Genomic DNA, 60,948 nt, shown 5'->3' on the forward strand with positions numbered 1-60,948 from the left:
CGCTTGGCAAGCTTCTGGACTTCTCGGATCTGTTCTCGTAGAACCTCCGACGACCGTCCGAACTTCCGTCGAACTCTCGAACTCCCAACGTGATCATGAACTTGACTCCGACGCAACTCCTGCTGCTTGTCTGACTTTCATCGTAGTTAATCCTGCACACACAAAAACAAAAACTTCGATCGAGACAATTAATCCTAAGCAATTAATCAAGTTGTCCGGCATGTCATTGGTCCCTCGACGCTTCGTCCGATTCTTCGGCCCATCGTCCTTTCCTGCAACCTATTGCCCAATCGGCCAGTTGACTCCGCAACTCCGATATCCTTGGCACAATACCCGCTCTTCTTGGCCCGATGCCCGAGTCCATGGCCCGAAGCCTTCTGTCGATACGTCGACCGATCCACCGGCCCGACGTCCAATCTTCTGACATGTTCCTCCGGCACAACATGATGTTCCTGCTTTAATTGTCTCATCCTGATCGAAGCACCCTGCGTCACTCAAAACGCAGATTAAATCATAAACATATATCAAGTAGTTTTATCATCAAAATACAAGATTCAACAGATATTAAGAGTAAACGGAACATAAAAAAAAGATACATCAATTAATCCTTAGGAGGTAATCCACAGTGCTGATATATAACATCTATTTTTTTATTCATTTGTCGTAGTTCCTTCAAGATTTCAATTTGCTGGAGTTGAATTTGTTCTTACTGCGATTTGAGTTGTTCTTGTTGGAATTTGATCTGAGACAGTTCTTCCATGATGAGTCCTTCAGAGGATGAAACAGGAGCTAAAGGTGGTGCGCCAAAGGGACTAGGAGGAGGAGATTCATTTCCTCTAAAAATTGGTGTTTCTGGTTGTTCTACTGGTGGAGGAATAGGATCAGTCCTTCTAGGTTACCTTACCCATATTCCATTGTTAAATGTGTACCTAAGTCTCTTTAGTAGATTTTTATTGATGATGTTATATCTATCACTTTGAATTGTTTCTTCATCGGGTGGGATGCAAATGTCATAGGCAAGAAGAAATCTAGTGATTAACCCCCCATATGGCAACATAGTATCTTTAGTTGTAATATCTTGCATGTGTTGCCGTATTGAGTATCCAAAATAGTTATGTTGACCGGTCATAATCCAATACATAGTGCTTATCTCTATTAGACTCATTTCATCAAAATGATATTGCTTAGGGAATAATATGCTTGTTATGATATGATGAAGAATCTTAGAATTAAAAGGTAGTAAGTGTTCGCAACTCTTGGGTATTATTCTGAGGTCCGAGTTTGCAAAAATAGTTTCGACAACTTCGGTGTAAGTTGCTCCTATTATATTAACATCCCATTTACCTCTAAAATAGCAGCCCCTATCTTTTTCAGTGATTCCAATTAGGTCACAAATAGTACTATCAAAAATCTAGGCTATCGTCATCTACCCATAAGTTTGCATAAAAGAGCCTCACTAATCTAGGATAAATTGGTTCATCTATTTGTAGGAGAGGTAGGGTCTCTAGATGAGCAAACCACCTAATGAGTTCTAAGTCTCCTAGTTCATTGAGATCAACGTGTTTACCTTATGGATACATCTTGTTTCAAATTTTGGAAACCTAAGGGCATCTTCTTTGGATCTAAAAAGATCATGGTCATATGAATCTCCTTCAATCATTTTCTCTTTTGATCTCTTAGGGGTCATTGTCTAGACAAGATGATAGAAAAAAATATGAAATTGTAATGAGTAGGTAAAACAAGAAGAAGGGGAAGGAAAGATTTTACCTTATGGAGTGTTTCTTGGAGGATGGAGAGCTTGGACCAATAAGAATCCCTTTCCAAGACTTCTAGAGGTTAGAATGAGAGTTAGGAAGTTTTTGGGAGAGTTTGAGGGAGGTCTGCATGGGTTGGGGGCGGTGTCACCGTCGGCCCTATCCATTTGGAATTTATAGGGTGTCTCGGGCGGTGCCACCGCTTGGCGCCCGAGCGCTCAAGCGGTGCTACCGTCGGTTCTGGCAGTGCCACCGCTGGCGTGCTGCGGAAAAAAAAAAAATTTCTTCCCCTTTTGTTTTTCAAAGGTGTTTGACTCAAGATAGGTTAAGATAATGATATGTCATTTTGAATCGAAGGAGAATGATGAAGTCAAATCCATAGAAGAACGAAAAAGGATGAGACATTTTTCGGAAAATATATTCAAACAAGCTTATTTTCAGGGACAATTTAACATTCCTAATTCCTTTCTAATGAATTCAAATTGGTCTTCATTCAAAGCTTTTGTAAATATATCTGCTAATTGATGCTTTGTGTCAATGAATTCTAGAACAACATTATTGTTAAGGACATGATCGCATATGAAATGATGCCTAACATCGATGTGCTTAGTTCTAGAGTGCTGAATTGGATTTTTAGTAAGACATATGGCACTAGTATTATCACATTTTATGGGAACGTTTTTGAAGTGAATTTCATAGTCTTCTAATGTATTTTTCATCCAAACAACTTATGCACAACATGCACTTGCAGCAATGTATTCGGCTTCTGCCATAGATAGTGCAACTGAATTTTGTTTCTTGGAAGTCCAAGAAACAAGTGCATGTCCCAAAAATTGGCATGTTCCGGATGTACTTTTTCTATCTATCCTGCATCCGCCAAAATCAGCATCTACATAAGCTATTAAATCAAATTTTTTAGATTTTGGATACCACAATCCTAAATTTGGAGTTCCTTTAAGATACCTAAATATTCTTTTAACACTCTTAAGATGAGATAATTTAGGATTAGATTGAAACCTAGCACAAAGTCCTACACTAAACATAATATCCGATCTAGTCGCGGTGAGGTAGAGTAGACTACCTATCATTCCCCTATATGTTTTTTGATCGAAATTTTCACTATTTTCATCCATATCTAACTTAGTCGAAGTACTCATAGGGGTGTTTATTGCTTTTGAATTCTCCATGTTAAATCATTTTAACAATTCTAATGTATATTTAAATTGGTTAAGAAATATATCATCACTAAGTTGTTTGATTTGTAATCCCAAAAAGAAAGTTAATTCGCCCATTAAACTCATTTCAAATTCATGACTCATACATTTGGCAAATGATTCACATAGTGATTCATCCGAAGAGCCAAAAATAATATCGTCAACATAAATTTGCACAATAAGAAAATTATTTTCAAAATATTTGATAAACAATGTAGTATCAACCTTGCCTTTGGTAAAATTATTTAAAATAAGAAAGGAACTAAGCCTTTCATACCAAGCTCTAGGAGCTTGTTTCAAGCCATAGAGAGCCTTAGTCAATTTGAATACATGATTAGGAAGAAGAGAATTTTCAAATCTGGGAGGTTGTTCGACATATACTTCTTTGGAAATAAAACCATTCAAGAAAGTACTTTTGACATCCATTTGAAATAATTTAAAATTATTACTACTAGCATAGGCAAGGAGCATCCTTATGGCTTCTAATCGAGCCACGGGAGCGAAGGTTTCTTCGTAATCGATACATTCTTCTTGGTTGAAACCTTTGGCCACTAATCTAGCCTTGTTTCTAACCATGATATCATTTTCATCTTGCTTGTTTCTAAAGACTCATTTAGTACCAATGACTAAATGGTCACTAGGTCTAGGAACAAGCTTCCATACCTTATTCCTCTCAAATTGATTTTAATTCCTCTTGCATTGCAATAACCCAAAAATCATCTTTTATGGCCTCGTCAATGCATTTAGGTTCGATTTGAGAAAGGAAGGTGACGTTAACACAAAAATTCTTGAAAGAGGAACGAATTTGAACCCCTTTTGATGTATCTCCTATAATTAGCACCTTTGGATGAGCATCTATATACTTTCATTCCTTGGGTAAGGAAATTTCGGAAGAAGGTGCATCCAAGTTGCTATTTTGAGGAGGGGGTTCATTTAAATTCAAATTATCAAAACCAAGATCATCATCAAAATCATTTTTCTTTAAATTAGAAATTTCATTAAAAACTACATGAATAGACTCTTCTATTACTAAGGTTCTTTTGTTAAAAACCCGAAAAACCTTAGAAACGGAAGAGTAACCAAGAAAGATGCCTTCATCGGATTTAGCATCAAATTTTCCTAAGGCATCCCTTTCATTCAAAATAAAGCATTTACAATCGAAAACTTTAAAATAGAAAATATTTGATTTTTTGTTATTCCATAATTCATAGGGAGTTTTTGATAGGGATGGTCTTATTATGACCCTATTCATGATGTAGCAAGCCGTATTTACGGGTTCGGCCTAAAAATACTTGGGTAGACTATGTTCATTTAACATAGTTCTTGCCATTTCTTGTAGGTTTTTATTTTTATTTCAACTACTCCATTTTGTTGGGGATTCCTCAGAGTGGAGAAGTTATGATTGTATCCATTAACTTCACAAAAATTTTGAAAGTCACGGTTTTGAAATTCGCCACCGTGATCACTCCGAATTGATGAAATCATGAAACCTTTTTCGTTTTGAGTGAGTTTACAAAATTTAGAGAAACACTTGAAACAATCACTTTTGTGAGCCAAGAAATAGGTCCAAGTGTATCTAGTATAGTCATCCACAATTACAAACGTATATTTGCTTCCTCCTAGACTTGTCGTGTCAATTGGTCCAAATAAGTCTAAATGAATCAATTGTAATGGTCTAGTGGTGCTAATTTGAGTTTTTGGTTTGAAACTAGTTTTTATTTGTTTACCTAGTTGACATGCATCGTATACTTTGTCCTTAATAAACTTTATATTTGGAATTCCTCGCACTAATTCTCTAGATGAGATCTTAGATATTAGTTTTATGCTTGCATGGCCGAGTCTCCTATGCCAAAGCCAAGCATCATCATTTAAAGCGGAGAAGCACATTTCATTACTCAGTTCATCAAGGTTGATTGTGTAGACATTATTTTGTTTTAACACAATTATAGTTATGTTATGGTTTGGTTTTTCAATAATATACACATTTGATTCAAATCTAACGATATAACCTTTATCGCATAATTGACTAACACTCAAGAGATTATGTTTCAATCCATCAACTAGTAAGACATCATCAATAGAAAATTTTAATTTGTTACCTATGGTTCCCTTGCCAATGATTTTGCCTTGGTTGTTGTCTCTGAAGGTGACGTACCCTTCTTCTTTGCTAGTGAGCATAGAGAAATGAGATGGATCTCCAGTCATATGTCTTGAGCATTCACTATCTGGATACCATCTCTTGCTCCTAGCTTGTGATGGTGTATGTTTCTCTTCTCCAATGGCCATTAGGGTGTAATGAGCAACTTGCTCGGTGTTGGAATCCTCTTCTTCGGACGCGCTTGAATCATCCCACGTTGCCTTGAGCGCCTTCTTCTTTGATGTTCTCTTTTTGGCTTGAGGACAATCGTTCTTGTAGTGTCCCGATTTTTTGCACTCATAGCAAATCACTTGGTCCTTCTTGTGTTCGAATTTATTTTTTGTATTATTTTAAATTTGTTCTTTCTTAAATATTTTTTAAAATTTTGAGTCAAAAGTGCAATGTCATTATCACTGTCCTCATCACTTAATGTTCCTTTCAAGTGGTCTTCTTGTGATGTGAGTGTCATATCCTTCCTGTTCTTTGGAAGGGGGTTCTCGAGCTCGTCATGAGCTTGATATGTCATTTCGTAGGTCATTAGAGACCCAATAAGTTCTTCAAGAGGGAATGTTTTAAGGTCTTTGGCCTCTTGAATGACCGTAACTTTTGGATCCCAACTTTTAGGGAGGGATCTTAAGATTTTAGTTACTAATTCAAAGTTAGTAAAATCTTTACCAAGAGCTTTGAGTCCATTGATGACATCCGTGAACCGGGTGTACATGTCTCCGATAGACTCACTTGGTTTCATTCGGAAAAGTTCGTAAGAGTGCACAAGGATGTTGATTTTGGACTCTTTCACTCGGCTAGTGCCTTCATGAGTGACCTCAAGAGTTCTCCAAATATCAAAAGCCGAATCACAAATTGAAACACGATTAAATTCATTTTTGTCTAGTGCACAAAACAAGGCATTCATAGCCTTTGCGTTTAAAGCAAAAACCTTCTTCTCCGACTCATTCCATTCGCTCATCGGAAGAGAAGATTTTTTAAATCCGTTTTCAACAATAGTCCAAAGCTCGAAATCCATGGAAATGAAGAAGATCCTCATACGAGTCTTCCAATAAGTATAATTCGACCCATTAAACAAGGGTGGACGTGTGATAGAATGACCCTCATGTATGCCGGAGTAAGCCATCTCTCTTGGGTATCAAACCAAATATGAGAGTGAGCCTAGCTCTGATACCAATTGTTAGGATCGGAGCGGCACTAAGAGGGGGGGGGGGGTGAATTAGTGCAGCGGATTAAAACGTCAGTTTTGACAAATCTTTCGTACGATAAAAAATGAATTCGGAAGTGCTTAACTTGAAGGCGTATTCGCAAAGTTGTGCAGCAAAGGTAATGAGGAAATAAAGCAAGTAAGAAGGTTTGTAGTAATGTAAATAGCAGTAATGAAATGCAAACCAGAGATTACGTCGATTTTAAAGTGGTTCGGTCAAATGACCTACATCCACTTGCGAGGCCCCTCTTCGATGAGACTCCCACCTTCCACTAGCAAATCTCTTGAAAGGGAAGGGTAAATACCCCTCTTACAACTTTTTACAAGCGGTTCACTCTCTTACAGATTTTCAGCAAGAAAGAAGGAGGTGAACACTAGCAAATTGAAAACAAGACTAGCTAAGACTTTTCTAAGACCTTTCTCTCAATCAATTGCTTCTCAAAAAGTTGTTATCTCAGCTGAGATTTGAGGGGTATTTATAGGCCTCAAGAGGATTCAAATTTGGGCTCCAAAATTTGAATTCTCTTTGGTTTCCGATGCTGGCAGTGCCACCGCCTGTCAGTGTCTGACACTGACAGTGGACTAGCGGTGCCACTGCCCAGCCAAGTGGTGCCACCGCCCAGCTCTCGGGTGCTGGGCGGTGCAACCCAGCATCCTAATCCTTAATTAGGATTAGGATTAAGAGATATAGGATTATATCTTAATCCTAATCCTAATTACATGTGAACTATATAACTAAAAACATCCTAAGCAAGTTTTCAACCACGAACGTCGAGTCTTGTTCCGGCGAGCTTTCCGACGAACTTCTTCCGACGGACTCCCAGCAAGCTCCCGATCTTGTGATGACTTTAACGAGTAACCGAGCCTTCTCGGTGATCTCCGTGAACCTCCGACGATCTCTTCGGCGAACTTCCGACAGGTTCCCGATTTCTTCTCGGTTGGTTCCGGCAGCATCTCCGACGATTCTTTGGACTCTTAAACGTCCATCAAACTTGACTCCGGTATTCTTGCTTTGTGTTTTCTGGTTATTATAGTTAATCCTACACACTTAACTCAATAATATGGATTAGATCAATTAACCCATCAATTGATTTTATCATCAAAATCCAAGATTTAACACATGTATGGTTGCAAGCCGATACGTGCCGACCCTGACGACGTCGATAACCCAATAAGGTCCTTCCCAGTTGGGGGCGAGCTTGCCGCGCGCCCGGGTCGGGTCGCTGACTTCGGTCTTGCGTAGGACTAGGTCATGTAACTTAATTGGTCGAGGTCGTATCTTGCGGTTATAGACTCTGGCGACGGTTCTTTTGTAAGAGAGGTCTTTCAGGTGAGTGTCAGCACGTCGCTCTTCGAGCAGGTCGAGGCCGGCTTGTAGTCCTTGGTTCGACGTCCTTTCGTCGTAGTTTTTCGTCCGAGGGGTAGGGAAAACCACTTCGGGGAGCAGGACGGCCTCGGTCCCGAATGAGAGGCTGTAGGGGGACTCCCTGATTGCGGTTTTGGGGGTGGTCCGTAGGGACCATAGGATACTTGGGAGCTCATCCACCCAAGCCGATCAAGCCGTGGACACTCTCCTCTTGAGCTCGTCCAGAATGGATCGGTTGGTCACCTCGGCCAATCCGTTCATCTGGGGGTGGGCCATCGAGCTGAACCTCAGTTGAATCCCATAGTTCGCATAGAACTCTTGGAGCCTCATGCTGGCGAACTGGGATCCGTTGTCCGTGATGATGGTTCTGGCCAAGCCGAACCGAGTCACGATATTTTTCCATACAAACTTCTCCACTTGTCGTTCTGTGATCGTTGCTAGTGGCTTGGCTTCTGCCCACTTGGTGAAGTAATCTACTCCCACGATGATATATCTGCATTGTCCCAAAGCTAGTGGGAAAGGGCCAAGGAGGTCCAATCCCCATTGTGCGAATGGCCACACGCAGTCAATGGGGGCGAGTGGAACCGCAGGCTGCTGGGGGGTTCAGGCGTGCCTCCGGCACGGGTCGCACCGCTGTATGTAAGATATTGCGTCTCGGGACATGGTGGGCCAGTAGTATCCTTGGCAAAGGATTTTATAAGCCAAGGTCCGTCCAGCGATATGCTCACCACAAATCCCCTCATGGACCTCGGTCAGGACAGTCTGAGCCTCTTCAGGCCCGAGGCACCGTAGTAGAGGATGCGAGAAGGACCGCTTGTAGAGTCGTTCATTCACCTCGGAGTACCATGCCTGCATTCGGCGGATGCGCCGAGCCGCCGCCTCATCGGCGGGAAGAATCCCGTCGCGCTTGAAGTGTAGCATATCCTGCACGCATGTGGTATGTGTGTCGGCTGAAGATATAACCGAGACCGAGATGGCGTGAAAGGGGAGCTCTTCAATCTCAGGCTGGGCTTTGGAGTCCGACCTTGAGGCCAGTTTAGCCAGCTCGTCGGCTCGCTCGTTCTGACTCCTTGGCACCCTAGATACCATAAAGTGAGAGAAATTGAAGGCTAGTCTTTTTACCTCTGCCAGGTACTTCACCATGGTTGGTTCCCTGGCCTCGTATCCACCACTGAGTTGCTCAGCCACCAGCTGCGAATCGGTGAGGATGTGGATGGCATTCACCTGCATCTCAAGAGCCAGTCTGAGTCCTGCCAAGAGTGCCTCATATTCGGCTTCGTTGTTGGTTGCTTGGAACCCGAAGCGGAGGGAGCGTTCGAACGAACGCCCATCGGGCGCTGATAACACCAGTCCCACGCCCGCACCACTCGAGGTAGCCGAGCCATCCACGTGCATGATCTACTCTTCCCCAGGCTGCCCGGATCCCTCGTCCTCCATCTGAACGAGTTCTGAGATGAAGTCGGCTATCGACTGGGCTTTGATGGCTGTCCTCAGCACGTACTGTATATCGAACTCTCCAATCTCTACCGACCACTTGAGGAGCCGACCTACAACATCGAATTTAGATAAAACTTGCCTAAGCAATTGGTCGGTGATTACCTCAATCAGGTGGGCTTGGAAGTAGGGGTGCAGTTTCCGAGCCGCCAGCACGAGCGCCAAAGCAAGTCTCTCAATTAGCGGATACCACTTCTCAAGCCCATTCAGGACATGGCTGATATAGTAGACCAGTTGTTGCTTATCGAAGGCTTCTTTGATCAGAACGGAGCTGACCGCATGCCGGGAGGCAGCCAGGTAGATACTGAGTTTTTCCCCGAAAGAGACCGAGGCAAGGCGGGGGAGGTTGGCCAAGTGTTGTTTGACTTTTCCAAAAGCTTCTTCGCACTGTGCCATCCATTGAAAGTTCTTCGGGTTCTTCAGCGCCCGGAAGAAGGGGAGGCAACGATCACCAGATCGGGATAGAAACTGGGATAAGGCAGCGAGCCTTCCGTTTAGTCGCTGCAAGTCCTTGATTGTCCGAGGGGTTTGCATGTCGATGATCGCCTGGACCTTTTCCGGGTTGACGTCGATTCCTCTTTCGTGTACGATGAATCCGAGGAACTTTCCCGAGTTGATGCCAAAAACACACTTTGCCAGGTTGAGTCACAAACCATACCTCCGTAGTGTGGGAAACGTTTCGGCCAAGTCGGTCAGGTGATCCGTCGTCGCACGACTCTTCACGATCATGTCGTCGACATAGACCTCGATGTTTCGCCCGATCTGTTGGGCGGACATCTTGTTCATGGCTCTCTGATAGGTAGCACCGACGTTCTTCAGCCCGAACGGCATAACTTTGTAGAAATACACCCCTAGATCAGTGAGGAAAGTCGTGTGCTCTTGGTCCTTGGGCGTCATTCTGATCTGGTTGTAGCCGGAGAAGGCATCCATGAACGAAAGGCGGGCATGCCCGGCGGTTGCGTTGACCAGTTGGTCGATCCTCGGGAGGGGATAGCAGTCCTTTGGGCATGCACGATTGAGACTGGTGTAGTCAACACACATCCTCCAGCTCCGATTATATTTCTTCACCGGGACTACATTAGACAGCCATCGCGGGTACTTGACTTCTTCAATGAAGCATGCTGCCAAGAGTCGCTCCACCTCTTCACGGACAGCCTGTTGTCTATCTGGAGCTTGCTGTTGTGGCTTCTGCTTCACTGGTCGAGCATCGGGCGATATGTTCAGCTCGCGGCACTCCTTAGTATCGTGCCCGCTTTACCGGTGGAAGTGGCAATACTTGGACTGGTCGATGAGTTCTCGCGGGCTTTTCATCGAGTTGGGGGCCCTGAGTAACCCCTTTTCCCTTATTTGGAGAAATATCTCCGTTCGGGATGCGCCCAAAGAGGGCAATGGTCCTCAGCGTCGACGGGTCAGGCCGGTCCATCCTGCGCCTCGGCGCGGCGGACGGTTGTCCCGAGATGGCTCCGGCCTAACCCTCTTGTGCTCCTCCCGCTTCCCGGCCATCCAGGCCTCGGCCGCGATGAACTGGTTCGCACGTTGAAGCATCTAAGGCACCGCAGTGGGGGGTCGCTCCACGAGGGACCAAAAGAATCTGGAAGGTCGCAGGCCTATCATAAACGCCTGCATCAACAAAGAGGGATGAGCGTCTGGTAATCCCCGGATTTGTGTTGCAAAGCGATTCACAAAATGGGAGAGGGGCTCGTCCTCTCTCTGGTTGCGTCCGAGGAGCAGCGCAACGGAAGGTTTCAGCTGGGCGTAGGCCAAGAAGTTGAGTTCGAAGTCCTTGATGAGCTGGTCAAAGGAGGCGATCGTCCCGGTCTTCAGGCCGTTGTATCACGCACGGGCTGGCCCTCTTAGAGTGGTAGGAAACGCTTTACACATCAAAGCATCAGAAGTTCCGTACAACGCCATCTGAGCACGGAAAGCGGCTACACGGTCCATTGGATCGGTGGAGCCGTCGTATGCATCTAAGGAGGGGAGTCGGAAGTTTGGGGGGACTATCTGATCCTGTATCTCGGGTGTAAAAGGAGATTCCTAGTGCGTGTCCTCCCCGAGCTCTCCCCTCGACCAGCGGACCTCCTTCTGCACCTCGTCGAGCTGCCGACTAACAAAGCATAGCTGGGCTCGCAGGGAATCCGTGGAATCTGAGGAGAATGCCTCAGGTTCCAAGCGGCCTCTCGGGTTTGCCGTCGCTCGGTCCTCGAGTGGAGCCGTTCGATCCCGAGGGGAAGTCGGAAGCTCCCGGGGTGGGGTGCGAGCCCGAACGGGTGGCTCCTGTTGCTGCAGCAGTTGGATTGCAAGCAGGTGCAGCGAACAAGAAATGAGTGGGAGAATGGACTGCACCATACCAGTCAGAGTTTGGACTTGATGAGTGAGGTTCTGAAAGGCCTCGGACGACACGAGCGACGAGCCAACTGGGGCGCCGTCGGGCGGCGATAGGCCCGGGTCATTAAATATCCGCCAATAGCGCTCTGAAGTCTTAGCGGGGGGTTCGTATCGAGGTTCTCCGCATGGGGGGTGTTCCCCCGGAGCTCTGATCGGGCGTGACCCCTCAGCTGCGAGCTCGTCTGAGTCAATAGGGCGATCCCCTGACATTCGGGCCCTCCTTCTAGCGTCAAAATGTTGGTGTAAACAACTTTAAGCCGTGGCCTCGGGGCCGACGCGGCTTGGTTCGGGTCCGGATGATGGGGATCTTCTCGGAACGGCTCTTGAGACCGCTGAAGTGGTCGATTGCGATGGTCCGATCGAAACGGGGTCATTGTCTCCTCCGGGAGGGAACTCCTCGCCTGAGCGTCTAGTGGGAGGCCTCCGTCTTCGCACCTGCACACAGGTCGGGTCGGGGAGCTCAGTCCGACCCCTCCGACGATCAAGTTAGTGAATAGTTGCACGGGATTTTTTATCTGTTCTATGGTGTGCCTCCCTCCTCCACTTTTCCCTCGGAGCGCAAGGGTTTTTATAGTGAGGGTTACCGTTGCTTGGTGCACCTGCCCGCAAGGAGCAGGATCGTACTTCTGATAGCGTCTAACATCGATGTTGGCGTGACATGAGGGATCAAGCCTGAGCAGGATGTTAATGTGCCTTGGTCGACGTTCCGGTTCGTGTTAACCAAGTGCTGACAGGTCAACGAAGGCGTGAGACGTCATCTGAGGCAACTGACGTCACCCGAGTCTTATCGTCATTATTATCCTCATCACCCACCAACTCAATTGGTTCTCTAAATGATTTAATCTTTTTATTAAACTATATAAAATATGGTCACGGATTCGACTTTAAAACCCATCAAAGCCGCACAGACCCGTCGGCTCATTAACGGATCGGGTCAGGTTCTGCCGAGGCTTCATTGCTTGGTTCATATGCCGGCCCAGCCCATCGCCCGGAGTCTTCTCATGCCTCCTCTCCTTCGCCCGCGTCAAGAAGCTGCGTCGTCTTCTCGGGATCCCCCCTTCTCCCATGAGCTCACCAGAATGCATCCGTGGCTTCGCCCCTGCTCAAGGGTTTCGGCCATCTCAATCCTCACCGGTCACTATGCATCGATTCCGATTACCCATAAGGAGGAGGAGCCCTGTCACACTGTCATGGGCAATGGCCCCATCAAGGCAACATGGATAACAAAAACTATACTCGGTTCGTCTTCCTACCCCCGGCAGTCCTCGCCCAATCGGCACCAATTCTCATGGTTTTTAATCCTAACCTCCCTCACTTGTCATCGCCATGCCAATGAAATCATGACGCTTGCCATGCGGCAGGACCACGGCAAAAGACAAATAGCAATAGAAAACTTGTACTCCCTCTCCTTATCCTCAAAGCTGTCCTGCATCTCCAGTTTCTGAAGCTTAATCGTGTGTCGACACATGTTAACCTCTTTCCATGTGTTCCCCAATCACTCGCCCTTCAGCTCATCAGTTTTGAAGCCTCGCTAGGAGTGTGACGCATGCACCACCATCAATTAAGTTTGACGGAGCCGCTTTTGGTTGATCTCTGGTGCGCCTGTGTTTCCAGTGTCTTCCTTTTTCTTATTGGGTGGATGCAAAAGCGCATGCAACTGGAGATTTAATTAGTGCATGCAAAGCATGGCAGGATCTTGTAAGCTGGGGGAGGCGTTGTACTTGCAAGTTGTCTCCTGGGCCACCAAGCTCAGGAATCTCTCCCATTTGATATTATTTCTTGTCCTTCTCCTCCTACCGCAGTTGCGTTTATCAGCTCAATGGACATTCATAGCTTGTTTTCCTCTTGCTGCTGAAGCAACAGCTTTAACTTCCCATTTTTATGGGAATTTGATACAGTACCACTCTCTCCATCTCTCAGATAAAAACCCTAATGCTCAACACACTCCTCTCTTCCCCTCCCTAAATTATTCTACCCATAGCAATTAACTCCAAAGCACCACTTACCTTTTCACACATGTTATACCTGAAGAGAATCAACTAGAACAAGACCTCTCTCTCTCTCTCTCTCTCTCTCTCTCTCTCTCTCTCTTCAACTGCACCAAGTCTTCCTTTCCATATTATTTCATGTATCCACTTGCCGTACGACTTCTCCCCCCATGACTACAAGTTATACTAGTAGCCTTTTCTCTCCGAGAAGAAACGGAAAAGAGAAGGCAACCGATCGGTCCTGTTGAGTTGGTAGCTGATGGATTCTGAAGCATACTGTTAGTCTTCTGTCCTTCATGCTTCCTTTTTCTTTCTTTTACTCCTCATCTTTATCCTGTGTGGAAACATGTAGCCATGTAAGATTGTTTAGGTTCACCATCACTTCTTCCAAATATTTGATGCCCCTCTGTGTTCGTACAAAGATGAGAACGAAGGGGAATGAAGTATAGATCTCTACAGCAGCAGCAACATACAAAAGGCGATTAGTCTAACGAGCAAGCTGGCGAATCACTGGTGGGAAGGGCCTTTAGGCCTTCCGGGAGCCGATCCGGCGGCCTCGGTTCACAAGAACCCTAACCAGGACGCAACGCCAAAGGAATCCGACCCTAATTCTTCGTCCGCCAACGAAGAAGAAAAGGACAACGACGGGGAGCCGAGAGAAGGCGCGGTCGTGCCGAGCAGCCGGCGTCGACGCGGCCGTCCACCAGGGTCCAAGAACAAGCCCAAACCCCCCATCTTCGTGACCCGCGACAGCCCCAGCGCCCTCCGCAGCCACGTCATGGAGGTCTCAGGGGGCGCGGACGTGGCCGACTCGATCGCCCAGTTCGCTCGCCGCCGCCAGCGCGCCGTCTGCGTGCTCAGCGGTTCCGGCACCGTCGTCAACGTCGCGCTCCGCCAGCCTGCTGCCCCGGGCGCGGCCGTCGCCCTCCGTGGCCGGTTCGAGATCCTCTCTGTGACCGGCACGTTCCTGCCGGGCCCGGGCCCGTCCCCGCCGGGGTCGACCGGGTTAACGGTTTACCTGGCAGGCGGGCAGGGTCAGGTGGTGGGCGGCAGCGTCGTGGGGCCGCTGATAGCGGCAGGGCCGGTGATGGTCATGGCGTCCACGTTCGCGAACGCTACTTATGAGAGGTTGCCGCTTGTTCAGGAAGAGGAGGAAGGCCCAGACAGTGGCGGTGGTGCCACGGGACAGTTGCCCGGTGGAGAACCGCAGCTGATGGCCGGAGGCGGGGGATCAGGAGGACTGCCGGACCACTCGGCGCTGCCCATTCTCAACTTGCCGCCGAACTTAGCACCCAACGTCGCACACGTGGGGCATGAGCCCTTCGGGTGGGCTCATGCGCGGGCGCCATTCTAGGAGGACAATGAGCTCTCATTTCTATTATATATATATATATATATATATATATATATATATAATATGTCACATAAAGTCTGTAATTGTACCAGTAATGATCTGTGTGCTTCATCCGAAATAGAATTGTCCTCTAATAGAAGGGTAGAGATATGCTAATGATGTTGATGACTGTGGAGAAAGTAGTAGCATCATGTGTGAAGCATGGTTTGGATCACAAGGAACATTGCTACTAATCTTGTTAAAATGATTTTATGTTAGTGGTTCCTTTATCGACAACTGTACTTGTGATTCATGATTGATAAGAGAGTACATGTCTTATTTGTACAATGTTGCAGTGAAAAAATCTTGGGATTTCTTTGACAATTTCTGTAGAAAAGTAATATTCATTCTTACACTGAATACTTGGTATGAAATTTCAATTGACCAACAATTAAAAATAAGGATGATCTGTTTACTGTATGTATGTATGCTATTTCTTTTCCTTGAACGATTTCATGATCTGTTTACGAATTTTGATTTAATATCATAAAGATTTATCTATATAAAAAACAACATCAAGAGAGGAAATCAATCGATCAATCAAATTTATCTTATTGATAGATCGACTAAATTGCCAAGTCGCTTTGAGTCGACGCAGGTGTGGGGAGGAGGAACTCATCATTGGGCCAAACGAAAGAGACAAATCAAACTCTTCCCAGACTACAATTTTGTTGGGTTATGGTCTGATGTTGTTGAGTGGGTTTCGATTAGCGGTAAATGTCTTCGCCCGATTAATTGGTTGTCATCTGCAATGCATTCATTCATATTGACTGACCTAAACCCGTACGCAATATTTTACATTTCAATTCTAAACATTTTATTATTATTATTATTTTTTTTTTGTGTAGATTGATTAGCTTTGCTAATCTCCAACCTAATGAAACAGAATAGATACACTGCATTAAGTAGGGTTAGGGTTAGGGTTAGGGTTAGGGTTAGGGTTAGGCCCCCAAAACTTGATGGTGACCTTCTAAACCCACAAAAGTCAATCAAGTTGTCGCTTGTCAGAAGCTTTCTCCTTTAAGCTGATCCCATTTGCTTGTTAGGTCTCGTAATCTACCCACTAAATTAATAATCTTCTACATTGCAATCACATCATCCCTCCATCCATCCATCCCCTTCTTCGCCGCTGCACGAATCCCAACAGGGAAAGAAAGATGCAGTCCGAGTGACCTCCTGCATTTGAGCAATTGCTTCTCACCTCCTTCCAACTCCATCAACCCTCTCGTCTCTCTCTGCACTTCACTCCACCCCAGTAGTGGTTGGTTGGACGGCGCAAGGTTCGGTCACAGACCACTCCCCAACCCCGTCTGCCTGCCTACACCACAAAAGATTACACTAATGTGTCTCTCTCTAATCAAAGAAGCTTAGCCCACACCATACACATCTCTCGTTGGGCGTGCAAAGCTGCAAGTGACATGTTCAAGTCCAAGTCCAAGTTGTGATGCTAAACTAATAGATATTGGACAACTAAATATGAACTTGCAGATTGATGATACCAAAACAGGACCTGACCGTCCAGTAATATATTAACTTCTTGTAGTCTACATACACTCTACTCAGCTTTGCTCGTCTTGTAGCTAAGTCAGATGTCACACTTCTTAGATTCTTAAAACTTCCAAGTACAGATCATTTTAATGCAAAATCTTGATCCATAAACTATCAAGGAGTAGTGTCAATTAAATTGAACATCCGAGACAATGGACATGGATTCTTGCTTGAGGTAGCTGTCTATCAAAGTAATTGGAAATAACAATGTCAGATAAATGCAAAGAGTACCTCAAATTTACCTGCTATCGCCATCGAAGCATTTCAAAGAATGCAACTCACTTCCCTTCCTAGGTACACCATCAATTTAGTTGATTCCAACGCAAACTACGTTTCAAGTTGTAAGTGCTCTTAGGAGCTCCCGTTCTAGTTCTGGTAGCACCACCGGTTTCCTGATGAGACCGTTCATCCCTGACTTCACACATCTCTCCCAAACATGTTCCTCGGTGCTTGCCGTCAAAGCAACGATCAAAGGGCGGCATCCGGTTCTCATGTCCCGTACCTTGGTGGCAACTTCATAGCCATTCATCATGGGCATGTTGAGGTCCAAAACAATAAGTTGGAACTGCGTTCCAGAGGTGCCAATGGAGCTCAAGCATTCAGCCCCTGTCGAAAGAGGAGAGACGCAACACCCCAGCTTTTCGAGAAGCTTGTGTGTTACCTTTCTGTTGATTCCATCATCATCAACTAGTAAAACCTGAAGGCCTTCTAAAAGAGAAGAAGAAGAAGAAGAAGAAGAAGAATGATGATGGCACTCCAAAGGTCCTTCTAAATCAGAAATCGGCATGGGAGGTTGCAGCGGCAAGCGGAGAAGTAGTGTCACGCACTCAGGTAGACCATGGCAACTTGGAATAATGCAGATGTTCCCCTGCATCAGCTGCAGAATACACCCATTAGATTAGTGCCAAGAAACATTAATTAACAATCTGGATTCCAGGTAATGCGTTTCACACATCACAAACGAATCTTTACAAGGTGATGGAAGGAGTATCATGTCTGAAATCTACGCAAACATGAGTTCAGGTTCAAGCATTTGATGATTTCAGGTTCAAAAAGCTGATAATGCGGTGTAATTCTACCTTAATAATATGAGGGAATCAAAACTACTAATATCGATCTTCCTTTTGATCATTACCATAGACACCTTACTTCCTGTTGCATTTGTTCCACCAAAGGAAATCGCTACCTCAAGGTAGAGCATAGACAATAATAATTAACTAATTTCTAAGTAGAACAATCATTGAAACCAAGAAATTGAGTAGTTTAAGTAGCTTGTGAGACTGCAAACAAGTCATAATTAAAAACAATGTTCGGAAGCTAATTACATATCCGGTATTTAAATCGAATGAAAAGGAAAGGATTGAAGTGGAGATACCTGCACAAGCTTTTTACACATACCGAGGCTGAAAAAACCCGTATCGAACCCCTCTCCATTTTGCTTCCTGTCATGCTGCACTGATGAGCTTGAATTAGAACATAATGATCTTCTGATTGCCATCTCAAATTTCACACAACTATTGACATTTGAAAATTTGGACCTCCAAACCCATCTCTGATCTCGCAAGTTCTCGAGTTCGGAATCACTCCAAACACGCAGTGTCATACATCCTCCATTGGATCCGTTCAACAAACCACCAATAATGTGCAATAGTACATGAAGAATCCGCCTCTCATCACCGATAACTTGATCAAGAAACTTATTCTCGACCTGAAACCCAAAACCAAACCCCCTACTGTCACAAAGACACCTAGCAATGCAAGCAGCTTCCTTGATCAATGGCTGCAGCTGGAATGGCTTCATCTCCAAAGTAAAGTGTTCGCTGTTGATCTCCAACGTATCATTGATCAAAGCTGAAACCACACCACCTGTTTTTGCCATAGTGTTCACTATAAGCCTCTGTTCAGGAGTCAAGTTTCCCTGTTGCATAATTGACAACAGACCCAGAATGGAGTGGATGGGACTTCGAATTCCCTGGTTCATGATCTTTCGGAATAAATTCCATGCCTCGTTCGCCATCATCACATTCTTCCTCGCTTGTAGCAAAACCCTGTTTTGTTCTACCAATTTGTCTCTGATCATATGTGACTCTTCCAAAACGGCAGCATGGGAGAGGGCGACGGCCACCTGATCGGCTACGACCTCAACGAGCTCTAGCTCATGGTGGCTCCAAGCCCTGGTTTCATTCTTGGGCAGCACCAAAACCAGTATGGCATAGCATGCTTGAAGGACCTCTGGTGTCCCCCCTTTGAAGTCCGAAACTTTCAACATCGGCATCCTGATTGCAGCAACAGCTCCTGAGTCGCCAACCATCCCGCTGCTTGCACGACCAAGCATGGATTCCGGGTCTAGTATCTCCACACCATCGCATTTCTTCACATGTGCCACATCCGGATCATCCATGGGGATCGAGAGTGTGTCGAGGTCAGAGGAGGCCCTCCTCCCATTCAACTCGTGAGTAAGATTCATCTCCAACTCGTTCTCATTTGGCATCCAAACTGCACAGTTTTGCAGCTGCAGTGTCTTGGAGAGCTCAACCAAGGTGGTGTACAGAATGGTGTGCTTGTCGAGAGATTTCCGTATCTCTTGAGTCAGCATCCGCACGTGCCAGCTTGCTTCTTCCTGCCTCTTCATCAGCCCGACTTCCCGGTCCAGCTCTCGAGCCTTGCGTCTCAGAAAATTCTCCCTCAGCTTCACTTTGAGGAGCTGAGGAATCAGAGTCAAGAGGGTTATCGCTGTCAAGAAGGAGACGAGTGCGGTGAGGAACTTGGAAACGGTGAGAGCCAACACCAAGAGGAAGGAGTGGGGCTTGTAGGTGAACACATTGAGCAAGTGGGTCAATCCACAGAGCACTATGAACGCGCTGAACTGGAAAAGGATCCATTTGAAGGGGAACAGATTGGAGCATGTAACGAAGTATAAGAGCTCGAGCGGAATGGAGAAATATGCCGCCGCAATCAAAAAGTCACTCACTTTCTGCCAACTGCGGATGCTGTCGATGCTCCACAGACCGTCTCCGTCACAATCACAGAGGGGGAGATCGATCTCAGCCGCAGTAGCAAGTGGGAGCGAGGACAGAATCAACAGCCCATGGCAGAATGCTCTCGACATTTGGACGAGACTGCGACGAGAAAAGATCCAAGAATCGAGCTCCAAAATCCTTCTTTTAGTAGACCGGAGGAATGCTTCGAAATCAACCTCTGATTGATCCACAACTTTCTGCAAGACCACAACTTTCAGGGAAGGCAGAGATCAAAACCCACTAAAATCAAGCTTCAAGTTCAACCAACAAAAGAGAATCCAAAAGCAAAAGCAAAGAGAAAGGCCACACCTTTTTTGGGTGTTTCTTGTGTATCCTTTTTTCACTATGCTATTTGCGGCTTTGGCAGAAAGCGAGGAGAAGCGCCGGTCGGTGAAATAGCCCGCCTTCCAACTCGTTTACCGTCTCGCTTAACGTCAAAGCTATCCTTTCCGACGAAAACGCGAAGTAAATGTCTTTTTTCTCCTTTCTTGTATCTCGCTGACCAGCTGGAAAAGACCGGGAAGCATGGCTGTTCCCGAGGAAAATGCAAAGTCAGCAGTACCAAAAGATCAAGAAGACCAGATCAAAGAGGTTAACGAGACCAATCACCCACAGAACCATCATCGTCTGCATGACACACTAGAAAAGGATCATAAGTGAACAGAATCCCCGTTATGTTTCTTCCCACCTCCACATGGAACGACGCTCGATCTTTTACTGCAAATACCGCGGAGCAGCGACCGGCCACCTCCACCACGACAGCAAACCCCCGGAAATGGGCCGCGCTCTCAGCCCGTGCGGGTTGGGCCTTACTGGACTTGAGTTGTTTCCCGTGTTTAGAGTGCTTACCGAGAAAACTGAGATCACATGACGGGTAACGGGAACATGTCTGGTTTCATCATTCATATTTCGTACTTATCTTTTAAGTATATGCCAAAGAACTGGTGGGGCTATCTTTAAGTAAACTCGGAGCTGCAGATATATTTAGCGAGGGATAGAGATGCCGCGCTCTCCGCCTTCCGCTCTCGGCCTTCCGCCCTGAGAAACCGAGACAAGGAAATATGGGGACGATGCAGCTACTGTTGCTAAGGGTTGACGAAGAGAAGGGGCGGTGGCGGAGCGACCGAGAGAGAGAGAGAGAGAGAGAGAGAGAGAGAGAGTGATGGTTGTAGCTGTGGCGGGTGGGGGCGGGGTCGAGCTGGAGTTGGCGGCAGTGGGGAAGGAGGAGGAGGAGGAGGAGGAGGCCGTGGTGGCACAGGATTGCCCTCCGGTGAGAGGGGTGCGGGAGGCGTGGGAGCTGTTCACGACGGAGTCGAAGAAGCTGTGGTGGATCGGGGCGCCCATCGCGTTCAACGTCGTATGCCTCTACGGGTTCAGCTCCTCCACCCAGATATTCGTCGGCCACATCGGCAACCTCGAGCTCTCCGCCGTCGCCGTCGCTCTCAACGTCGTCTCCACCTTCTCCTTCGGCTTCCTTGTATGCCGCTCTTTACCTCCCCACTTTTTCCGCCGTCTCCCTCGTCCTTAATAGTCGAATTCAGAACAGAGAGGGATCTGCCCTCTCTGTAGCTCATGTCGATACAATGTTCTGTTCACAGCTCGGCATGGGGAGTGCACTGGAAACCCTTTGCGGGCAAGCCTTCGGAGCCGGTCAGATCGAGATGCTGGGCGTGTACATGCAGCGCTCCTGGATAATCCTTGTAGCTTCTTCGTTCCTCATGTGCCCGATCTACATATTTGCTGCGCCGGTGCTGAAGCTCATCGGCCAGGACGATAAGATCGCTGACCTCGCCGGCCACTTCACCATCAGCATCATCCCCCAGATGTTCGCACTGGCGTTCAACTTCCCCACCCAGAAGTTCCTTCAGGCACAGAGCAAAGTGGTTGCCCTGGCTTGGATCGGTTTCGTGGCTCTCCTCCTCCACATCGCGCTGCTGGTCCTCTTCATCGTCGTCTTCGGATGGGGATTGGGCGGGGCAGCCGCTGCCTTCAACGTATCGGCATGGGTGGTCTCGCTGTCCCAGGTGGCGTATGTGATGGTCTGGTGCAAGGACGGGTGGACCGGCCTCTCCTGGTCGGCCTTCAGGGATATCTGGGCATTCGTTAGGTTGTCACTTGCTTCTGCAATCATGCTTTGCCTCGAGGTTTGGTACATGATGATCCTCACCGTGCTCACCGGCCACCTCGACGACGCCGAGATCGCCGTCGGCTCCATCTCTATCTGGTAATCGACTCTCATGCAACGATCTTTCCGCTTCGATCCACCGACAACAGCTGGTTTGACCGTTGTTCTACTCTTTCCCCAGCATGAACATTAATGGTTGGGAGGGCATGATATTTATAGGATTGAATGCGGCTATAAGGTACAAGTATGCTCACCCATCCTAGGGACATATGGATGGACGATTCATCTGTTGCAAGGAGTCTCTCACCATGCTCTTCTCTTGCTCCGCTCAGCGTTCGGGTGTCCAACGAGTTAGGATCGGGTCGCCCCCGGGCTACAAGATACGCTGTGGTCGTGGTGCTCGTCCAGTCTCTGGCGATCGGCCTCCTCTGCATGACCATCATCCTCGCAACCCGGAACCATTTCAGCGTCATCTTCACGAGTGATAGAGACATGCAGCGAGCGGTTGCAGACATAGCGTATCTTCTGGGCATCACCATGGTGCTTAACAGCATCCAGCCAGTTATCTCAGGTAAACACGGGCATTCTTTCCATCCATTTCATGCTAGCGTTCTATTTACGACAAATGGATGGGTTGTTTGAGACAGGAGTGGCCGTCGGAGGTGGCTGGCAAGCGCTGGTGGCTTACATCAACTTGGGTTGCTACTACATATTCGGCCTTCCTCTGGGGTTCCTAATGGGTTATGCACTCCACTGGGGAGTGCAGGTAAACTTCCTTTGCATTTTCGAAGAGAGAGAGAGAGAGAGCTGTCCTGATTCATGAGTCTTGTGCAGGGAATTTGGTTCGGTATGCTGTGTGGCACGTTTGTCCAGACGCTCGTTCTCCTGTTCATAATCTGGAACACCGACTGGAAGGCCGAGGTGAGAATCTGCATGGCGGCAAAAATTATTCTTCATTACCTTTCCCAATCCACACAAAAGTTAAAATCGAGCAGCAGTTGTTGACATGTACGGAGTGAAGTAAATGGTTCTCACGGATTCTCCATGGTTTTGTTGGCACCATCGCAGGCAGCCGAAGCTGCAGAACGCGTGCGGCTGTGGGGTGGACAAGAAGGGTATCAGAAGGTACAAATATGATGGATGATGGGGTGGGGGTGGGGGTGGTGGGGCTTCATCTTCATCGTAAGTTTTATATAGGCATATTGTGATTAGTAGAGCTCCGGGGAATTGGCTTTCGCACAAACCCCTTAGAATCGAAGCTGATTAGGTAGAATCGAAGGAGATCATCGTTACTTTTTCTTTTTTTTTCTTATTTGGATCTTCCTAAATCTATATAGCTTCCCAGAAGTTCTTTCTTTTCACTCTCTCAGAAAATGCGCATAGTTTCTCTTTTTCTTTTTTACTCGTCTTTGTTTTTTAATCGAATAATCATGTAACCTTTTGGGTGATTTTGAACATAATAATAATAATAATAATAATAATAATAATAATAATAATAATAATAATAATAATAAGAGGCGATTGAAATTCAAGCCTTAGGTCATTGGATCACTAATCGAATCGATGGATCAAACCATACGTAGAATTAATTTTTTTTATAAAAAAATTTATAGATAATAACATTTTAAAATATTAAAACTAATTTAAAAAAAAAAGAAAAAGAAAAGAAAAGAAAAGTTGAATAGAAAATGATAATATCAGTCAACATTATAAACATAATAAAAATGACAATTATAATCGATCGAATCAGGTTTAATTTATTTCTCACGTCAATCCTACTTTCTTAATTAAATTAAAAATATTTAAGTAATTTTTCATTATATTATAAATTAAATAAATAAATAAAATAAATAAATAAATAAAAGATCATAACCTAATCGATTCATATGGGCTACACAGAAATCAACCGAGTCAATATCTCCCGGTAGTTCAGTCTGGTTGATGTTATTACCAAGTTCTTGGCTTGATCTAATTCAACATTTGGTGAACTACGTGGATTTAGATTTACAATCAAACGCGATCAAGATGAAACGATCGGGGAGCTTCGTCAAAGGAAAAAAGCTCGGATCTGGTTCCATCTAACACTTCCATTCAAGCAATGCAAGCGAACGTCTCATCTCTCCACGCAAAAGCAGCAAAAACAAAAAAGATGACACAAATAGCACACACGGCATGGAGTAGCAGAAGCAGAGCAATTAAATAATACACTAGATTTTTCTTCAGCTGTAAGTCTACAACAACATCACAGCCACCACCACCACCCCCAGTGAAGCCTCAAAGGTGAGATGGGGAACCAAAAGGATGGTGAGAGAGGATGCTAATTCCTCTTGCACAAGAGACCACCGTAGCAAAGCATTGAATGCAGAATATACTAACAGGTGATGTAATATATACATCATGATACTCACATATGACTCGGCCGTCTTTTGCCGGTGTCTGTCCTCATTCTCTTTACAGGCTTCGCCCATTGTACATCTCCTATGCCATGACGGCCACCATCTCCATCACCAAGCTGCTGCATCTCACGGTGTGGCCAGACCGATGGATGCTTCGCCTGTCGAGCATGACGTGAATCTTTCCCAAATGATAAACTGGAACTTCTGTTCATCGTGGGCGATGGTGCAGAGGCCACACGTCCCGTACTGGGTGGAGACAGTGGGCCCATTCGACCAGGGTTGGATGGGGATGCAGAACCAGTTCTTTGCTTGACAGCAGATTTATCTCTTTCTTTCCTCTTCTTCTTGCAGATAACCAGATCACCCGGGTGCGTCAAAAACTGGGAACATTCAGGTGCCTGCTCCTTCAAGCTGCCAGAAACTGACCTTGACTCCTTCTGGTGCTTGGAAGAAGACGACTTGGTCCTCTCTTCGCCGCCCATAGGAATGGCCCTATGGGGTACGACCTTATCCCGGACGGTGACTGTCTCCAACTTGTTAGTTGGGCCTTGCTGCTTGGTTTTGCTGGAGGAAGGCAGCTTCTGAGGTTGCATCGTCACAGATCCCCCGGGACTAGAAAAGGTCACTGCATTCTTGGCTTCTCGAAAATCTGAATCTGGAAATGCAATCTTCATTATATGAAAGAACAGATCTCGAAGCTTCTCTGCTTCACTTCTCACCTGCATTAGACGAAGAAAACAGTCAAGAGCAATGTCCACCATGCCCCATGGTTCCCCGTAGATGAAAATTTTTACCAAGTTTAGGACGTTTTTATAAGAAATTTAAACATGTAGCTTCTGTGTCTCTGCTGTTCTGAAGTTTACAGATACCTAATATATACATATGAATATTCATCTGATAGCATATCCAGAGGTCAAATTATCATTTACATACTCATCAGGCTTCAAAAGAAATTGCGTGCATTTAACCACAAAACTTGTAACTGAAACTTCATATTGAAATAAGAAGAGGGCGAGACAAAAAAAAAAGATGGGCAGAAAGGGGCTAAGACACGATATCCTGCAACAAACAAACTGAACTGAAAAAGGTGTTTGTTCTTGCTTCAAAACGGGCAAAAATGCATGGAAATATTGCCGCCTATTATTCTATATTACTGCTTCATGGAAATATTTACTTGATTCAAGATCCTGATTCATTTAATACAGATAATGGCATAATGAAACCAATCAATTTTTTAACAATCGATTAGAGTAACATAACATATTTGACAATGATAAATCAGACAGTTTGAGAAGATGCAACATTTAAATATCAAAAATCATGTCTGAAGTGAATATTCGGAAGTAGAAACAACTGTTGCGGTATGCACTTTTCATTGGGCTTTATTGACCCTTTCTCTAATTATGTATTCAAGCAACATAAAAAGACCTTAAATTAGCATAGTTATGTTTGCCACTGACACCATAAAAAAAAAACGCTAAAAGAAAATTGACTTGAATTTCAATAAGCTAATAATGTTTTTCAACATATGCTAAAATAGAACACATACACGGCAGACAAGCTTATTTTTAGGTGACCAAAAGAAAGGCATCATGTATGTCAGGATAAGAAAAGTTCTGGAATGAAAGCATGCAATTGTTTTGCACAAATATAATCTGTTGGTATCGTAGAACAGGTATTTCAACTTAATAAGAATAGAAGGAAACAGTACCTCAGAAGAATAGTTGAAATGTCGAACTATATTTTTCAGCATCAACTGCACATCTGCTATAAAGTCTGTCACACCAGAGTACTCTAAGTTGTCCACACGCAATTCAATTATCTGAAGATCTAGGGTACCATGCACCACGAGAGGAATGGCCAAACTTGAGTTCGCATTTCTCCACCAATCATACAAAATTGGCACAATTTGATTACCATCTTTATTTATTCTCCTCTGCAGCTTGCTAATGACATTCTTGCACTACAAAAAAGTAGGACATTTTAGGCAAATGTTGAATTACACAGAACTTCAGTTTGTTTATTGATGTTACTAAAGATGGAAATAAATACAATGGTGATGATCCCCCACTGTTCCAATTTTTCAACATAGAAACTCTATATGCCCAACAGTCCATTTATGAACTAAGAAAAAAGATAGATATAAAAGACCAAGAACTATATAGTGTCAAAGGAAAAAAGAAATTGTAAATGCGATCACTAAACAACACCTTTAGCTGATTTGTCTATGAAGACAGCATGGTGCTACACAACAGGTTACCTGTTTCCACAAAATTATTCCTTTTTTAAAACTAGTAGTACTTAGAGAATGGTGCATCTGTGGAGGCACAACATAGAGTAATTCACAAAGCCATTGTTTAATACACAAAAACAAGTTCTGCTTGTAACTAATATCAAATTACTAATTGTATAATGGTCATCCCTTGAGTAGTACTACAGAATTAGTAAAGTGAATGAAAAGAATTGCATGAACTACTCCAAAAATAGTTCAGCAGTGGGCACAATTAATGGCATTCAATTGTTATAAAAGATTACTACAATTACAGTGGACAACTATCAAGCAAGTCATATTTTAGTCATAGGTGCATAAAATAATATGATAAATTATGCTAGTCAAGCACCATCACTCATCTATAAAACTTTTTCGCAACTAGGGATGGCAATTTGAAACCAAATCTGTAAGGCAGTTTTCCCATCTGGCCTGGTCAGGCCAGGTTTAACCAGCTTTTGCATGAGAGGTATGATTTTCAAAAACCCAACAGGACCAAGGAGCAGTATATCCCTGCCCCATCCCCACCCAACCAGCCCTAAGAAAAACCAGTTTTGACAATTTCACACGAGTAATTTAACTATCTTCTAAATATAACTAATACATGTGCTAATGACATGAAACTCATAGGCTATTAACAAGGTAGGATGGGCAAAAACCGATACTGCTGGTTTTCGTGTGGCCAAGGATGTTATTGTGCTTATTAACCAGACAGGAATAAGGCAATGTTTCTATACCCAGCCTGGTTTAATAAACACCCCACCCACCCTGATGCCATCCCTAATTGCAACTGCTGAAGAAAATGGAGTTCTTCCTTTCCATAATGAAGAAAGCATCAACAAGAATGGTATAGAACAATTAAACAACTATGATTCCAAAAATGCATACCTTTCTTTGTGTACTGTCGGACATTTTTACGCCCACAAAGGTTGGGCCACCAGAGCTGTTGGTCCTACCATTCCAACTTTCCCTAGAATGTTCATTACCATCTTCTGCAGACCCAGAAAAGTAACTTAACCTGCCAGACTTCTGCTGAGGTGAAATCTTTTTAGATGGGACATTATGTCTGTGCTTCAATGATGAGCTACCTGTCACATGCCTTTGCAAACCAACCTCAGCAAATGCTTTGAGCTTTTCAGTTCTGGCTGGCATGGCATATTCATGGTCAACCTGCAAGGGCAACCTTGAAGAATGGTGGGGGAAGATCCTCTCGCTGCTAGATTTTTCATCAGTTCTTTCAGAAAAACATCTTGGGCGCATACGCATGCTCCGTTTACGCTTTATTTTTGGTTGCAAAACCTGTTCATCCTCTCCGTCATCATGGTCATGAAGCCAACTACCTGATTGTTGCAGATCCATGTGGGAGTCACCTGATACTGCAATTTCACCTTCTTCTAGCTCATCAGCCTGAAAATTCCAGAGAAAATGATCAAACTCAATTTAAGAACATACAAGGCAAACAGTAATTTATTTTAAGCGCAAAATTTTACTTTAACACACCATCTTTTTTGAAGGAAGACCTGGTTTGGCATCTAAAGCAGAAAGTGATCCAAACTTTTGTGAAACCAATAAAGGAGTTTCGGGTTGTGGCAATCTACGACTTCCAGAAGATGATCCTGTGGAATCAGCTTCTTCAAATGCATGAACATTTTGGCCACCGTCCATTGTTTGCGAGAACTCATATGCACCATTATTATAATCCATTCCCTCCACTTCTTGATCCTTGTGGACTGGAAGCACATCATCGGCAACATTGAACTCTTCATCTTCGAATTCTCCAATTTCTCCCTCTTCTTCAAATGCATTCCTCTCCTCTGAGTCAATATCTGAATCCTCAGCATCTTCATCATCCAATTCCTGGTAGATAGGGATGTTTTTGGCAGTTGAACTCTTAGGGCGGCCCCTCCTCCTTTCAGTTTTACTAGGGGACAAACCAGAAAATATTGCACTTGGTTCCAGTTCAATATTGCCAGATAAGATGTTCTTTGAAGGCTTCTTTGATAAATTAGCAGCAACAGCTTCTACCTCACATGAACTAACTCGAAGCCATTTTGGGACTTCATTGTGTTTTACCATATCTGCAGTCCAATCAAGATCTTCATCCATTTGATCGAATAATTCAACTTCCTCTTCACTACGAGCAATCATACGATTCACTTCCTGCAAAGAAGGAACATCATGCACAGTTTCTTGATATCTCTCTTCATCATGAAGTAGCATCTCCAAAGTAATCCGTCTTTCCTCATGTGTTGTTCTTTGATCAAAACGACCAGCATTTATGACCTCATCAGCCATGTCCATCTTATATTGTTGGATATTGTTCCGTATAAGGCTCTCAATTGACCCAATATAGCGATCTTTACCAGCAAGATCATCCTCTGATTCTCCTGCCACTCCACTGCTCAATTCATCTTCTTTTTGATAGCTCGAGGTTTTATCAACAACAGCTTCCATGTATATGACTTTCACTTCTCTCTTTTGTCCAATTCGGTGAGCTCTTGCCACTGCCTGCTCTTCATTCTGGGGATTTGGATCTGGGTCATATATTACAACTGTATCTGCAGTCTGGAGATTTAGACCTCTTCCAGCAGCACGAATGCTAAGCAAAAAGATAAAACAATCAGAGTCAGGGCTGTTGAAATCCACGATTGCTGACTCTCGGTCCTCGAGGCTTGTTGTACCATCTATTCGTCTATAGACAAGTCTCCGCCATTGTAGGTATTCCTCTAATATATCAAGAAGTTTAGTCATGGTACTAAACAGAAGTACACGATGACCTGCTCTCTGAAGTTTTATGAGAATCCTATCAAGAATCCAAAGTTTCCCACATGATCTAACAATGAAGTCCTTGGAATAGTTACTAAAATAAGGATAGTTAAGCAAAGGATGATTACAAACTTTCCTCAACTCCATACATCTATTGTGAAGATTCTTGTACATTTTAACCTGGTACAGCGGATTCTTTTGAACTCGGCGCATCTCATCCTCAGGATCAACCCTGAGAGTACCAGTAGATTTAATCCAGTCATAAATGGCACCCTGGATAGCTGACATTCTGCATCTCAGAACAATGGAGACCTGAAAACATGCATGAAATAAATATCATATGATCTTGGAAAGAACTTACATATGGATTCACATTATACTTACCTTTCGAGGAAGTGAACCTTCGACATCCTCAACACGCCTTCTTAGCATGAAAGGTTCCAGAATCTGATGCAGCCGATGGATGATTATCACCTTCTTCTCAGTCTCAAGCCACTCATCTTCCTCCTGATTTTGTGGTGGACCATCTTTCTGAAAAGGCTTTGAGAACCAATCATGAAATGCCTTGCGATTATCAAAAACTTCTGGAAGAAGTAGATTTAAGAGGGACCAGAGCTCCTTAAGATCATTCTGCAGAATATGAACTCAACCGACAGGGGTCAGCAAATCTAAATTAAACCATCAGTAAAACTGTAACCAAATCAATCTTACTCAGATAATGCAAGCAATGATTATTTAAGTAACTTATTTTACATACACATATAGTAATTTCAATTGAAATGGGTTCCTATTTTGTGCATGGAAACAGTGAGCATAAAATTAAATTTAATCTCTATAGGGTCTCCATGTGGATCACCAAAGCAAGATTAGTCTACAACAAATCACTCAGTCAGCCAAGAGACTCGAAGATTTAGTATTTTTCAAGTCAGCCTACATCTTTCTCCAGTTATGACCAAGTAATCCAATTTATATAAACCTTTTCTGCACAGATAACACCACAAAAGAGTGTCAAATAGCACATAGTACAACGATAAGCAGATCAAGTGAGCTTGCAACTTGTTTTCCACATAGCTATGACCTCAGATGTGTAATCAAGTTATCAACACTCAAATTCCAATCTTCCACATTTCAGACATTGAACTACAGCTTATATTAAATAATAGCTTTTTAATGCGCACACAGAATCTTTTATTGAAAATTCTTAGCAAGCAGCCATTCAAGGTTTTGCAAGCTTATGGGGCTGTTTCATCGGTAGTTTAACTAATTAACATAAGAAAGATGGATGTAGAAATCTATATATGAGTAAAAGACGAGCAAGAATCTACTACAGTGTATCTACTACACTATCCTAAACCACTACACTTGCCACTGGTGCCATAACTTTAATTGTCAACATGTTCAATAAATTATCAATTCATGATGACATAAAGCAAGCAAAGACCACACTGTTCTCCACTAACGGATATTGCTTGCCCTTGATTTATCTATGGATATTGTCATACACAAAGCTCAATGGTGGAAAAGGATTCATGTTGCTGACCCTATATAGTTGAGACATTATGGCTTGTTGTCATTTTGCAAGCATGTTAATTTGGGACCAAGTTAAATTTTAACAGAAACAGACAGAAACACAAAACAATCTTCTAGACACAACAGGAACAGCAGGGCTTCTAAGCTAATCTGGTTTGGATCACTTCTATATCCAAGCCCAGAACATTTCCCTTCTATTCCTCATAAGAGACAACGTTTACCAAGCAATGACCAAAATTGAGTTTCCATGATTGCCTTTATGTGACGAACAGGAAACAGAGGGTTTCTTTATTTAACATAAGGGGACGCAAGTTGGGTGACATATGGGAGTTTAATGTATTCAGGCAAGCGAAGTATCTCTTGGATGATCAATATATTGAAATTCAACACTATTAAGTCCTATCTGCAGAATATGCAGTCTAAATGAACACAAAATCATGTGATCAAAGTGACTCCTGATTTGGATCTGATCAGATCATGTCGCATCATTCGATTCTTAATAAAATGATGGGATAAAACCTAATCGAGTTGATTTCAATTCCATAAACTCATTTAGCAACTTGCTCATCACCACTAAGCCTTCCAAACACTTTGATTTCAAATTCCAATCATCTCAAGAAAAAAAAAAGAACGGACTAACATAATGGATGGAGGCTGCAATTTTACATTAATCAATAATTCAAATTGAGCATGAGATGCAGCATTAATAACAAATTATGCTGACATTGTATCATCATTCGCATCTTGCATGAAAATATTGCACAGGACTAGTACCAACCCTACCTCAGCTTAAAGAATTTGACAAAGTGGAAGCTTATGTCAAGACAAATTGTTTTTAGGTTCGACTTTAGGAAGATTTTATATTGATCTGTAATTTGGCTTGACTAATGTTTAAGGAAGGAAGAATTTAGTAGGTGTTAGAATGAATTTTTGAATTCAATATAATAGAATAATAATATTTCTATCTAGCTGATTAAAGATGGGCTTGCTTGGAATCCTGATCAAGTGGCTTTGAGTTTCTTCAAGTCAATCTAAATTTAATTTTTGTATCTGAATATTTTATAACAATTCATAGTTACTTTAAGGGGTTACCATAGTATATGTTTTTGAAGTCCTATTTTGAGTTGTATTGATAGTCGGTAGTTGTAGTACAGGTAAATTCTACTTGCAAAAGTTGTTAAAACTATGTAGGTCAGTATCGGACTGATACTTCAAACTCATTAGCATACCAGTTTTGAAAACTGGATGTAATGATACAACGACAAGTGCCATCCGGTATCACTGAGAAAAATAATGAAAAAAATTGAAGTATCAATAATTACTGACCTATATGACACATTACAAGTCCTTCATCAGACAGGTAAATACCGGTTGTTAATGGTGTAGTTCCTTGGAAAATACTTAAAATTTTGTGGGATCACAAACTTCAAAATCCTGTCCCATCGTTAATAAAAGAGTTTAGTCAAAAATTATGGCATGAAAACCTACAAATAAAGAAAAATTATTATAGTTGATCTTGTGTTGTACTTGATGTTCATGAATGAATTTTGTTTCAACTGATGGCCAGCTCTCTCTATCTCTCTACCACTCTTGTTCTTTGTTCAATAAGCTCAAAATAAAACAGGTAGTTTTACCTTAACTAACCATCATAGTATTTTGTTTTATATTAAATCATTAGATTCTAAATCCCAATCCCTTCTTTGGCATTCCACATACCTACAGCTTTCTCAACAACTGTAAGAGCAACCTATTTACACACAAAGACCGTCGACTAGTGAGTCGGCCCAATTGGTTCTCCACCAAAAGCGCAGGTCCCTTCTGGTGAACCTTCCTGATTAGCTGGAGAGCAGGTGTGGCGGGCAAGATGCAGAAAGCTGTAGGAAGAGGCAATGAGCTAGGAGAGGCTCGTTCTTCGGGCGGTGAAGGTTGGTTCGAGAGCTAGGTGATCCCCTTTGCTAGGTAGCTTCCTAGTTACGCCTCCAAGCTACGTCAGTGACCTTGCACAATAGGCCTACGCCGGGGGTGTTCCGGCTCGACCCTTCCGATACTTAAGTTAGAAAAGCAAAGGCGAAGGAAGACAACAGAATCAGCAATGAACTAAGAGAGTAAAGAGTCTCTTCTGTTCGTCTACCCCGACTTGGCACAGGGCATGGCTTTTATACATGGGCACTAGGTGGAACGGACGGGCCTCCGTCGAGCTCCCCGTACCCGGCATGGTGGAAACATTTAATGCGGGCGGCTAGCTGGAAAGGCGTTCTTCGAAGCTTCGGATGGAGGTCTCAAAGGACATCACTTTTCCTACATTCCTGCAAGGTGACATGATCGTCATTGGCACCGTGGTGGTCGACGCGAAGCCCGTTTAAGGCAGGCTGTGCTTTCTTGCTGGGGCAACCTTTGTTCATATAGGTATTGACCTAAGGGACCAGTTTCTTTTTTCCTCCCTCTCTATCTTCGTTCTCCCCCTTCCGCACGAGAGTTCACTCTCTTATTTTCTGACCTCCCCCTTCTGCTTCGGGAGGTTTCCTTCACCGTTTTTGCCTTCCCCTTCCGCACGGGAGGTTGGGTTTTCTTTTGGGCCTGCCCCGTCTTTCGCTTCTGGGGGTAGGTACTCGACCGCCTAAGCGAGAGTGTAAGTCCACAATAGCGGGTGTTGGCTCGACTGTTGGGAAATCATGGGGGGCGACATCATATGCGCAGCGGAAGAACAAGAAAACAAAAATCCCCGATTCCCAAAAAGATGTTCATCGTCGTGCGAAGATTGGTGCGCAAAAATCCGCAAAACACAAAACTGCGTATAGAGATTGTGTTACCTAGGGAGATCGTATATCCCGGTTTCCTTGCAGATCCTTAGGAGAGGGTGAAGGAGGTCAAGCGTCCTCCTCTCTAGCGGTGATCCACACAGTAGGGTTGCGACGACGCTCCTCAAAACTCCAGGCCTACTCTGAGGTGGAGAGGGAGAGGAGAATAGGAAAGGCAAGCAAAGACTCTAGCCTATGAGGCTGTGAATCCCTCCTATTTATAGAGATCCCGTGTCAAACCCTAATGGGTCCTTCCCTAGTGGGTATTGGATCTACATCCAATAAGACAAGGGCTCCGTCGGATATCTCATATCCGAACCTCTACTCATCACAATGCCTACTATATGTGTGTGACCCTCTAGGCCCAATATCGAGCTGGCCGTGAGTCATACCTGTCAGAACTCCTTCTGACTGAGTGAATTATTATCTCTGTAATAATTCACTCGACTCATCGACTACGGACGTACTAGGCCACTATGCCGTAGTCCCCAGACGATACAGGGGAATCCAATCCATTGGACCTGTCTGTCCTCAGTTACCATGTACCTATAGTCCCTCATCCATCTAATATCCCAGAGACCGTATATCGAGCATGGTGCTGTCAGACCCATACGGTTTCTACTCGAGTCTCGCTCTAATCGGATTCTCCCGGAGAACTCTTTCTCTCTCAACCCGAATGACCCTGGCCAGGGATTTGTCTGAGCAAGAACACATAGGATATTCCTCTCATGACGCTGAGAGTGGATGATCCTCTGTCGACACTCAATAGCCCTCGTAAGGTCGACTACCACTCCCAATGACCAGCTGTACTAGATCTGGGAACAGCCAAACCTATGAGTCTGGTATCAAAGAGTGGAGCACTCATACAGGACATCCTTGGTGTCTCAAGTCTAAGGACCAGATACACCACTAGGACTACGGAATCGTTGTCTGACAATAAGGCATCATCAACCATCCAGCATTCCGTAAACGGATCAATCAGTGAACTCATTCTCCAATGAGCACCTGTACTGTATCCCTAGTGTCCCTACACGAGCAGCTATGAGACCAGCTGCATCCATCATATGGACGGATATACAGCACACCAGTCTATCCGGTTATCACGATGTCCTTCTCGAGTAACCTATGACCGGAATTATTTAAGATATGTGTTTAAAGGTGAATCGATCTCATTATCGTGATCTCATCACGATCCGATTCCCATTGCACAAATCCAAAGACATCACAATATATATATGCATTTATGCAATAGTTATAAAGTGATATACGCCAAAATATAATAAGCAAAAAGATTCTGTATCAAGTCACACGTGCCATCACTCACGTAATTGGCTTGCTGGGCACCTATGACTAACAATCTCCCACTTGACCTAAAGCCAATCACCTATGTGTCTGATCCCCATCAAACCCCTGTGACGCTCAAAGACAATCTGAGACAACGGCTTTGTCAGTGGATCTGCGATGTTATCTTCGGATGGAACTCTTTCCACTGCTATATCTCCTCGGGTCACGATCTCTCTGATAAGGTGGAACCTCCTCAGAACATGCTTAGATTTCTGATGAGACCTAGGTTCCTTCGCTTGAGCAATTGCCCCGTTGTTGTCGCAATATAGGGAGATCGGCTCCTCGCTATTCGGCACGACTCCCAAATCTGTGATGAACTTCTTCAACCAGACTCCCTCCTTTGTTGCATCTGATGCAGCAATGTACTCCGCCTCTGTGGTCGAGTCAGCAGTGGTATCTTGCTTAGAACTCTTCCAGCACACTGCTCCTCCATTTAAGGTGTACACATACCCTGAATTCGACTTGCTATCATCGACATCAGACTGAAAACTTGAGTCGGTGAAGCCTTCAACCTTAAGGCTATTACCTCCATATACAAATAAAAGATCCTTAGTCCTTCTCAAGTACTTAAGGATACACTTTACTACTTTCCAGTGCTCCAAGCCTGGATCCGCCTGATACCTGCTCGTGACACTCAGAGCATGCGCTATATCAGGCCTAGTACATAGCATGGCATACATGATAGACCCTATTGCTGAGGCATAAGGTATCATATTCAAGTTTGCCCTTTGGAATTTTCCATGCCAAACCTTTTGACAATGGTTTCTATGTACCTGGACTGGGACAAGCCAAGCATCCTCTTGGATCTATCTCTATAGATTCTAATCCCCAAGATATAGGATGCTTCCCCTAAGTCCTTTATGGAGAAGTGTCTAGATAACCAAGTCTTTACTGTGGATAGCATTCCTTCGTCATTCCCAATGATGAGGATGTCATCCACATATAACACCAAAAAGGTGATAGCGCTCCCACTTACCTTCCTGTATACACAAGGCTCATCTTCGTTCTTAACGAAGTCATAAGATCTGATTGACTCATCAAATCTTATGTTCCAACTTCGGGAAGCTTGCTTTAGTCCATAAATGTATTTAAGCAACCTACACACCTTATCCGGGCAGTTCTTGGACACGAATCCCTCAGGTTGCATCATATACACCTCCTCCTCGAGGTTCCCATTGAGGAATGCGGTTTTCACATCCATCTGCCAGATCTCATAATCATAGTGTGCTGCAATAGCCAATAGAATTCTGATGGATTTTAGCATTGCTACGGGTGAGAAGGTTTCGTCATAGTCAACACCTTGCCTTTGACGATACCCTTTAGCCACTAGCCTTGCTTTATAGGTCTCTACCTTTCCATCTACTCCGATCTTTTTCTTAAAGATCCACTTGCAACCGATGGGTACAATACCTTCGGGCGCATCAACTATGTTCCAAACCTTATTGGAGTACATAGAATCCATCTCAGAATTCATGGCTTCTTGCCACTTCCCGGAGTCTATACTCATAATAGCCTCCTCGTAGGTCTGAGGATCAATATCCTCAGCATCCTCTCCTCTAATATGTCCCACATATCTCTCAGGAGGATGAGATACTCTATCAGATCTGCATAAAGTTGAAACTTGTGTATTAGGTACCTGAACAGACTCGGGCTGTAGAGTGGTGCTTGAGCTTGGTTCTCTAACTTCGCTCAACTCTATCATTCTCCCACTGTCTCCGCCAAGAATGTGTTCCTTCTCAAGGAAAACTGCTCTCTTAGCTACAAAGACCTTTTTGTCCTCGAGATGATAGAAATAATACCCACAAGTTTCCTTGGGGTATCCCACAAATATGCATCGCTCTGTCCTTGATTCTAACTTATCGGGGTTGTGTCTTTTAACGTGGGCAGGGCAGCCCCAAATCTTAATAACCTTAAGATCAGGCTTCTTCCCTTTCCATATCTCATATGGTGTAGACACTACCGACTTAGTTGGAACTCTGTTCAGAAGGTAAGCTGCGGTTTCTAGGGCATATCCCCAGAATGAGATGGGTAGGTCAGCGAAACTTATCATGGACCGTACAATATCTAATAACGTACGATTTCTCCTTTCAGAGACACCATTAAGCTGAGGTGTGTAAGGAGGTATCCATTGGGATAATATCCCATGGTCCTTGAGGAACTGAGTAAACTCTGTACTTAAGTACTCACCTCCTCGATCTGATCGAAGAGTTTTGATACTCTTTCCAGTCTGGTTCTCCACCTCATTCTAATGATTTGTACTTCATTAAGTACACATATCCATACCTTGAGAAATCATCAGTAAATATAATGAAGTAGGAGTAACCTCCAATGGCATGAGTTGACATGGGTCCACATACATCACTATGTATGAGTTCCAACAACTCAGTGGCTCTCTCTCCAGTTCCACTAAATGGAGAGTTGGTCAATTTTCCACGAATGCAAGGCTCACAAGTTGCATAAGACATATAGTCGAATGGATCTAGATATCCATCATTTAGCAACTTTTGAATCCTTCTTTCATGGATGTGACCTAGCCTACAATGCCACAGGTATGCACTGTTCAACTCATCTCGTTTCCTTTTGGACACATTTACATTCATGATATGTGGAGTGGTGTCTAACATAAATAAACCATTATGCAATGTTCCTTTCGTGATGATCTTATCATCTAATAATATTGAACAACCATTGTTCTCAAAAACAAATTTATATCCACTAACTGTTAAACATGAAATGGAGATAATGTTTTTGATAATAGAAGGAACAAAATAACATGCATCTAATGCAATAAAAGCTCCACTAGGCAGATGTAGGGCGACCTCGCCAACAGCTAATACAGCAACTTTTGCTCCATTACCCATCTTGAGGTCCATCTCGCCTCTCTCTAGTCTCCTAGGCCTTGCCAGAACCTGCAACGAATTGCATATATGATAAGCACTACCGGTATCCAATACCCATGTGTTATCATAAGATTCTAACAAATGGAGACTGATCATGAATGTACCTGAAGCTTCATCAAGCTTTTGTTTCGCCCTTTTTGCAAGGTACTCTTTGCAGTTTCTCTTCCAATGCCCATCTTTACCACAGTAGAAGCACTGGCCTTTGTCCTTTGTTGGGTCTTTCTTAGCAACCTTTGCTTTACCTTGTTTTCACTTGCCCTTTCCCTTCTTAAGGGACCTTTCTGCTTTCCTTTTCTTTTTGGTCTCACCAGTGTAGAGAACTGGCTTCTCTTTCTTAATAGTACTCTCTACCTCCCTCAACATATTGAGGAGCTCTGGGAGAGTCACCTCAAGCTTGTTCATATTAAAATTCATTATGAACTGTGAAAAAGAATCTGGTAGGGACTGAAGCACAATATCCACACACAAGTTATCCTCTAGGACCATTCCTAGGCCTGTGAGTTTCTCTATCCACTCAATCAACTTTAGGACATGGTTCTGAACCGGTGTCCCCTCATTCATCCTAGCGCGGAAAAGGCTCTTGGATATCTCATATCGTTCAGTCCTTTCCTGTTCCTCAAACAATTTACGGACATGTAGGAGAATGGATCGGGCATCCATCTTTTCATGTTGTCTCTGTAACTCAGGAGTCATAGAGCCCAACATATAGCACTGAGCAAGAGTGGAGTCATCAATGTACTTCACGTAGCGAGCGATCTCATCCTCGTTTGCCCCTTCTTCGGGCGTAGGCATCACTGAATCAAGGACGTACACGATTTTCTCCGCTGTGAGAACAATTCTCAAGTTACGGAGCCAATCCGTATAATTTGGACCAGTGAGGCGATTGACATCAAGTATGTCACGTAAGGGATTTGAAAGCGACATTTTCTTAAAATAAAGATGCAGCAGAAATGAATAACATGCAGATTTTGCAAGAAATAAACTATCAAGATATAGACTTCTATCTAAATACGCTCCCACTATTTTACTAACGAGTCACGCGACACCCTCAACACGTGAAACGGAAGTCTCCGGCAGACTTCTAGTGGGGATCAAGATCCAATTAGGGTCTTAGTGTAACCTCGAGGGACTCGACCAATCACACTAAGCCTAAAAGGTAGGCAACTCTTGCCGATCACAACTCCTTGTGATTCCCGTCCTGTTCGGCCTCCGAATCACCATGGCCTCGAGGGACTCGACCAACCATGATGCTCGGTTAAGTCAACACCTTCGTTACAAGATGAGTCTGACTTGATGATATACCCTCGAGGGACTCGACCAAGCATACCATGCCCTCAGGTCATCGGTGACATCTCTATGTCGTAAGCAAGATAGCGAATCGCGATATAGGTGAGTCTCGAGGGACTCGACCAACTCAACCTACACCGGGAATCGGTTCCTACTCATAACGATGGAAGGCCACGTGGGTCAATCTAATTGCCTCACGTTTACCGACTTAATATTATTGAGAGATGTTTCTATGATTTGGTCTCCTAATATGACATGTCACACATATACATATTTAATATATATCTACATCGCATGCAAATATATATACATATCTAGTATGTGTATAAGTAATCACACCAGATGATCATGGACCACAACCTAATATGATTAGGCCCGAGCCAGTAGGCCTAATCACTCACATCAAGATCTATGTGTGCAACGGTGCATCTTCATGCCCTGTGATCGTCCATCTCGTCCTCGTCGGTTTCGTCGACATCTTGATGCATCTCCATGCAACACGATCGTCCGTCTCGTGGGTCCCGCTGTCGCATCCACGCTCCCGCTGCGCCTCCTCATGTGATTACAACTTAATCATAGGCACGCAGGCCCGACAATAAACGAGAAATATAATGGAGGTTAGCAGACCTCAATAATAATAATCACAAGTACACACATCACACGGTCCATGATCATCCGTCCACACATCATACATCACATGTATAAATAATCATCATCATGTAGGACTACTAGATAATAATAAAAATAATAATCAACTAAACCTTTCAATTAATTAATATTTTTCTGAAATCAGGGACATGTAGGGAATTTCTCAATTCCTAAGGGTATTTTCGTAATTTGGACAAAAGACAAAAACTAGAATTTCTCAAATTCCGAGGGGCAAAACTGTCTTTTTCCCAGAAAACCCTAATGCCCTTTCCCCCTTTCGCTGCTGCCGCCGCCGCCACCCTGTCGGCGGCGGCCTGTGCGGCGAGGGGCGGGGCGCTGCCCTCGCCTGCGGGCGGCTCGCCCGCTGGCGGCGATGCCGCTGCGGGTGGGCCCCCCCTTCGGGCGCCGCTGCCTCCGCAGGCGGTGCTGTCCCGCCGAGCGGCCGCCCCTGTGGGGGGGTTTCGCCCGCGGGAGCAGCGGCGGCAGGCGTCGCGCGTCGCTGCCCTGCGGCGGCAGGCGCCGCTGCCCTGCGGAGCCTCTGCCCGTGGGTTGCCAGCCCCGCCAACAGCAAGCCTGCTGCAAGCAGACCGCCGGCCGGCTGCTGCAGGCACAGCGCTTGCGCATGCGCCGGCGCTGTGCTGCCTGGCTGCGGCTACGGCTGCCGCTGCAGGTGGCTGCAGGCATGCAGATCGAGGGCAGCAACTGTTGCTGCCCTTCCTCACTTTTGCGTCAACGATTTTGACGTCAAAATTCTTCCTAAACACAATACACACAGTTCAAAACCAATCATTCGCACGAACAACCTGGCTCTGATACCACTGTTGGGAAATCATGGGGGGCGACATCATATGCGCAGCGGAAGAACAAGAAAACAAAAATCCCCGATTCCCAAAAAGATGTTCATCGTCGTGCGAAGATTGGTGCGCAAAAATCCGCAAAACACAAAACTGCGTATAGAGATTGTGTTACCTAGGGAGATCGTATATCCCTGTTTCCTTGCAGATCCTTAGGAGAGGGTGAAGGAGGTCACGCGTCCTCCTCTCTAGCGGTGATCCACACAGCAGGGTTGCGACGACGCTCCTCAAAACTCCAGGCCTACTCTGAGGTGGAGAGGGAGAGGAGAATAGGAAAGGCAAGCAAAGACTCTAACCTATGAGGCTGTGAATCCCTCCTATTTATAGAGATCTCGTGTCAAACCCTAATGGGTCCTTCCCTAGTGGGTATTGGATCTACATCCAATAAGACAAGGGCTCCGTCGGATATCTCATATCCGAACCTCTACTCATCGCAATGCCTACTATATGTGTGTGACCCTCTAGGCCCAATATCGAGCTGGCCGTGAGTCATACCTGTCAGAACTCCTTCTGACTGAGTGAATTATTATCTCTGTAATAATTCACTCGACTCATCGACTACGGACGTACTAGGCCACTACGCCGTAGTCCCCAGACGATACAAGGGAATCCAATCCATTGGACCTGTCTGTCCTCAGTTACCATGTACCTATAGTCCCTCATCCATCTAATATCCCAGAGACCGTATATCGAGCATGGTGCTGTCAGACCCATACGGTTTCTACTCGAGTCTCGCTCTAATCGGATTCTCCCGGAGAACTCTTTCTCTCTCAACCCGAATGACCCTGGCCAGGGATTTGTCTGAGCAAGAACACATAGGATATTCCTCTCATGACGCCGAGAGTGGATGATCCTCTGTCGACACTCAATAGCCCTCGTAAGGTCGACTACCACTCCCAATGACCAGCTGTACTAGATCTGGGAACAGCCAAACCTATAAGTCTGGTATCAAAGAGTGGAGCACTCATACAGGACATCCTTGGTGTCTCAAGTCTAAGGACCAGATACACCACTAGGACTACGGAATCGCTGTCTGACAATAAGGCATCATCAACCATCCAGCATTCCGTAAGCGGATCAATCAGTGAACTCATTCTCCAATGAGCACCTGTATTGTATCCGTAGTGTCCCTACACGAGCAGCTATGAGACCAGCTGCATCCATCATATGGACGGGTATACAGCACACCAGTCTATCCGGTTATCACGATGTCCTTCTCGTGTAACCTATGACCGGGATTATTTAGGATATGTGTTTAAAGGTGAATCGATCTCATTATCGTGATCTCATCACGATCCGATTCCCATTGCACAAATCCAAGGACATCACAATATATATATGCATTTATGCAATAGTTATAAAGTGATATACGCCAAAATATAATAAGCAAAAAGATTCTGTATCAAGTCACACGTGCCATCACTCACGTGATTGGCTTGCTGGGCACCTATGACTAGCATCGACTGCCTGGGTGGGAGGATTGGTATCAATCCACCATAATGGATCTTGATTCGATCGCTGTAGCGAGAGTATTGGTATTAACCTGTCGTAGCGGCTTCCACCGTAGCGGGTCTTGATTCGACTGCCATAGAGGGAGTATCGGCATCAATCCATTATAACGAATTCCGCTATAACGGGTCTTGATTCGACCATCGTGGGTGGGAGAGTGGATCCGCCAGAGCGACTTCCACCACAGCAAGTCTTGATTTGACCACCATAGCGGGAGTATCGATATTTGTCCACCGTAGCAAGTCTTGATTCAACCACCGTGGGTGGGAGAGTGGTTCCACATTTGCGGCTTCTGCCGTAGTGGGTCTCGATTCAACCGCCGTGAGCGGGAGAGTGATTCCGCCTTAGTGGCTTCCGTCGTAGCGGGCCTTGATTCAACCGTCGTAGCGGGAGAGTGGATCTACCTTAGCGGCTTGCCTCATGCTTGTCGTGGTGGTGCACCCCATTGGAATTTCTGCTGTTGTCATCCTTAATGATGGCGGAGGTCCTTCGTTAGTCTAATGCTTGATTCGTTTAGGGATTCAAGCGGCTTTTTTCGGCTTCGAGCGGTGTGGCTTCCATTACAAGCATTCCTGGGCAACAGTGTAGGATTTTCAATCGTCCCAAACGAGCGAGTGCAAATGTTGTGCTACAAAAGGTGAGCCGTTTTCAGCACCCGTTGGTCTGAGTGGGGCCTTTATATAACGCGTAGTCCTTCCTTCTTATCGGGTGAGTTTGCTTTTCTGCTTGAGGCCATTGTCAACTGCCAGGTTACACTAGCGTGTGACAAGATGTCTTCTTCTCTTTCTCCTTCTCCTTCTCGCTCTCGCCCCTTGCGTCGGAGGGGTACCAAGGCCCCCGGCTTCCTCCCAGAGGGTGGTACAAGTTGGTTCCTCATCTTCAGGGGACGTGCCTTTCGTTACCCCTAGGGTTTCTCGGGAGCTGGGCTCGATAGAAGGCGTCCATAACTACGAATATATCGTGATCGCCCTTCAACTGGAGCAATTACATCGTCGTTTTCGTATCCCGGCAGAATTTATTTTATCGATCCCTTGGGCCGAGGACCAACCGTTTTATCCAACCCCTGGGGGTTTCTGCCTTACGGTTGACGCCCTGGAGGTAGGGCTGCGTCTCCCCTTCCATCCTGTAATCGTCTCCTGTCTAGAGCAGTGGTGGATTTCACCCTCCCAAATGGCGCCCAACTCATGGCGCTACTTGGTGACCTTTATCGACGCATATGATGATGCGGGGGTGGCGTTGTCCCGTGACCTATTTCTCTCGTGCTTCCACCTGAGCCGGGGGCCAAGCAGCTATTACTTGTCCCCTCGCGAGGGCTTGAAGGTGAGCGAAGCCAACTCCAATAATAAGGGATGGAAGGCGAAGTTCTTTGTCGTCCGTAGCAACCGAGACTGGGGCTTTCCTATGGCGTGGGCGTTGTTAGCCATCGATAACACACACCCGTCCCTTTCCATGGGGAAGGCCGAGTTCGCTCAGCAGATAAGAGGGCTCCTCTTCGTCAACATCGTGAGGGGGGTGGAGACCTATTTTGAGGAGACTACTCCTAGCCTCGTGTCGAGAGGTATGGCCGACTTCTCCTACGTGGTTGTTGTTTGTTTCTGGCCCTCATCCGTTGTGTTTTTACTTTAGCAAACATGGACCTCCGGAGGTTGATGAAGCTTCTCGGGCCCGTCGAGGACCCACTGGCTGGTGAGCGACCTCCTCTACCGTAGGGACCATCCTGCGAGCCTTCTATCTAGGCTTTCGTGGACCCTAAGGTCGGTCCTCGATGTTTCAAGGGGGAGCAGAAGCTCTTGGTGAGGATCTCGACCTCGTCGCGCTCTTCCGACGGGTCCGACTCGACATCATTGCTTCGTCGGAAGTGGTTTCAGGGGACCCTCCTCAAATCTCCGGGAGTGGTATATGGGGGGCCTAGGCCTACTTTGGGACCTACCGCTGCCCCGGAATATTCTGCGAGGCCCGCCCCAGAATCTCTATTGGGACCTTCCGTGGGATGACCGGGCAGATCTCCCCTAGGGCCCAGCGTTGCATCTTCCCCGAGGCCTCTTGCTGACCTCTTCTCCAGATCACATTTCGAGGCCATCTCGGAGCAATCGGTGGGCCCGGCCAGTGCGTCGCTGCGAGGGCCTGCCACAATCCTCGGTGAGGCGGGGGCATACCATGGAAAAGGCTCCTTATTGTCAGCCTCCTAATGCAGTCGAGAGGATGCCACAAGGTGCACTCGGGGCCGGGAAGCCATCTACAGTATAGGGAGGAGCTAGTGCTGAAGAGGGTCCACAAGTCATTCCGTCGTCTCACTATGTGGGCTCTCGAGCAAAGTGGGGTTCCTTCCCGCCAAGGTCGCTCACGATCCACACGATGATCGGCCGCTTGGTCCCAACCCCCGATGCCCCCCTGAGGTCTCACTGTGAGGGCCTTACTGAGGATCAACGATTCTGGGAGGAGGTCGGGTCGGCCATTACGTATTGCCGGGGGGTCGCTCAGCCCCCTCCTGGCCAGCCAAATGTACCATAGTCACCCTGAGGTCCTAGTTGACGTCTGTTCCCATAGCGAAGTCCCGGTGAGCCTCCTTCCTTGAATCTGCATGTTCTCTCTGCGTTCCTGACCATACATTCTGCTTCTTGTTGCAGCATCACCATTACGTGACGACCCTCATCGACCGAGAGCGGGACGCTAGGGTGATGATAAACCAGTTGTCCTAGGCCAATGTGGATTTTCAGACTCGGGTCCAACGATTGGAACGGGAGTGGGGAACCAGGTTTCTAGGTTGTCTCTGGTGCTAAAGCTAGCTCATCAGTGAGCTGTGGAGACCGTGCAGAGGCTCGAGGAGACCCGAGATGAACTGGCAGTCATGGAGGATGATGCAACGTGCAGCAACACGGAGGCTGAAGACCGTCTGTATGCTCTACGCCTGGAGCTCAAAGATACTCGTCGATAGCTGGGTGACGCCCTCGAAAGAGGGAGGCAGTTGGAGGACCAGTTGTTTGCGAACTCCGACGAACTGATGACCTCCTAGCTCGACGCCCAAGAGGCGAGGGAGGCTTTGGAAGAAAGGGCCAAGCCTCGGAGCGGGAGAGAGTCATGGCTGTGTACAAGGAGTCCGAGGGGTTCCAGTGCGGCGTCCGACAATCTGGTCAGGCCGCCTATGAGTTCGGGTATCGCATTGCCATAGGCCGCTTCAAGGCCAGGTATCTGGGAATGGAGGTCGATGAGGAATCCCTTCACCGAGCATCCAGCATATGCCGACGTACTGAGGTTCCCTTCAACGATCGCCCCACGACCCCTCCTTCCGCTTTGCCTCCTTTGTGATGCCCACAGGGCTCTGTACTCCCAACAATCAATAAAAATTTTGTTTTTCTTGCAATGAGGGTCTTTTCTTGTGGACCATTTCCAAAAGTTCCCCTGGGGGGCTACGGACGACTAACTCAAATGGGGCCTTGTGATAACATGGCCACCTTTGTTTTCCCTTCCTAGTCACAAGGTCCTTTGCGAATGGGTCACTTCTCTTTCCTCTGTGGCTTTGTGGCAAAGGGACTCTTGGGATTTCGACGATTTTGCTTTCTTTTTGGGAAGCTAAACAAAAGAAAGCAAAACCGTCATCAAGTAGCAATGTCTGGATTCTCGGGGGTCGCCTCGTACTTCGCCGACACCATCTCGGGTGAGGAACTTGATCGCCATGTGATACGTGGAGACCACGGCCTTCAATCGGTTGAGGGGGAGGTCAATGATGGCGTTGTATGCAAAAGGAAGGTCCACCACGACAAACTTGGCCGATAGCGTCTTAGATCGAGGCTCCTCGCCAAAGGTGACGTGGAGGGTTATTGTGCCCGGGGGGAGATGGGGTCCCCTGTGAACCTTGAGAGCGAGGACGTCATCGGAGAGAGGTCACTATGGCTAGCCCCAACTTCCAAAAGGTGTCGAGATAGAGCACGTCGGCAGAGCTGCCAATGTCAGTCTTGACAAGGGTGTTGGCCATCCGAACAAAAATTACTAGAGCATCGTCGTGGGTGGGGTCTAGGTGGCACGCATCTTCTTCTCCGAAGACGATCCTAGGCCCTTCTTCGACCCTTGGGGTTTTTCTTGAGGAGGCCAAGGCGTAGGCTTTCCGGCCTGAGGAGCTTTCGCCTCCGAAGCATGCCTCCCGAAGATGACGTCAATTTGCTTTTCCACGGATCCTCGAGGGCGAGGCGAACGCTCCTAGGGCTAGCCTAGGTGCCTTGTCAGGTGGCCCCTCCTAATGAGCTCCTCGATCTAGTACCTCATATCACGGCGCTCTTTTGTGTCGTGTCCATAGTCTCGGTGGAAACGACAGTACTTGGATTTGTTCCTTTGCTCTGGAGACCCTCTCATGGGTCTGGGCTCCTTTAGTAAGCCATTCTCCTTTATTTGGAGAGATCTTCATCCTCGTCATGTTGTGGGGGAGTAGCCCCGTTCTCTCCCACCGATTGTCTGTTCGGGGATGCCATCTCCGAGGCGACTTCGGGGCCGAGAACCGAGGCCTCAGGCCCATCATGAAGGCCTAAATTTAACGAGGGGTGGACGTCCTAAATCCCTCGGAACTCCCCGACGAACCGGGTGACGAAGCTGGACAAGGGCTCATCATCCCGTTGCCTAAGCCCAAGCAGGACAACGGCCGAGGGCTTTGGTCGCACATTGGCAAGGAAGTGGAGCTCGAACTATTTGGCGAGCTACGAAAAAGAAGTAATTGAAAGGGGCTTAAAGCGACTATACCATTCTCGGGCTAGCCCCCTTAGTGTCGTCGGGAACGTTCGATACATCATAGCATCCGAAGTGCCCCGAACAGAGACATCTGGGCACCGAATGCGGCGATGTGTTCTATGGGGTCAAAGCCTCCATCGAAGGTTTCTAGGCTGAGGAGGCGAAAGCTGGCTGGGATGGGCTCCTTCTAGATACTCTGAATAAAAGGGGATGTGTGGGGCGTGTCGAGTTCGCTGCGTGGGTGTTGGAGTTCCTGATGAACCTCGTCGTCTAGCCTCCGGTTCATGGTCTAGAGTTGTACCTTCATCGAGTGTTCCCAAGAATCAATAGACTGGGCCTCGAATTCTTGCAGGGTTTGGGTGCAGCTTGGCGGAGCGCTGTGTTCTGCCATCGGGTGTAGTGCGACACCGCCTGTCCCTTTCGATTGAGGAGGTTCTTGAAAGGTGGGGTGTGGACTCTTCGATTGAGCATCAAGCGGGGGTGTGTAACTAGCGGCTGAGGGGGGAGTGAGGTCGTTATGCCGAAATCGTCAACTGCGTCAACTGAGGGAGGAGCGGGGCGATGGCTTGCATTGTGTCGATGAGGGTCCAAACCTACTAAGCAAGGCCCAGGAATGCCTCTGATAGGACGAGCAGGGTGCCTGTTCCTAGCCCTGCAGGGGAAAGTCCTGGGTCGTTAAGAAGACACCAGTAGGGCCGAGGTGGATGCATCGTTCCGTAGGAAGGGAGGCACGTGCCCTCTCTACTCGAATGAGCTAGGGGTCGTAGGTAACGCCTCCTCACTGGAGCGCTTGTTAGGAGTGGTAGAAGGATATTCTTGCGACATTCGACCCTCCTTCTAGCGCCAAAATGTTAACACACAGAGACCATCAACTAGTGAGTTGGCCCGATTGGTTCTCTGCGGAAAGTGCAGGTCTCTTATGGTGGCTCTTCCTGATAAGCTGGAGAGTAGGTGTGGCAGGCAGGACGCAAAAAACTGTAGGAAGAGGCGATGAGCTAAGAGCAGCTCAGTCTTCGAGCAGTGAAGGTTGGTTCGGGTGCTGGGTAGCTTCCTAGTTGCGCCTCTAAGCTATGTCGATAACCCTGCACAACAGGCCTACGCCAGGGGTGTCCCAGCTCGATCCCCCCGATGCTTAAGTCAGGAAAGCAGAAGGGGAGGAAGACAATAGTATCGACAATAAATTAAGAGAGTAAAGAGTCTCTTTTGTTCATCTGCCCCGGCCAATTAAAAGAGTAAAGAGTCTCTTTTGTTCGTCTACCCCGGCTTGGCCCGGGGCATGGCTCTTATACCTAGGTGTTGGGTGGAGCAAACGGGCCTCTGTCGAGCTCCCCTTACCCGACGTGGTGGAAACATTTAATGTGGGCGACTTACCGACGCGTTCTCCTAGAGGTAGCATATGGGGACTGTCGCGATGACACCTCCGATCGAGCTTCCTTGCTTCTTTAGGTCGGGCAGGGCATGGTCCCCTCGTCGTTCGTCCGGAAGGGAAGGCAAGTGAAGCCGGGCCATGCCGTCGCCATCTATTAATGCAGAGTCAGGTTTATTTTCCCAACTGCGGGATTAGTGAGAATTGGCTCGTGTGGGCTTTACTTCGGGAAGTTTGGGCAGGTGACATGACCTCCTGTGGGTGGCTCCGAAACTTCGTTTAGGTGTTGCTCATGTGGCGGGGGAAGCTAGGAGGTGTCAGGATTCATCCCTATCAAACCCCATCTTTTATAATTTAGTCCTTGATGTCATATATCTCGTAGATATAGATAACAGTTGTCGAGAAAGCTTATATTCAATAAATTTGTTCCTTGATATAAAGTTTAATTTTAATTTTAAAAAACAACTGCTAACAACAAAAAGAATGTTTTGAATGGCTGATTAGCCCTTATTAGTATCTTCTCCTTTTAGGTATTCTCCTACTTCTGAAGATATCTTCTTTCTCATTGTACTATCTAAACTATTCACCTTTCATACCCGACGTGCCTTCTGGACTTCCACCTATATATATTGTCCAAGATGCTTCAATTTGCAAAAAAAAAACAACAAATCATCTAGCCCAACACACAACTCTATCTTGTGCCACTAGCTTATTAAGTTATGGAGTATAGAAGATGCCATTGAAAGAACAATTCTTGCATAGAACTAACTATACTAGAAATATCACCTCATTTTCTTATTGTTTTTGTTTCCATGAAAAACATGAATGAACATTAAGGTTATGGAATGACATTAAAACAATAGCAACAAAGGTTACAAAATTATTACCACATTTAAAGTTGCAAGCATGTAAAATATTCATGTAACAAAAACACTTAATCGTTCACATATACGAAGATAGTTAAATGGAAAACCTGCAAAGGTGTTCCAGTAAGTAGCAGTCTTCGCTGGCAACGATATCTATCAAGATCGCGTGCCAAAACTGACTCCCTATCCTTCATCCTTTGTGCTTCATCGATGATTATATACTTCCAGTCAATTTTTGATAGCTTAGAACGATCATACATGATAAACTCATAGGTTGTTACCAGCACATTAAACTTGACAGCACAAACTTCCTGCAAAGAATCACAAATAAAATTTAGAGCTATTGCTTCTCGAAGCATGCTAAACATAAGATTGAAACATGCGCAGCAGTAAAATGTTTCATTGTTATGACAATCAGAAATAACATGGATTTTCAAATGGCTTTCAATTCCCATTGTAAACAATCAGATTATAAAAAGATCTTCAGTAGAGAACTATTTGGAGAAAACACTCAGGTGCTGCACTTACTAGTGGATCATATGTTAATGTAATTGATTATGTGAAACCCAAAATTCATTGTGTCCTAAAGCAAAAGCAGCATTATATGTCCCTTTACCTTGTCATCCTTTTATCACTAAAATGGACCTAAATCTTTTCCATGTGCTCAGGAATGTGAAATTAATTTCATTATGAAAATCTGAGCAAGTATTTAAATAGGGATAAGCAACAAAAGATAATATATTACAATCATTAGTTGCGAGGTGAATTAACATAGTTAAAAATGAACGAGCAGGTAAAATAAATTGAGATTCAGATTCCTGCAAGTGTGATTCAATGAAATAAGAGGGATCCCGGAGATCTTTACTATCGCCCATAAGCATTACATGGTACTTATGTATATAAACATATATACTACAAATACAAATATTGATCTTTATAATGTGGTCTAGAATCATAATCAACAATTAATCTTGTGTAATTCTACTCATAATCTCACCTAAACCCTTGTGCATGTTTTTAGCCATGAAGTTATTTTCAATTACAAATACCCTTCATGGCTAGAGTTTGACCACATCTTTAGTCATTTAGAACAGTTATGTAACATCCATCAATATCGAGGAACAGGCTCTGATGGTTATTTTGTGTGGTTAAGGCAGAAAAGGTATTGGGGACTTTGTGTAACCATCATATTGCCCTTAGACTAAAAGGAAAACTTTATTGAAGGGTTGTAAAGCCAGACATGCTTTGTGAATAGGAATGTACCACAGAAGCCTATGTAGTTGAGAAGAGAATATTTAGGTGGATACACAAAGTTACTAGAAGATATAAGAGTAATAAGATAGTAAGATAAGGCGTAGCCTCGATAGATAATAAGATAAGGAATATCATTTAAGATGACATATGTATGAGTCCTTGGATATTGTAGTTAGACATATGAATCAATTAAAATTAGTGTTAAGGAGAGGTAGACAGGACTTTGAGAAAACTTTACTCATTTTACAGAACAAAGCTCAAGGGCGGGAAAAAAATCCATGTAAACTTGGGACTTAAGGCTCTATCGTCGTTGTTGCTGTAGGCTGTGGTGGTTATTTGGTGCCAAAAGTGGCTTTGGGTATCACCAAAGAGATACTATGATTTAGATAAAAAATAATAATTCATAAAGCACTGGAGGATGAGATAAATATTTTCTTTTATATTGTCACTTTTCACCAAGAAAACAATGCAGATGGGGTTAGGCATTAGTAGTTATGCTCACCAACATTTATATTCTAGCGATGTGATCTGAAATACAAAGGAAAAAGTGGTGTTCCCTTATGACTTCTCGGACTTTTATGGAGAAGATTAAAGATGCAAAGGGCAAAGAAAGAATAAATGTGAAAATATTAACAAAAGAAAGAGTACCGTGACTGTGTAACATATCATGTCAGTTACATACTAATATACCAACATTTCAAGCTAATTGATCAGCTCTGACATATCAAACAATTTGTTAGTATTTGTTTTATTGGTGTACCAAAGCATATCACACCACTGGTTGATAGATACCAGTATGACAAGATTCCCAGTATGGGTACATGGTTACAGTATTTAACCTTGAGAAGGTTGGCTCCATACATAAATTTAACAAGCAAAAAATTAAGAGCGAGGACAGGCAAGAGCCATAACATTTCATACCAAATTTGTATGAACACACAAGTCTCGTGATTTCAGGGTGATTGAATATACACCCTAAGAAAGTCCTCATTCATGCATTTTGCAACTGCAGCATCAAATTTTCATATACAACTCAAACTGTTGAGCTCTTCAATATACAAACAGGAAATGGTATAAAATTATTATTTAGACAAGGAGGATATATGTATTTTGTGGGCTAAATAAAATGTTGAGATTTGATAGATAAATGAACAAAAATTCTTCAGGTAGTAATCTAAAACTTTGTAAATTCTTGCAACTACAGACTACAGTTAGGGTATATCTTCTTTGACACTCCAAACTGGCAATATACAAGCTGAGATTTCATAATCCACAGGAATACGCTCCCATGTTTAACTTCATGGCTTCATACATGCATTCAGTAGACATGGTGTGCTAAATTCAAGAATAATTGTGGTCTACCTGGTGTCTCACATGTTTCTAAGCTATACTTTTGTTAGCTATCTGGTTCCTTGTTCATAAGTTGACATGTTAGTGAGCTTCATTTTGAAACAGGACATATGGCTTAAGTAAGAAGATCCAAATATTCAATAAAGAGCAATAGATAGGCACCTAACCTGAGAGAAAAGCTTAGACCTTTCCTCCTTCCCGCCAACGTAAAAAATGCATGATATAGACGGCAGCCAATTTAGCAGCTCACTCTAAATACAAATAGTAGTGTCAATTCATGCTCTTGAAAGAGAATAAAAGGAAAACCAGCAATAGTGAAAAGAAATACCTTCCAGTTCACTAAAACAGCATTTGGAACTATAATTAAATGTGGACCATAATTCCGCTTGAACTCCATCAGGTAAGCAATCAATGCCATTACCTGTTGAAATCGCAAATGACAACCCAAAAAATAATAATAATAAAGACATTACCGGAACAAATGTTAAATTTTCCAGCTCCAGTTGATAAGTAGCTAAAGATAATAAACATCATAACCAGTAAAAATCCAGTGGCCTAGAAGTAATGTACATTGTACTACTCCGGGTTTTAAATTATTCCTAATTACTGGAGGAAAACATCTATCACTCCAACTGGCTTGTTGGGAAGGAAATTGTGTTTTGAAGTGCATAAACTATTCGTCTTTATAAGGGAAGGGAATTGTGTAGCCAACCAACTTGCTGACTATGTTATAATCAGTCAAAACAATAGGACATGGAGAAGGGAGTGGCCTAGTGATCTATTATTTTTGGAAAAGGGATTCTTCTGTACTTGTATGATTAAGTAATATATTTTTACTTTTAAAATAATTTCTATCAGGCCAAGAAGTAATGACAGGACTCAGAAATAAAGGCAACCTGGACAGTCTTGCCAAGACCCATCTCATCCGCCAAAATTCCATTCAACTTGTTATTGTACAAGGAAAGCATCCACTGCAGCCCGACCTGAAAGAAAGAAGCAGAAGAAAAATGATTTTGTTTTAAAACCTAGATTCTGATAATTCTGCAAGAAGTTTTAACCTACAAGCTGATAGTCTCTTAATGTTCCAGCTCGTAGCATTGAGGGTTGCCTTATGACCCTTTCACTCACAGCATGAGCCAAATTATAATACCTAACAACATTAACAATTATAAGCCTGATTCAGCAGCAAAAAAGAAGCAATTCAACAGGCACAACAAGCAACAACAAAAAAGAGATTGATGACATCATATTATTTTAAATCAATCTGACCATAGGCCACTGTTAGATCATATTGGTATTCATTTTTTTAATTAATTTTTCAGTGATGGCAGCACAGGTTGATATAACACCAAGTATACTAGCAGTATAATGGTGCAACAAGGTGTTAAACTTGTTATCAAACTGAGATTTTAAACCATGTTCACAATTATGAAGGAGAAAAGTAAACTCAATTAAATGACAAAGCTTATTATCACTAGACAATCAATATGATAAGACTTACTTGTTAGCAGAGCTGTCCTTTGGAGCATTCATTTCAGAGAACCTGTTTCTTATCATTACCTCCTCTCCCGCACATGATGCTGCTGTTCTGACCTCTTCAGATGAGAGACCCTGCCAATGAAAAACAATTATGCAATGCTTCAGCAGTGGATGACAAAAGCAGGTGCATATAAATAAATCAAGTAAATTGTACCTGAGCTCGTGCAGCAGCTGCAGCAGCATTTGCTGCCTCTTCAACCTCTTGGTGACTCTTTGAAGCTGTAATTTTACTGCCAAGCTTCCGAAGATACTCTTCAGTCTGAGATAAAAAGGAAGAAAGAACAGCATAACGTTGGGCTGCATCTCCTTGGATGTTCGTCTGCTGCTCTAGTAACATTTCACGATACCTATCCACATCATTGTTCTTCAATGCTTCCATTCTTTTATTTCTGTCCTCATCCTTTCTCTTTGAAAACTCCCTTAACATGCGCTCATGATATTTTGCAATCCCTCTGTTTCGTGCAGTCCGAGCATCACGAATAGCCCAGTGAGCCTCTAAGAGCTTTTTACGCCATTGAAAGATAGACTTCAGTTGTTTCTCTCTGGATGCTTTTTGCGACTGTTGAACTTGCCTTGTTAGCTCAGCACGTTGCTGTTCACATTGCCTAACAAACTTGCGGTATGGCCGATCAGGCATTGCCATTATCTCCTGTTGTTGTTGTTCAACTTCATCCCTTAGACGAGCCTGAAGATCAAGAAGCTTGAGTTTTCTCTCTTCAATTTGCAACCGTATCACAAGATCGGGCTTAATTCTTCTCCTTTCTAAACTAACAGTAAGCAACCGACTAATCTTCTTTAGATTCTCTACCTTTTTCTTGTTAAACACAATCTTACCTTCCTCAAATAGCAAATCTTTAATGTCATAAGTCAATGTCAAATTAGTAGAGTAATTTGCAGTTGTTGATCCTAAGGAGTCATGTTTCCTTGTAAATGATGGGAAATCAAAAATTGGACCATGATACTTTCGTGAAATACCATCTCTGGGAGGTGTCGTGCAACTTGTTGAGGCAGGCTTTTTCAACTGCTCAGGAACCATTATTGTGCCATCCACTGGTACAGGCTTTCCCTTGTCAATATAGTAGTCACCTCTGCTAGATAAATCTCGACTTCCCTTTTCAACCTCGTGGTCAGATTTGACAATAGAACTGCTATCTTCTGACTTGCCAATAGATCCCTTGCATACAGCTTCCCTCTCTAAACCTGCTGTACCTTGCATTTGATTGACACTAGCAGCTTTCTCTTCTCCAGTAAAGCTTTCATCCTTCAGCTGCATGTGGCCTTCACTCATTGGAGCAGACCGCTGAGCCTGATCGTTAGACTCCACATGTCTCCTATGTTTGTTATCATTGCTCTTGGCATTCGTTACCAAGTCCTGGTTAACTCCAGACTGAATGTGACCATGCTTTGGCTGAGAATCAACCGGGGTATCTGCAATTGCTTGAAGAACTTCAGGTGGTAGACTTCGTTCACCACGCTGATAGTACGCAAACATAAATTCTTGCATGAGTTAGTGTTTGTAAAGAAAGATTGAACCTTTTGTCAAAGTACATATATCGAGAGAATATGCAGGAATCAGTAGACAAAAAGGCGGGAAAGAGATGTGTGTTCTGAGATTATTTTGCATACCTTGAGACGCCTAAAAGCTAAGATTTGGGCCTTCAGAACATGAAGCTGTTGCTTTGTGAACCCAATACGTTGTTTTGCTATCTGAGCAAATCCACCTTCGCTTGGAACTTGAGTACCCACAGTACCATTTCTAGGAACCGCGGGTAAGAAACTGGATCTATCCAACTGCTGCAAGGACCTCAAATTCTGCATTTGCTGCATTTCACTGCCTGTAAAAGTGTTCTTAGCATCAGACTTTTCCAGGGTCTGATTCAAGTTACCAGACGAATTTGTTAAATGTGTAACTTGCCCACCACATTCAGTGGTAATTGGGGTTTTAACAGTCCCCTCATTCTGGTTGATCCTGTTATGACCAGCAACCTGCCGCTGAATTTGCAAAGTATTGGGATTGATGCCAATGGTATCACCACCACCAGGGAGCGAACTGGACGGAAGTGCCTGATGACATTTATAAGAGCTATATCGACCAGGCAAATCACTTGGAGAGTTAACATTTGCTGAATTTTCAGTGCCAATTGGCGATGGCATTGCTGGTTGCATCAAAGACGGAAAACAAGATTGTTGTGCTGTGGGCCTAGTTTCATTTGGCTTCTGCATCACAGCCATTCTGTTGGACTGCCAAAAGGGTAGGATTTGAGAAATCAAACTCAAATTAGCAGGAACAGACAGATCAATATTATGTTCCTTTGCCCACACCTGCATTGCTTGTACCTGTGCCATCTCTAACTGATTGTTTGCAGAATTCTGCACACTAGCTTGAGAATGCAGCAACTGAAGTGGCTGTCCTGGCACTACCATGTTAACAGATGCTAACTGCCCGTCTGCTGGGAGAGGCTTCAGATCATTTCTTTGATCAGTGCTAGTATGACCTAGTTCCAACTGCTTCTCAGCATATGTGAATTGTTCGGCTGTCCTATTAAGCATAGGCATCTGCGACTTATTAACTACCTGGAGTGACATAAGTTCCTGCATCTTTAATTTGTTCATAAGCATGTCCTGATCCCTTTGAGATGGACCAGCCATATTCATTTTACCTTGCTGCAGTACTACTGAATTCCCATGAGACTTCTGAGCAGCTTGAAAAGCAAATTGGAGGTAAGCTTGATGAAGTGGATTCTGCATTTGGTGTCCTACACCCTGCCCTTTATTTTCATTTTCCTCGGGGACATGAACAGCACCAGGATGATGAGGTATGTTACCATACTTCTTTGACAACTGAGACAGATGTGAAGGTCCAGGGGTTGTCGGAAAACCAGTTCCTGAAGTGGGCCCATGTGTACCAGTAGATTGATAAGTAAGAAGGGATTTATCAACTTCAGATTTTCTTAGCTGCTGCAGTTTCTGTTGGTGTTCCTGTTGCTGTAAAGCCTGTGCCAAAGGTACCAATTTACTCCATTATCAGAACAATGGATATTACGATAACAACAGGGCAAAATTGCAACTCTATGAGCAGCAACACCTCTGATGTACCGATACAAGATTTGATTGACTCTCTCATCCGTTTTACTTGGTTGGAATTTACAAACCAAAATATTCATAGAACTGTAATCCATTTGCATGTGCATATAAAGTAAACGCAAATAGCATATGCTTTAATTACTAAGTTCATAAGCTGCAAAATCAAAGACAGCCCTCCTTTCAACAGTTTTTATGACAATAAAGATGAAGATGCTAATTCAAACCCAATACTGAAGAACATATAGATTGCACCCACTTAAGAAGCACAAAACAATTACAAGCCGACAAACATAACAGAAAAGATAGTGAAATCAACACAATGTACCCTGGTCAACATCTAAATATTAGAAGTAATTCGAGAAATGAAATTATAAACCTAACAACTGCAGAATGCTCAAACTTGTAAGCTCATTTGCAGATATATAAGATCATCTCAAAACTTCGATAAAAACCACCAAGTCCAGAAAACTCATACACACGGAAATGGACTTGAAAATCTGGTAGTTAAACCAAATTCAGAGCCATGTCGTCTCGTTTGAACAATGTGACTCAAACCAATGAAGAGACCAAGAAGATGATCGATTGAACTCTTAGCCATCTGACCAAACATCAGAGAAAGAGAAAAAAAGAATATTCTATCATGGACTACAAAAATTGAAAAAAAAAAAAAAGAATCACAGGAATGGACCATCAATGTATAAAAACGAGCTTCCAGAAACAACATGAAAATCGGCCATGAGTCCCAAAATCCACTACCAAATGGTCGAACTTACAAAAACATAAACGAAGAAAGAAACACCAAAGAACCTCATGAGGAGAAACAGAGAAAATGCCCCGAAGTTGCCAACCTTTAGATCGACTCGACACTGTTAACCTGGCGGCGATCGAGTAAGGACTTGGCTCACAGTTCTTTGAGGACCCATCGAAAATAGTATGTGTTAATACCAAAATCCAACAAGGATCGTCCAACGGTAAAAACGCATGATTCAGCGAATCTAGGGCGCAGAAACCCAGTGGTAATCCTCCGAAAAACACCCACGTCTCGAATTAAAGAACCCACGACTGTCCCCACTTATCCCCAAAATATGGAAACAAACAGCGACGACCACATTTTTCTCACATCCCCAGACAACGGCCGCAACCGTCACGCCCGTCAGAGTACGAAATTAAAACGAGAAAGGCGCGAAATCCACCAACTGACCTGCCTATATGCCAGCTGCTGTTGCTGGTGCTGAAGAGATTCGAAGCCCAGGTGGTTCGGAGCGGAGACGGCGGAAGAGGAGGAGGAAGGTGACGCGGCGGACGATGGCGGCGACCGCCCTGGAGGCGGGGTGCCCGCCGGATTCCGGACGTTCCCGGATTGCATGCCCAGGCCCACCCCCTTAAAGGCGCGATCTTTAGGGTTTCCAAAACCCTATAGAACCGGAGCTCGAATGCCTCCGGCGACGCCAATGCTAATACCGCCTCTGACCCCCCCCCGATCACGACGCTACATCCGCAACCCACTCCGCAGTTCCACCCCCGCAATGCTGGAAGAGGTCTATGGAACCCTTGAGGCGGTTTTCCGGCGTTCCCGAAAATTAGGAGTTTCAGAGACGCGAGATCGTAGACCGAGTAGCGAATCGCGCCGGAATACCGGGATATCGCGGTGATTTGGCTGGGAGTCGAAAACCCTCGATCGCGTGCAACGGTCAAACCCTAACCCTAGAAGACCCCCACTCTCTTCTTGTTCTTTTTCGCTTTTCTTGTTGTTTTCGGATTCCCACGAGCACTTTAGAGCCGTCCGTTGGGTATGGATCCCGGGTCGGGTCTCTTAACCGGGGTTAGGAGTCCTTCGTTATCTGACCAATAGCCCTTGTATTTTCATGAAATTACACAACGTACCCTCGGTTTTGTCGGGACGACGAAACCGCCGTCTGGCCATCGAAACCGCGTTTCTCGTGGGCGCAGCGGGAATCGCCCCTGCTTCCGCGAGTTAATCCGTCGCCAACAGCGATGTGCAGAAGGTTAAACACGTCCTTTTGTATGAAGTAATGCGTCCCAGATAGTTTGACCGGTTTGACCGAGCGGCTTGGCGAGCCAGTTCAAGCTGCCGGTAAACCACTTGCGGAAACAACCTCCCGTCCCGGTTTTGTCGCTTTGCTAGCGGAAGCGTCTCCTTTTGTGGGCCCCTGACCTGAGCTCCATCGTTGATTGTCCACATCAGATGGAAACTACAGCTGTCGCCAATCATCCGCCACCAATAAAAATCTAGTTTGGGTTTCGTAAGGATCACGTCACAGCGGTGTGGCACGCACGGCATCTACCGGGCAAACGCAACGAGGCCAACTCGGAGCAGTGGGCGGTTGAGTTCTTAAATGTATCCACATGGCGTGGATCGGATGGAGGATGTTAGTGTTTGGTGTTGGGATCAGGATAGCTGTGAACGGCGAGTTGTTGGGCGTGCTATGACCCACCGGTGCGGACTAACTAAGCAGGTGCAAAAGGCGTGCCCACGAATGAAGCGCCATGATAAGATTTCCTTTGCTTCATCTCTGATTGCATTGTATTTGATTCTAATTTTATTCTTACCTTGTAAGGTTGAGATTTTATATTATTTTATAGGTAATATGATTGATCTTTTACGATGAGTGATCTAAACTTGAGATGAATATTGATAAGATATTTAGGAATTAATTCTAGTTAATCAGTGTAAAATTATTAATTTAACACTAAGGTAAAAGAAACTTATGAATGCGTCCATGGGAATCCTTTCTTCTTTACTAGCCAAGCTAACTGTTGTGATATAGAATCATTAAAGTACACAACCAAAGGTAAAGAGAGTTTAATCATGATCATAACTTTTGATTATGATTCTTTTTATAATAGCTCAATCGTTGAAGATTTTTCTGATCCTATTTTAGTTAGTGAAGACATTGACAATTGATAGTAAAATACTGGGATTCAGTGAAGAGTGAACGTGAGTTAATATTCCGTTGATTTGTTACGTTATAATTATATTAAAAAAATTCAAGATTATGATATTTTTCTTCCCACAATATTATGTCTTTATGCATATTTGATAGTAGGTATGGGGGATATTCATATTTAGCATGTGATTATTCTAATCAAATATTTGGGGATGATTTTGTATGACAGTTTGAATGAGAAACTTTAAAACACCATTACGGAAATATCCTATTACTTCCTTAGGAAATCATTCCATCGTTAATTTTTAATCCTACGCACACATGTCGCAATATCATATTGATTAAATATGTTAATGATATTTTCTTCTAACATTATCATTATCCTCATAAGTATTTTTGAGGCTCATCTCGAAAAGACAAAATTATACAAAGTTATCCACTTTATAAGCTCGAGTACTCACGATAAAATATTAATTTATTAAATTTTTAAAAAATATTTTAAATGAATAGTGATAAACAAAGTTGCTCGTGAATAAGTGTGCATGTGACGCTCATGTCACTAATCATATAATTATTTATTCTAAAAATTAAATTGTTATCAATATTTTTCAAAATTGATATGTTTGCTCATATGCAAGCAAACATCCCATGTGATAAGGTATATTTTGAATCCAGGTCACGTCACACGATCAACGTCATGTCACGCTACAGTCAAGTCAGCAAGAGAAGCACCCCCATGCGTCAAGCTAGAATCCGTACCAAGGTGTTGCTCGGTACGTCCCGTCCCAGCCCAGGACGGCGTCGCATGGCGCTGTTCTACGTGCTACGGGACGTCGACCGCACAAAGGTATCATCTCACCTCCCGAGGATCGCTCACCACACTAAACCCACGTACGACCGACCCTCGTACAGTAGTATAAAAACCCCTGGTCGGCATCCGACCAAGGGAGAGGCAAAAGAGAGAGAGAGAGATATCAACCCACCACTGACTCTCTCGTCGGAGGGACCACAGACGGAAAACACCCTGACGGGGGCCTTCTATGCAGGAAAGCGGATCTCCCCAAGGCAAGACTATCCTGATCGAAAGAGGCGCTTTCAACATTCCGATGCCAGCACCCCGTCCGGATGGCACGACCGACCTCGGCAACCAGCCCACTCGGTCGAAGACTCCCGACATTGACCTGTGAACTAGGTCATGCTGACTCATCAGCCATGGCGCATCAGTTCATCAACATTTTTGGCGCTAGAGGAAGAGCCATGTCATAAGAGCATCTCATAGGGGCTCTTCCTGAGGGAAAACCACTGGTCGGCCACCCTTCTGTCGGGCCCAGAGATCAGCCCCTCCTCGTCCTCTAAGACGGGGGGATCCCGACCTCGACGCCAGATCGTTATTGGCACATATTCAACAACCCGAGGTTGTCGCCCCCCGGACTTACCACAGGACCCTCGGCTGTGTCGCCCGAGACGTTCCTTAGCCTGACCAAGCAAGTACAGGTAATGGCGGGGATACAAATGATTGCCCCACTCATCCCCTAGATCGTACAACTAGCGGCTCCCTCGACCGACCCAACACGGCAAAGGCCGAGCAAGGAGTAGGTTGGGATGGGGGAAGCCCGAGAGTAGACGATGGACCCGAGAGGTCCGCCTGAGTAAAGCATACTTGCACCCTGTCGAATCACTCCGCCCCGCTCCGAGCCTGACACCATATCATCCGACTGGCGGATGACTCATTCAGGATCTAGTTGTCCCGGGTCAACCAACGCCTGGACGAGTTCCAGAAGTCGCGGGGCGAGTTGGACAAAGGCAGCTCGAGCAGATCCCCCTTTACTCATGAAATATAGGACAAGCCTGTGCCTCTCAACTTCAGACTACCGGCATTGGAGACAAACGACGATGGCTCCGATCCCACAGAGCACGTCACCGCGT

The 60,948-nt window shown here is 44.8% G+C and overlaps 5 protein-coding genes across 5 annotated transcripts; 2 read left to right on the top strand and 3 right to left on the bottom strand.

Annotated features, from left to right (window-relative positions):
* Positions 1-7,873: 7,873 nt before the first annotated feature.
* On the bottom strand, positions 7,874-9,079 carry LOC135636271 (uncharacterized). Its single transcript, XM_065147912.1, has 2 exons — positions 8,298-9,079; positions 7,874-8,177 (listed from the first exon to the last, which is right to left on the bottom strand). Exons 1-2 carry the CDS (start codon positions 9,077-9,079, stop codon positions 7,874-7,876), a joined length of 1,086 nt encoding a protein of 361 aa, XP_065003984.1.
* Positions 9,080-12,753: 3,674 nt separating this feature from the next.
* LOC103973416 (AT-hook motif nuclear-localized protein 20) lies at positions 12,754-15,064 on the top strand. Its single transcript, XM_065151576.1, has 2 exons — positions 12,754-12,854; positions 13,996-15,064. Exons 1-2 carry the CDS (start codon positions 12,754-12,756, stop codon positions 14,903-14,905), a joined length of 1,011 nt encoding a protein of 336 aa, XP_065007648.1. The 3' UTR covers positions 14,906-15,064.
* Positions 15,065-16,680: 1,616 nt separating this feature from the next.
* On the bottom strand, positions 16,681-19,747 carry LOC135637077 (ethylene receptor 3-like). The gene is made up of 2 exons (XM_065149460.1): positions 17,868-19,747; positions 16,681-17,369 (listed from the first exon to the last, which is right to left on the bottom strand). Exons 1-2 carry the CDS (start codon positions 19,599-19,601, stop codon positions 16,827-16,829), a joined length of 2,277 nt encoding a protein of 758 aa, XP_065005532.1. The 5' UTR covers positions 19,602-19,747; the 3' UTR covers positions 16,681-16,826.
* An 836-nt stretch (positions 19,748-20,583) lies between these two features.
* On the top strand, positions 20,584-22,774 carry LOC135638470 (protein DETOXIFICATION 35-like). The gene is made up of 7 exons (XM_065151587.1): positions 20,584-20,989; positions 21,111-21,736; positions 21,819-21,875; positions 21,970-22,208; positions 22,285-22,403; positions 22,472-22,558; positions 22,706-22,774. The coding sequence occupies exons 1-7, from the start codon at positions 20,675-20,677 to the stop codon at positions 22,772-22,774; spliced, it is 1,512 nt and encodes a 503-aa protein (XP_065007659.1). The 5' UTR covers positions 20,584-20,674.
* A 1,058-nt stretch (positions 22,775-23,832) lies between these two features.
* LOC135623097 (ATP-dependent helicase BRM-like) lies at positions 23,833-57,836 on the bottom strand. Its single transcript, XM_065125644.1, has 14 exons — positions 57,315-57,836; positions 54,656-56,023; positions 53,184-54,503; positions 52,992-53,101; positions 52,553-52,640; positions 52,387-52,473; positions 51,819-51,911; positions 51,658-51,741; positions 48,994-49,197; positions 29,453-29,698; positions 27,803-29,380; positions 27,191-27,709; positions 25,745-25,996; positions 23,833-24,752 (listed from the first exon to the last, which is right to left on the bottom strand). Exons 1-14 carry the CDS (start codon positions 57,477-57,479, stop codon positions 24,042-24,044), a joined length of 6,825 nt encoding a protein of 2,274 aa, XP_064981716.1. The 5' UTR covers positions 57,480-57,836; the 3' UTR covers positions 23,833-24,041.
* Positions 57,837-60,948: the final 3,112 nt, after the last annotated feature.

This window comes from Musa acuminata, chromosome BXJ1-3, assembly GCF_036884655.1.
Source record: "Musa acuminata AAA Group cultivar baxijiao chromosome BXJ1-3, Cavendish_Baxijiao_AAA, whole genome shotgun sequence".
Lineage (NCBI taxonomy): Eukaryota > Viridiplantae > Streptophyta > Magnoliopsida > Zingiberales > Musaceae > Musa > Musa acuminata.

Coding starts and splice junctions, on each gene's coding strand:
- LOC135636271 (XM_065147912.1), bottom strand. CDS start 9,079: ATGCACGTGGATGGCTCGGCTACCTCGAGTGGTGCGGGCGTGGGACTG. Junction 8,178..8,297: donor CGGTGCGACCCGTGCCGGAG/GCACGCCTGAAC, acceptor GGGACAATGCAG/ATATATCATCGTGGGAGTAG.
- LOC103973416 (XM_065151576.1), top strand. CDS start 12,754: ATGGGCAATGGCCCCATCAAGGCAACATGGATAACAAAAACTATACTC. Junction 12,855..13,995: donor AATCGGCACCAATTCTCATG/GTTTTTAATCCT, acceptor AGGGGAATGAAG/TATAGATCTCTACAGCAGCA.
- LOC135637077 (XM_065149460.1), bottom strand. CDS start 19,601: ATGTCGAGAGCATTCTGCCATGGGCTGTTGATTCTGTCCTCGCTCCCA. Junction 17,370..17,867: donor TGTGTAAAAAGCTTGTGCAG/GTATCTCCACTT, acceptor TGTATTCTGCAG/CTGATGCAGGGGAACATCTG.
- LOC135638470 (XM_065151587.1), top strand. CDS start 20,675: ATGGTTGTAGCTGTGGCGGGTGGGGGCGGGGTCGAGCTGGAGTTGGCG. Junction 20,990..21,110: donor CCTTCTCCTTCGGCTTCCTT/GTATGCCGCTCT, acceptor TTCTGTTCACAG/CTCGGCATGGGGAGTGCACT. Junction 22,559..22,705: donor ACACCGACTGGAAGGCCGAG/GTGAGAATCTGC, acceptor GCACCATCGCAG/GCAGCCGAAGCTGCAGAACG.
- LOC135623097 (XM_065125644.1), bottom strand. CDS start 57,479: ATGCAATCCGGGAACGTCCGGAATCCGGCGGGCACCCCGCCTCCAGGG. Junction 53,102..53,183: donor CAGCTGCTGCACGAGCTCAG/GTACAATTTACT, acceptor TTTCATTGGCAG/GGTCTCTCATCTGAAGAGGT. Junction 51,912..52,386: donor GTCTTGGCAAGACTGTCCAG/GTTGCCTTTATT, acceptor CGATTTCAACAG/GTAATGGCATTGATTGCTTA.